The sequence below is a fragment of the Bufo gargarizans genome, chromosome 9 (genome assembly GCF_014858855.1).
Source record: "Bufo gargarizans isolate SCDJY-AF-19 chromosome 9, ASM1485885v1, whole genome shotgun sequence".
In the NCBI taxonomy this organism is placed as follows: domain Eukaryota; kingdom Metazoa; phylum Chordata; class Amphibia; order Anura; family Bufonidae; genus Bufo; species Bufo gargarizans.
The window spans coordinates 119,306,996-119,379,084 of record NC_058088.1 but is presented as its reverse complement, the minus strand read 5'-3'; the positions used below and the strand labels follow the sequence as shown (position 1 = coordinate 119,379,084).

Here is a 72,089-nt window from a genome sequence, read left to right as displayed (position 1 = left end):
AGGATAAAACACATCAGCTCCACCGAGCCCCCGACCAAAGTGTTGAAGTGGCGTCCGAGATCCCTAAGGGCCAAGCCAAGTAATTGTAAGTTTTCATTTGAAATATGTGTATGTTGTACACATATAGCCTACACTGTGCCACACAATATACAGTTTCTTCTGTATGAACGTCCAAAAACTAAATCTTCAGACTGATTGATGAACCAGATGTGTGGGCCAGCCACGATTAAACCTATTATTGTTTTTATTGATGACAGTACTGTTTTATGGTTTTATTGATATCACTGACGTGACACTCCTAGTGAGGGAGGAGGGAGGAGCCGCGGGCAGCCACTGGTGTCTCCCTCCTGTACTCTTAGAGTAATATAGGGTATAGTGAAATTCTGTATTATTAAATTCACTTTAATACTTAAATATAAAAATAGACTTGTACATAACTATATATTTTTTTAAAGTATATTGTAAGATTACTGGGCCAAGATTAAGCGATCCTATCTCAGTGGTTCTCAGAAAAAGAAAAAAGCAGAAGAAAAAACAAGGAAGTTGGAGACCTATCCAAAACTAACATCATTCTTTCAACCACATCGAGAATCACAGCAAGTTTAAGCTTCAACATCCAGTGATGGAACTCCTTTACCACCAGCCACAGAAATTGGAGAGGAAGCTGAAGGTCATGGATCCAAGGACACAGTCTCTTCTGTGGAAGCACAGATGCAATGTGGAAGTGAACAAGTCACCACTGAAACTGCTGCAGAAAGCACTAATACTGCTGTTTCCATGAGTATTATTTTACTACCGGAAAATGTAGACATTACTGATGTTTTAAGTGACGACCCAGAATTGTGGCCTACTGCAATTTCTGATGCCCAGAGAAATGGAGTTAGTGAAGAGAGGCCCCAAGCAAATTATGGACATTGTCTTTCCACAGAATAAATCAGCAACTCCAAAACGTTTTACAAAAGAAAATTATTTCATTCAAGTAGGCAATGGAGACAAAATTCTACGTACATGGTTGGTTTACTGTGAGAAAGTAGATAAAGTATTTTGTTTCTGCTGCGTGGTATTTGGAAAATGGGATATTACAATATCCAAAGATGGGTTTAACAAGTGGAAAAATATCTATTCATACCTGAAAGAACATGAGCACTCTGCTGCTCATAAGCAGTGCATGCCGGACTGGCATAGCCTACACACAAGGATGTGTGCAAAAAGGACAGTCGATAGGGCCAACATGCAGCAGATTGAACTGGAAAAAAACTACTGGTGCTCTATTCTAACAAGCATAATATACATTATTTGTCATTTGGCGCAACGCAATCTGGCCTTACGTGGAAGTACAGATAGACTATATCATCCCCGCAATGGTAATTTCCTTGGCTTGGTGGAGCTTTTTGCGAAATATGACTCAGTTATGAATGAACATGTGAGAAAAATTCAGAAGAAGAAAATTAAACAGCACTACCTCAGTAAGGACATTGAAAACAAGCTTATAATGCAGATGGGTAATACCATACTACAGGCTGTGGCAGAAAGAATTAGTACAACAAAGTACTACGGAGTGACCTGATACAAGCCATGTGGAACAACTTTCAATAACCAGTCGCATTGTGAAATGTGAACTGTCAGTTGGAGCATCAGTTTTTGAACACTTTGCTGTGGTAGAAACAACTGGGGAGGCCTTGTATGATGTATTTTTAAAACACCTGTATGAACTGAACATCAGTATTGATAACTGCAGAGGTCAGAGCTATGATAATGGCAGTAACATGAAGGGGAAGGGGTGTCCAAACAAGGATTTTGGCCATTAATAAACAAGCATTGTTTATGCCCTGCAGCAGTAATACTTTGAATTTAGTAATACTGGATGCTGCCAAATCAGAGAATCTATGTTCTTTTTTGTTCCTCTACACAGTGGTGGGCTATCTTGAAGCAGAACTGCCCTCGTCTCACTGTCAAACCCTTCTCTGACACTTGATGGGAGTGTCGGATCGATAGTGTTAAGGTTCTGCGCTTTAACCTAGGGGATGTTGTTTCTGCACTTGAAGATCTTGTCATCCATGCAACAACAAAGAAAGTTGATGTGACAGCTGCAGAGGCTAAGAGCCTTTCCGAGGAGATATCTTCAGGCCAATTCACTCTCTGCACTGTGGTGTGGGATGATGTTTTATACCACATTAATCGTGCCAGCAAGCTCTTCCAGAGTCCAAGTATTGGGATGGATGTCCTAACAAAAGAAATTGAAGCAGCACTGGAATTCTTGCAAGAATATGGAGATACTGGTTTTGAATCAGCCCATTCCATTGCTAAAGACTTGGGAGAAGAAATAGGTGTGGAATTTGTGTTGCCCATCAAGAGAAAAGGAACAAAAAGAAGAATGTTTGACTATGAGGGAATAGATGAGGTGAGTTGCACCCCAGACGAACATATAAAACTAGTTTTCTTTCTACCCCTGATTGATGTTGCCCTGACAAGCATAAAAGAAAGATTTACTCAAGTAAACACTTTCTACAATCTTTTCGGTTTCCTCTTTAGTACAAAGGAGACGAAGGCTGCTAAAGATCAACAAAGACTGGAAGATTGTTGTAAACACTTCTCAGAAGAAATGGGGGACATTGATCCTAATGACTTGAAGCTAGAAATAATTACTGCCATAAGAAGCATGCCTGATGACGTATCTGATTCCACCCTGAATATGTTAAATCACATATACAGAGCAAACCTTTTGGATCTGTACCCAAATCTCAGCGCGGCCTTTCGTATTCTCCTGAGTGTGCCAGTTACAGTGGCATCCGGAGAGAGAAGCTTCTCTCTCTCTGCTAATCAAGAACTATTTGCGATCCTCCATGTCACAAGATCGTCTAAATGGCCTGGCGGAGATTGCAATTGAGCAAGACTAGATTGATTTCTCAAAATTGATAGAAGAGTTTGCCACAGCAAAAGCAAGGAAGGTTCACTTTTAAGAAGTCATAAAACTTTATTTCAAAGCAATAATTTTGTTGGTTCTCAAACCATTGCACTTTAAAGTATTATTATTTTTTTTTGCTTGATGTTACAGCGTTTTTTATTTAACGTTAAGTTAAAACATTTATTCCTGCCAAATTATTTGTTTATAATAATTCTATTTATTTCTATTTGTTTATAATAATTCTATTTATTTATATTTGTTTATAATAATTCTATTTATTTCTATATGGTCATTCTAATTATTTTAATGGAAACGATTTTGTTCTAGCTTATGTTGATGTTGCATTTACTTACCTGGGCTGACTTTTTTGAATTCCCATGTCACAGTTGATGTAATTGCACATATAATTTAGGAGCACTTTACTTATTTTCAGACCACTTTAGAAATGTTTGTTCACATGCCATAGGTTAATTTTGAATTAGTGAACTTATATTTATCTGAACATTTGTTAGAGCCCAGTTTCAGGAATCATTTTTATTTGACTATTGCACGGTATGGTTTACATTGTGTTTTTCTTTGTAGGTGTTATGTCCCCATTTGGGAGAAAATACAAAATTTTCCCCTACAGCTGGATTTTAAACCTACCCAAAAAATATAACTGCACTGTTTTTTTGGAAAAATACTTTGGTACTTGGAAATTTTTATATTTGATTCCTTTTTTGTTGCATTTATTTATTGTGCTAATAAATATTACAGAAATGTTTACTTATACATGTTTCTTTGCCACTTGCATTTGTTTACAATAGGGGACGTTAAAGTCAGCAAGTGTCATGTGGGGGGGGGGGCCCATTTCACCTAGAACCGGCCCTGGCAACTATGTGATATATCTGATTGAGTGAAAGTGCGGCCTTCAATATGTGGGCCACACTACCCAGCCACTACATTGTCGAGTCAATCAACACAGATAAAACATCCAAAGGCAATATCTTAAACACAGTATCTCTAGATAAAAACTCAGCAGTGAGAGCAGCACAGCCTTTTTGAATCCAGAGGGAAAAGAAACCAGGCTGGTGTAGTGAACTGCATTTATATAAGGAGATATATAATGCGAGTTTGACCGCGACGCGTGGTTGATTAAGTGTGTGGTTGCGTAAGTGTGTGACTTAAGATTAAGTGACTTTAGATTCAGGGACTTCAGTGGGGGACTGCAATTAGCCAGTTTCTTAGTACTACATTATATTGTATTTTTCGCTTTTGTGGTGTAATCCCCATTTAGTATGTCTTGCACAATTGACAACGCAGTCCAGTGCACATCTTGCATGATGTATGCAGTCCTGAAACAGCCGTTCAAGGGTGTATATCTTTGTTCAAGATGTGAGCAAATTACCCGTTTGGAATCGCAAATCGAGTCTCTAAACGGGCAAGTTGCAACACTGAGAGGCATTCACAATTTGCAAAAGAGTTTGCTTCTCACCGAGCAAGCACTCTTTGGGGTAGATGAGGGGGAGGGTGACAGAGAGGAGGCTGGGGAAAGTGAGGTAGCTAGCTGGGTAACAGTTAGAAAGCAGAGTAGAGGTAAGAGTGCCAGGGAGGCTAGCCCTGATCTGACACACCCCAACAAGTTTGCACGTTTGGCAGATGAGGGGGATGTCAGTCCAGGGACCGCACTGCCGCAGCCGGACACTTCCTCTGCCAGTCAGGGGGATGTCAGCTCCGGTAAGCTGGGGACCAGGAGAGGAGGGCAGGCCAGACAGGTGCTGGTAGTGGGAGACTCAATTATTAGGGGAACAGATAGGGAAATCTGTTACAAAGACCGTGATCGCCGAACAGTGTGCTGTCATCCTGGCGCTAGAGTTTGACACATCGCGGATCGGGTTGACAGATTACTGGGAGGGGCTGGAGAAGATCCAGCGGTCATGGTCCATATTGGAACCAATGACAAAGTTAGGGGTAGGTGGAGAGTCCTTAAAAATGATTTCAGGGATTTAGGTCAAAAGCTTAGGGCAAGGACCTCAAAGGTAGTATTTTCCGAAATACTACCTGTACCATGGGCCACACAAGAAAGGCAGTGGGAGATTAGGGAGATTAACAGGTGGCTCAAGAAATGGTGTAGGAAGGAGGGGTTTGGGTTCCTGGAGAACTGGGCCGACTTCTCTGTCAGCTACAGGCTCTATCGTAGGTACGGGCTGCACCTCAATGGGGAAGGGGCAGCTGTGCTGGGGAGAAAGATGGCTAGAAGGTTGGAGGAGTGTTTAAACTAGGGACTGGGGGGGGAGGGAAATTACGGTATAGAAGGGGAAGATAGGGCAGATAGAGACCGGGGGCAATATAGTGGGACTTGGGGAGGAATGGAAGGAGGGACTAGAACAGTTCAGAAGGAAAGGTGTAGGGCAAAAAATATACAAAAACCTCTCAAATGTATGTATACTAATACCAGAAGCCTGACTAATACAACTGGTGAACTGGAATTAGTGATGTGTGAGGAGAACTATGACATAGTGGGAATAACTGAGACATGGCTGGATGATAGCTATGACTGGGCAGCTAATGTACAGGGTTACAGTCTGTTTAGAAAGGATCGTAAAAAACAGAGAGGGGGAGGGGTCTGACTTTATGCAAAGTCCGGTCTAAAGACCACACTCCGTGAAGATATAAGTGAGGGACATGAACATGTGGAGTCACTGTGAGTAGAGATACATAGTAACATAGTACATAAGGCCGAAAAAAGACATTTGTCTATCCAGTTCGGCCTGTCATCCTGCAAGTTGATCCAGAGGAAGGCAAAAAAAAAACTGTGAGGTTGAAGCCAATTTTCCTCACTTTAGGGGAAAAAAATTCCTTCCCGACTAGAATCAGGCAATCAGAATAACTCCCTGGATCAACGATCCCTCTCTAGTAGCTATAGCCTGTAATATTATTACACTCCAGAAATACATCCAGGCCCCTCTTGAATTCCTTTATTGTACTCACCATCACCACCTGCTCAGGCAGAGAGTTCCATAGTCTCACTGCTCTTACCGTAAAGAAACAGATGATGGGATAGATCTCTGTACTGACCCCTGATATATTTATACATAGTAATTAGATCTCCCCTCAGTCGTCTTTTTTCTAAAGTGAATAGCCCTAATTTTGATAATCTTTCAGGGTACTGTAGTTGCCCTATTCCAGTTATAACTTTAGTTGCCCTTCTCTGGACCCTGTCCAGCTCTGCTATGTCTGCCTTGTTGACTGGAGCCCAGAACTGTACACAGTACTCCATGTGTGGTCTGACTAATGATTTGTAAAGTGGTAGGACTATGTTCTCATCACGGGCATCTATGCCCCTTTTGATGAAACCCATTATCTTATTGGCCTTGGCAGCAGCTGCCTGACACTGTTTTTTGCAGCTTAGTTTGCTGTTTATTAAAATTCCTAGATCCTTTTCCATGTAAGTGTTACCGAGTGTTTTACCATTTAGTATGTACAGATGACTTGCATTATTCCTTCCCATGTGCATAACTTTACATTTGTCAGTGTTAAACCTCATCTGCCACTTATCTGCCCAAGCCTGCAATCTATCCAGGATACATCTATACATGGAGCTAAAAACAATAATAAATTACTAATAGGAGTTTATTATAAACCACCTAATAGTCCACAGAAAATCTACTACTAAATGAGATAGACAAGGGGGCAAATCATAATGAGGTGGTTATTATGGGGGACTTCAACTACCCAGATATAGACTGGGAAACTGAAACGTGTATATCTCATAAAGGAAACAGGTTCTTGGCAATAACCAAAGACAATTAACTCTCCCAACTGGTTCAGGACCCGACTAGAGGGACGGCCATACTGGACTTAGTATTAACCAATAGACCTGACAGAACAACAGACGTGCAGGTTGGGGGACACCTGGGAAATAGTGACCATAAAGTAATAACTTTCCAATTATCATTCAAAAGAGCGTTTCTACAGGGAGGAACAAAAATACCAAACTTCAAAAAAGCAAAATTTTGCCAACTAAGAGAGGCCATAGGCCTAACTAAATGGGATAAAGTCCTCACAAATAAAAATACAGCCACAAAATGGGATATCTTTAAAAGCATCCTAAAATCTCATTGTGAGAGGTACATACCGTATGGGAATAAAAGGTTAAGGAACAAGAAGAAACCAATGTGGATAAACAGAACTGTAAAGAAAGCAATAAATGACAAAAAGAAAGCATATACAACACTAAAACAAGACGGTAGCACGGAAGCACTGAGAAACTATAAGGAAAAAAATAGAACATGTAAAAAACAAATAAAAGCGGCCAAACTAGAGACCGAGAGATTAATTGCCAAAGAGAGTAAAACTAACCCTAAAATGTTCTTCAATTATATAAATGTTAAAAAGTATAAATCTGAAGGTGTCGGCCCTTTAAAGAGTAATGAGGGGGGAGTCGCAGAGAGCGACGAGGAGAAAGCAAAGCTGTTAAATATTTTTTTCTCCAATGTATTCACTGAGGAAAATAAACTATTAGATGAAATGCTGAATGTAAAAATAAATTCCCCATTAAAAGTGTCCTGTCTGATCCAGGAAGAAGTACATCAGTGACTTAAAAAGATTAAAATAGACAAATTGCCAGGACTGGATGGCATACACCCCCGTATCCTAAGGGATTTAAGTAATGTCATAGCCAGACCCTTATTTCTGATATCTGCAGACTCTATACTGACATGGAATGTCCCACAGGATTGGCGCATGGCAAATGTGGTGCAAATATTCAAAAAGGGTCCAAAAACAGAGCCTGGAAACTATAGGCCGGTAAGTTTAACATCTGTTGAGGGTAAACTGTTTGAAGGTTTTCTGAGGGATGCTATGTTAGAGCATCATAACGGAAATAAGCAAATAACGCCATATCAGCATGGCTTTGTGAGGGATCGGTCATGTCAAACTAATTTAATCAGTTTCTATGAGGAGGTAAGTTCTAAACTTGACAGCGGCGAATCAATGGATGTTGTGTATCTGGACTTCTCCAAAGCATTTGACACTGTACCACATAAAAGGTTAGTATATAAAATGAGAATGCTCGGACTGGGAGAAAACGTCTGTTAGTGGGTAAGTAACTGGTTCAATGATAGAAAACAGAGGGTGGTTATTAACGATACATACTCAGATTGGGTCACTGTCACTGGTGGGGTATCTCAGGGGTCAGTATTGGGCCCTATTCTCTTCAATATATTTATTAATGATCTTGTAGAAGGCTTGCACCGCAAAATATAAATTTTCGCAGATGACACTAAACTGTGTAAAGTAATTTACTCTGAAGAGGACAGTATACTACTAAAGAGGGCTCTGGATAGATTGCAGGCTTGTGCAGATAAGTGGCAGATGAGGTTTAACACTGACAAATGTAAAGTTATGCACATGGGAAGGAATAATGCAAGTCACCCGTACATACTAAATGGTAAAACACTCGGCAACACTGACATGGAAAAGGATCTAGGAATTTTAATAAACAGCAAACTAAGCTGCAAAAACCTGTGTCAGGCAGCTGCTGCCAAGGCCAATAAGATAATGGGTTGCATCAATAGGGGCATAGATGCCCGTGAAGAGAACATAGTCCTACCACTTTACAAATCATTAGTCAGACCACACATGGAGTACTGTGTACAGTTCTGGGCTCCAGTGAACAAGGCAGACATAGCAGAGCTGGAGAGGATCCAGAGGAGGGCAACTAAAGTAATAATTGGAATAGGGCAACTACAGTACTCTGAAAGATTATCAAAATTAGGGTTTTTTCACTTTAGAAAAAAGACGACTAAGGGGAGATCTAATTACTATGTATAAATATATCAGGGGTCAGTACAGAGATCTATCCCATCATCTGTTTATCCCCAGGACTGTGACTGTGACGAGGGGACATCCTCTGCGTCTAAAGGAAAGAAGGTTTGTACACAAACGTAGAAGAGGATTCTTTACGGTAAGAGCAGTGAGACTATGGAACTCTCTGCCTGAGGAGGTGGTGATGGTGAGTACAATAAAGGAATTCAAGAAGGGCCTGGATGTATTTCTGGAGTGTAATAATATTACAGGATATACTGTATCTACTAGAGAGGAATCGTTGATCCAGGGAGTTATTCTGATTGCCTGATTGGAGTCGGGAAGGAATTTTTTATTCCCCTAAAGTGAGGAAAATTGGCTTCTACCTCACAGGGTTATTTTTGCCTTCCTGGATCAACTTGCAGGATAACAGGCCGAACTGGATGGACAAATATCTTTTTTCGGCCTTATGTACTATGTTACTATGTTACTAGACATTGCGCCTCTACACCCCAGAAAGACAAACACACGTTAAAAATCACCCATTGACTTACCAGAAAACCCAGATTAAATTTACAAAAAAGGGAAGTATACTGGATCTATCAACTTGACACTCTGGCCCCGTTTGGACTAAATGAGATTAGTTAGACATGTCCTACTAGCGGTACCTCCCTGACGCAAAAAAAAAAAAAAAGATTTCCCACCCCAAAGTATCTATTCTTGGCAACCACTAAAGCAGTATACATATATACATAGGCGTATATAATTTGATATATTGTATTCAGTCTTTGGGGGGGCCCTATGAGCAATATCCTCACAAAAGAGACCCCTGTTGTCCGAAACCCAGTATAAACATGTATCTATATATATATATATATGAAAAACGCAAGGACATACAAGTATGTATCTATATATGGATATATAGAAATATAGACTAAGTTTTCTTCCTTTTAACTTTAATTTCATTTTAACCTCTATTTTTTTTTCTAGTTTTAAACCCCCATCCCTCATCTATTTTTATGCAGGCACTCTGGATGATTTTTTCCCATGGACCATACACACATAAAAAAAATTGAAGGAGCGCTACGTCTTCTAGACTCACAAGAATTGCTTTGGTCCACTAAAAATAGACTGAATATTAGTCAACACAACCACCAATGTTACGCATGTATCTGAGCATGGTGGATATAAAGCAAAATGAATACTCTCCATTTCATCTTTCAATTGCACAAGCGTCTAATCTTTCACCCAAAAATAGGCACATGGGTAAAAACAAAATGGTACTCAAAAAAAAATATATATATATATATATATATTATAAAAAATATTACAGCATACACTGGTATCTAACATAAAGAGAACCCACCTATACAGTAGAAATATGACACACGCCTGCTCATCACACTAATATTAACATAGATAGTAGACAGATGACTCCACCACACCAAGGAACCTCTTCAGACTTACACTAATGGAGTGTGATTGGAAGAAACCCCAAAATATTTCCCCACACAGACATACTAAAAGAAGGGTCACCTCTTTGACCCCACCTAGCATGAGTAGAAGGTGACGTTGTTGCCAATAGCAACCAAACTATCTATCACCATCCACGAGCCATAGCTTTTGCGCTCTCACCTTCTAAAAATCTTTTTTGCGCCATGACAGATACACAGAGGAAGAGGAAAATCATTGCGGTCTGCTAACTCCCCCTGACTGTTACCTTTATGGCCACTGTTACAAGAAGGTTCCCCCTTCTATGTCCCCCTAACAGGTCGGTACATAGAAGAAAGATAGAGCCACAACATCGCCCCGGCAGTCATCTAACCTTGATCCCGCTCACGGCTAAAACTTTTCCTATGATGCCACAGAAAAAACACTCTGGAAAAACTTCCACCAGTGATCTCTCCCCCTCAGCTACACACTGAGTGCTGACAGACTGTTAAAGTCTCATCCAGTCCTATCACCCAGTAAGCGGCATTTCAGCTGATATCCTGCACGTAGTGATGGTGCATAGAAGAAGATAAAGCCCTGACATTTCTCCATCTGTCATCCGGACCTTGACTCCGCCCACTGTCAAACGCTCTTTCGTGAGAGCAACCCGGACAGTTTTTTTCGCCCTCAATCGCTCCCTTCTAATCACACATTGAGCAACCCAGCAAGTTGATCATTCAGCCAACACTCCGCCCGCAGCCTTCTCCCACCACAGGGTCACTCGGGCGTAACACCGCCCACAAACTCTCCTCTCTCTCTCTCTCCCCTTCCCCTTTCCCTCCCCCTACCGCCCGAGAATAGCGCGCCCAAACAAACCATAAATAAAACACACACAACTATGCACACTGTAAATGTTTTATTGTCCTGATGGAGGGGGCTGTTCGTCCCTGAAACGCGTAGACCTGGAATATATTTTTTTTACTGTTTTACTGATACTAATCTGGTCCCATGTCTTCTGCATCAACGCCGGGAAAAGGTCCTGTTTTTCTTCCTTTCTACTACTGTTTCTCATCCCTGAAACCGCTGCAGATCCCTTGGCAGGAGAGCAGATCCCCCGCAAGCTGGATGGAAAAATACCAGCAAGGCAAAATAAAGTTGTTGTGACTCATCACAACATCATATGGTAAGCGCAACTTATCTTTTTCTCTCCTATATGTTTTGAGTAGAGAGCCGCAGCCGGCCTCCAGCATAACCAGCGTGGACCCAGGTCACGATTTAGGTGAGGAGACATGTGGGTTGCGTTGCTCTGCCCACCATCATAGGGATCAATGATAATAGACTGTTGCGTAGTCTAGCGAAGCTATTCTCTGAGTGGGCTACAGCTTCTGTGCCCACTCAGGTTAATCAGCCTGTAGCAGTGTGGTGCAATTTACCAGCTGCTGCAGTGGCTGATAATTCAGTTATAAATAAATCACAAACTAATGTAACATCAGATAATAGAATTTGGATAGATGAAACCTGCTTAAAGGAGGCTATGACCTGTGACGTTTCTCCTTTGGGGTTTCATTTGTCATAAACAATGAAGGAAAAAATTTTGAGGAGGGAGTATGTGGATATTTTATCTCTACTTCCTTCCACCAAAGAATCTTCTAGAAATGAGAAAAAGGTTGATGAGAAAGATGAGGAGAGTAAAAGGGTTGCACCAAGATCATTCAATAACTGGGTGCAGGCCTTTTGCATTTATTCCTCAGTTTTATGTGCAAAACACCCCTAGCTTTGTATTGGTTCGTTCCAGCATATGGATTCCATTTTGGAGGCATACCGTAATTTTGGTGGCCTTTTGGCGGTTTTCATATGATGAGACCTTTCGCCAGAAGTTGGCGGTACACAGTAATGAAATGGGGATCTAAGGATGTTGGCCTTTGGCTTAGCCTGATGTTTCCGCAGAGAAGTGGTTTTCAGGCTAAGCCAAATAATTAATTGGCGCCTGGTGCTAACATTAAAAAAGAAGTTTGTTTTGCTTATAACGAATCAGCTTGTAGATGGCTGAGTAAATGTAGTGTTCCTTTTGTGCAGGAGTGTTCCTTTTGTGCAGGAGCGCACCCCATGTTTCGGTATTTAAAAAAATCTAATCAAGCAACCTTGCAAAGTCAAAATACCAGAGATTTTTCTAAAAGCTCAGACATCAGTGAAATGGGAAAGAATGATGCCACGGCTAGAATTATTTCCAGCCGAAAGCGGAAATTATTCTTAAAGGATTTTCTAATGGTTTTTATGTTCCAGGATTCACAGTTAAAGGTTGTGTAATTTATGATCATTTGCCATCAGTTAAAAGGCACATGGATATAGTTAATGTTAAGATTCTTAAAGAGTTAAAAGAAAGTAGGGTAGCTGGACCATTTCCTTCTCCACCGTTTACTGATTTTAGGGTTTCTCCTTTGGGCATTGTCCCAAAGAAGGATCCGAATGAATTCAGACTAATACATCATCTATCTTATCCAGTGAAAGAATCACTAAATGATTCATTGGATAAAGAAATAGTGTCAGTATCTTACCCATCATTTGATGATGCTGTTTCTTTAGTTCGTTCAGGTGCTTTATGGCGAAGGCAGACATTAAGGCTGCTTTTCGTTTGTTACCGGTACAACCAGAAGGTTTTTATTCTTTAGGTTTTCATTTGAATGGTCAATTTTTCTTTGATAAATGTTTGCAAATTGGGTTTTCATGGTCTTGCTTCTATTTTGAAATGTTTTCTTCATTTTTTAATTGGGTTGTTATAAAAAAAAGTTGGATTTAGTTAGCGTTATGCATTATTTTGATGATTTCTTGTTTTTTGGTTCTTTTGTTGATTGTTCTCGTTTATTAGAGTGTTTTTTTCCAGATTTGTCAGTATTTTGGTGTCCCATTGGCTCAAGAAAAAACTGTGTGGCCATGTCAAGAGTTCTTAGGTATAGTAATTGATTCAGTGAACATAGAGTTTAGGCTTCCTATGGAGAAAGTTGAGAAAGCAGTTTTGTTAATTAGAAAAATGCATTCAGTTGGGAAAGTTCAATTGAAGGAATTAGAGTTTATTGGGTGTATTGGCGTTTGCATAATACCTGTTGGCAAAAAACATCAACCAAACGCACTTCGAGGAGATTCACTTCCTCTTCCTCAGTGGTCCTGGTTACTAATGAACATGGCCATGCAACGAAAGAATATTTAAGAAACAAAAGCAGGACTAACATGACTAAGGAGTCTAATGGTAGAGTGAGGAGACGACCTCGTGATCTCGCGAGATTTCGGAGTCGGAAACAAACTGCCCAAGACGCCGTAAACACATGGCTAATGTCCGCCGGCTCCTGGAGAAGGAGAGGTAAGTGCCCAACACTGGGTTACCATAACAAGTGACCCTGGACATTCATAAAACATGAGTTCATCTCTCATTCTCTTTGAACAACTTTAAGCGCAAATTTTGAGAACTGCAAAACATACACATTTGAACTGCTCTATATTTAGCCAGCCAACGAATTTGACCCGAACTGTTCTATATTTAACAAACTAACCAGTTCTATATTCAACAAATTAACCTGATTGGAACTGTTTTATATGGAATCTACTAATCCTGCTAGCTGTCTGCACATCCATATGGGGCTAGTCGACTTTTGCTATTTGTCTGTAAGCAATTGAGACAAAACAGTTTTTAAATCAAATCATTTGTGTCAGTTTTACAACAGAAAAGCGGGACTCCAATATAATTGAAGCCAGTATCAAGTACCACCAGTTAGGATTATTGTTTTATTAATTTTATTATCCTTTTTAACCAATTACTACTCTATATTTTATGTTCTACGATTGTAATTAATTTTATGCTGTATGTGATTTTACATATTAAATAGAGTCTATATTTTTAGTATTTTCCAGTGACCTCATATGTGAGTGTGCCTGTCCATTCTCAAACTATTATTACATTTTGATTAGGGTGATTCAATTAGACAAGAGCACCTTACCAACGTGACCAGGGGGTGAGCCTACTCACTCAACTTTCACTATTGTACTTAAATAAGAATATGGTCCTGCTGGAGTTATTCCCTATCGTGGTGTCATTGGTTATTTGGGGTGATGTTTTTAGGAACAAGAGAGTTGTAATTCTTTTCAGATAATAAAGGGGTTTTATTTGCAATTAATACCCGCATATCTTGTGGGTTAGTCACACAGCTTTGCTGGGGGGACAATTGTGTACTTAATGAATATTTAATGATTATTTATTTATTGGTAAATGAATTATTCATGGTTTTTATTATTATTATTATGATGTAACCCCTTAATAAAGGACCACGGCCATTTTGCACTACAATTTAGTTGGTATTTATTTTTAGATACGTGAATTTAAAGTTCAAGGGGTTGTCTGAGTTATTTTTTTTATTCTTTCTATCTTTCGAACTAGACAATTAACTCACTTTATCTCCAGCAGCTGGTTTCTCAGATTTCACTGAGGGTCACATGACCTGTGATGTCAGCTTCTCTCCCTGCTCTGATAATATTCATGCATAAGCCTGAGAGATCTGTACACCTCACTGTGCTGGCCACGCCCCCCTGCACTGCCGGCTGCTGCTTATTGCTCTCTCCCAGGATTCTTAACCCCTTCAACTGCACAGACTCCGCACTGAAGTGTTTACTGTGTAGCTGCATGCAGTGAGGAGACAAATGCTGGGCACAGGAGCTGAAAGAGAAGTTCTGCAGAGCATTGCAGGTAGGCGGAAGATCCTGTGTGTATTAGTAGTGTCATTGTACAGCTGGGACTTGTAGTTCTACACATACAACATACTGCTGAGTCTCCCAGCAGGCAGACATGTCACTCAGGGCAGCACTTGTATTCACTCCCTTAGGAGTGTCATTATAGAGCTGGAACTTGTAGTTCTACACATACAACATGCTGCTGAGTCTCCCAGCAGGCAGACATGTCACTCAGGGCAGAACTTGTATTCACTCCCTTAGCAGTGTCATTATACAGCTGGGACTTGTAGTTCTACACATACAACATGCTGCTGAGTCTCCCAGCAGGCAGACATGTCACTCAGGACAGGACTTGTATTCACCCCCTTGGCAGTGTCATTATACAGCTGGGACTTGTTGTTCTACACATACAACATGCTGCTGAGTCTCCCAGCAGGCAGACATGTCACTCAGGACAGGACTTGTATTCACTCCCTTAGCAGTGTCATTATACAGCTGGGACTTGTTGTTCTACACATACAACATGCTGCAGAGTATCCCAGCAGGCAAACATGTCACTCAGGGCAGCTCTTGTATCTACTCCCTTAGCAGTGTCATTATACAGCTGGGACTTGTAGTTCTACACATACAACATGCTGCAGAGTCTCCCAGCAGGCAGACATGTCACTCAGGGCAGTACTTGTATCTACTCCCTTAGCAGTGTCATTATACAGCTGGGACTTGTAGTTCTACACATACAACATGCTGCTGAGTCTCCCAGCAGGCAGACATGTCACTCAGGGCAGTACTTGTATCCACTCCCTTAGCAGTGTCATTATACAGCTGGGACTTGTAGTTCTACACATACAACATGCTGCAGAGTATCCCAGCAGGCAGACATGTCACTCAGGGCAGTACTTGTATCCACTCCCTTAGCAGTGTCATTATACAGCTGGGACTTGTAGTTCTACACATACAACATGATGCTGAGTCTCCCAGCAGGCAGAGATGTCACTCAGGGCAGCACTTGTATCCACTCCCTTAGCAGTGTCATTATACAGCTGGGACTTGTAGTACTACACATACAACATGCTGCAGAGTCTCCCAGCAGGCAGACATGTCACTCAGGGCAGCTCTTGTATCTACTCCCTTAGCAGTGCAGGGGGAGGGGCAGAGATTGTTTTTATTGTAAGCAGTGGCGTTGCGAGGGGGGTGCGGGCCGCACCGGATGACACCAGTCTGATGGGGTGTCACCCGCCGGCCGCCGGAGTTCTCCTTGACTCAGTCTAGTCCTTGACTAACTAACTTTAGGCAGGGCCGGCGCTTCCATAGAGGCAAGGGGGGCTCTCTCCCTCCCCCCTGTGCTGCTGCTGCCGCTGCCTCCGCCAATGAGAAGAGGGATGGGAGGAGGAGGGGAGGGGCTGTGGCCACTGCGCCACCAATGAAGAAAACTGACCTGTAATACAAATACAGGAGGCGGGTGCCGGAATCAAATAGCCGGCACCCGACCTCTATGACAGGGAGCGGCACCTGAGGGGTTAACTGCCGCTGATCGCAGCCCCCTATCATAGAGGTCGGGTGCCGGCTATTTCATTACGGAACTCGCCTCCTGCATTTGTATTAACATTGAGTGCACCCCCCCCCCCCCTAGTATAATAAACATTGAGTGCACCCCCCCCCCCTCCCAGTATAATAAACATTGGTGGTGCAGTGGGAAGTGCCAATGAGGGTTAAAAAAAAGAAATAAAAAATTAACCTCCACCAGTTGATCGCGCAGCTGCCGGTCTCCTGTTCTTTCTTCAGGACCTGTGGTGACGTCACTGAGCTAATCACATGGTCCATTACCATGGTGATGGATCATATGATGTACCATGTGATGACCACAGTGATGTTACCACAGGTCCTTTGACAGGTCCTGAAGAAAGAACAGGAGACCGGCAGCTGCGCGATCAATTGGAGGAGGTGAGTTAATTTTTATTTATTTTTTTAACCCTCATTGGCACTGCCCACTGCGCCACCAATGTTTATTATACTGGGGGGGTGCGCTCTCAATGTTTATTATACTGGGGGGGGCGCTCTCAATGTTTGATATACTGGGGGGCGCTCTCAATGTTTATTATACTGGGGGGGCGCTCTCAATGTTTGATATACTGGGGGGGCGCTCTCAATGTTTGATATACTGGGGGGCGCTCTCAATGTTTGATATACTGGGGGGGGCGCTCTCAATGTTTATTATACTGGGGGGGGCGCTCTCAATGTTTATTATACTGGGGGGCGCTCTCAATGTTTATTATACTGGGGGGGGCGCTCTCAATGTTTATTATACTGGGGGGGCGCTCTCAATGTTTATTATACTGGGGGGCGCTCTCAATGTTTATTATACTGGGGGGGCTCTCTCAATGTTTGATATACTGGGGGGGCGCTTTCAATGTTTATTATACTGGGGGGGCGCTCTCAATGTTTATTATACTGGGGGGGTGCTCTCAATGTTTATTATACTGGGGGGGGCGCTCTCAATGTTTATTATACTGCGGGGGGGGGCGCTCTCAATGTTTATTATACTGGGGGGGGGGGGCGCTCTCAATGTTTATTATACTGGGGGGGCACTCTCAATGTTTATTATACTGGGGGGGCGCTCTCAATGTTTATTATACTGGGGGGGCGCTCTCAATGTTTATTATACTGGGGGGCGCTCTCAATGTTTATTATACTGGGGGGGCTCTCTCAATGTTTGATATACTGGGGGGGCGCTTTCAATGTTTATTATACTGGGGGGCGCTCTCAATGTTTATTATACTGGGGGGAGCTCTCAATGTTTATTATACTGGGGGGGTGCTCTCAATGTTTATTATACTGGGGGGGGCGCTCTCAATGTTTATTATACTGGGGGGAGCTCTCAATGTTTATTATACTGGGGGGGTGCTCTCAATGTTTATTATACTGGGGGGGCGCTCTCAATGTTTATTATACTGGGGGGGCGCTCTCAATGTTTATTATACTGGGGGGGGTGCTCTCAATGTTTATTATACTGGGGGGGCACTCTCAATGTTTATTATACTGGGGGGGGGCGCTCTCAATGTTTATTATACTGGGGGGGCTCTCTCAATGTTTATTATACTGGGGGGGCGCTCTCAATGTTTATTATACTGGGGGGGCGCTCTCAATGTTTATTATACTGGGGGGCGCTCTCAATGTTTATTATACTGGGGGGGCGCTCTCAATGTTTATTATACTGGGGGGGCGCTCTCAATGTTTATTATACTGGGGGGTGCTCTCAATGTTTATTATATTGGGGGGCGCTCTCAATGTTTATTATACTGGGGGGCGCTCTCAATGTTTATTATACTGGGGGGGCGCTCTCAATGTTTATTATCTGGGGGGGCGCTCTCAATGTTTATTATACTGGGGGGGCGATCTCAATGTTTATTATACTGGGGGGGCACTCTCAATGTTTATTATACTGGGGGGCGTTCTCAATGTTTATTATACTGGGGGGGCGCTCTCAATGTTTATTATACTGGGGGGGCGCACTCAATGTTTATTATACTGGGGGGGCGCTCTCAATGTTTATTATACTGGGGGGGCGCACTCAATGTTTATTTTACTGGGGGGCGCACTCAATGTTTATTATACTGGGGGGCGCACTCAATGTTTATTATACTGGGGTGCGCTCTCAATGTTTATTATACTGGGGGCGCACTCAATGTTTATTATACTGGGGGCGCACTCAATGTTTATTATACTGGGGGGGCGCTTTCAATGTTTATTATACTGGGGGGGCGCACTCAATGTTTATTATACTGGGGGGCGCACTCAATGTTTATTATACTGGGGGGGCGCACTCAATGTTTATTATACTGGGGGGGCGCTCTCAATGTTTATTATACTGGGGGGCGCACTCAATGTTTATTATATTGACCTTCTACTAAGCATTCTGTAATCAGAATGCTATTATTTTCCCTTATAACCATGTTATAAGGGAAAATAACACAGTGAATAGACTTTCATCTTAGCAACCAAGCGTGAAAATCGCACCGCATCCACACTTGCTTGCGGATACAATGCGATTTTCACGCAGCCCCATTAACTTCTATGGGGCCTGTGTTGCATGAAAACGCACAACATAAAGCATGTTGCGATTTTCACGCAACGCACAAGTGATGCGTGAAAATCACCGCTCATTTGCACAGCCCCATAGAAGTGAATGGGTCCGGATTCAGTGCGGGTGCAATGCGTTCACCTCACGCATTGCACCCGCGCAGAAATCTCACCCATGTGAAAGGGGCCTAAGGGTGAATAGGACAAGGGTTCCAGCCCCTAAGGGGGCTAATAGTAAGTAAAAATAAAACACAAACACTAAGGCTACTTTCACACTTGCGGTAGTGTGATGCGGCAAGCAGTTCCGTTGTCAGAACTGCCTGCCAGATCCGCCGATCTTGATGTGATTGAAAGCATTTATGAGATGCATCCTGATGCGAATCCATCTCACAAATGCATTGCAAGAATGAATCCATCTCTCCGCTTGTCATGCAGACAGACGGATCCGTCTTGTATCTTTTTACACATTTTTACCGGCATGCACAGACCGGAAGGACGGATCCTGCATTTCGGTATTTTGAATGCCGGATCTGGCACTAATACGTTCCTATGGGGAAAAATGCCGGATCCGGCATTCAGGCAAGTCTTCAGTTTTTTTCGCCGGAGATAAAACCGTAGCATGCTGCGGTTTTCTCTTTTGCCTGATCAGTCAAAATGACTGAACTGAAGACATCCTGATGCATCCTGAACGGATTTCTCTCCATTCAGAATGCATGGGGATATGACGGATTTTCCGGTATAGAGCCCCTGTGACGGAACTCTATGCCGGAAAAGAAAAACGCTAGTGTGAAAGTACTCTAAAATATTAAGTTTAAATCCCCCCTTTCCCAATTTTACATATAAAAAATATATACAATAAATAAACTTATTACATAGCGCTGCATCCGAAAAGTCCAAACTATTAAATTATAAAAAAATATCTCCTATGCGGTGAGCATTCGCCATTTTTTAGTCACCTTGTCACCCCAAAAAATAGGATAGGACTGTTCTATTATGGGCCGAACGTTTCATAAAATGCGAAATGCACGTGGCTTTTTTGCGTGGTATTGAGTATCGCAATACTTTTTTATGGTGACGAAAGCGAATCAAAATTTTGGTATTGAAACAACCCTACGCCGATCTGATCGGCGTAGCGTTGTCACGATACCAAAATTTTCATTCGGTTTCGATTTGGCGACTAAAAATTTAATTTGGCTCCTAAATTTTTCAGTTCAGGAGCCAATGGCTACTAGGTATTTTTTTTAGTCTGGAGCCCTGCTATCAGAGGCCGTCGCAGGCGGCGCGATGACGTCATTGCGCCGCCTGAGCCCTGAGCCGCACACAGCGCGGGACATAGGCCAGAAGAGGCCTGCATCGCATCGCTGCCAAGGAGGTAAGTGTTTTTTTCCTTTTTTTTTTTTTTTTCTGTACAATACTGATGGCTACTGGCACATGATAGGGGGGCCCTATGGCTACTGGCACATGATAGGGGGGCCCTATGGCTACTGGCACATGATAGGGGGGCCCTATGGCTACTGGCACATGATGGGGGGGCGCCTATGGCTACTGGCACATGTTGATGGGGGGCTTAGGCTACTGGCACATGATTAAGGGGCATCTATGAGGGCTCATTTCACTGGCACATTATTGGGGGACATCTATGGGGGCACCTCTTACTGGCACATTATTGGTGGCACTATAGGGGCATCTACTGAGGCCACAAAGAACGGTTATTTTATATGGGGGCTCTGTATAGGGGCATTTTATACTGGGACACATTGTGGTGGGTACTATGGGGAAGGGGGGAGAGGACTACTACGGGGGCACTGAGAAGGGGTATTTTATGCTTACAAATTATGGGGGACACTGAGGGCATCTACTGGCGCACTATATATCGGGCATTTTATACTGGTACATTATGGGGGGCACTAGGGGGGAGAGGAGCACTATGGGGGCATTTACTGGGGTCACTATATAGGGGTATTTTATACTGGCACATTATGGAGGCACTATGGGGACATTAGCTCAACTGGGGGCATTACAGGGGGGTATTTTTTGCACTGACACATTATAAGGAGAATTATTTCTACTGGGGGGCATTATGGTGGGCTTTATTACTCCCCCATGGTATGACCCCTAGTAGCAGCACCGGCCTTTCCCTGCTCTGCTATCCCTCTGCCCTTTCTCCAAATACTTATTATGAAATCTTTCTCATTAGGATAAAACACATCAGCTCCGCCGAGCCCCCGGCCAAAGTGTGTAAGTGGCGTCCGAGATCCCCAAGGGCCAAGCCAAGTAATTGTAAGTTTTCATATGATATATGTTTATGTTATACACATATAGCCTCCACTGTCGGGTGTCACCCAGGGGGGGTGACACCATTTTCTACTGCACCGGGTGACACCAGCCCTAGCAACGCCACTGATTGTAAGTAAACAAAGGAACCAGGGACATGAGGAAAAATATTTTTTTTTGCCTAAAATTTGCTTAGCTTAGTTATATATCGCTGACCATCAGATTTACAGTGCTATATTTTTTTTCCATAACTCAGACAACCGCTTTAATTAATTATAGTTAAAGTTATTGCTCATATGGCACCATGATAGTGGGCATAGAGGCGTATGCCGGAGGCCCCACCATGGTGTCATTAAGCATAATGGGAGTGGTAGTGCTTTTATTCCCCCACTTTTCCCCCTTGATTTGTGTGCTTTTTTCAGCTATGTGACAGTATTCTGAGGTGATTAAATAAATGATTCTGATTGGTTCTTGGTTACTTACCTGTTGCTGAGGCACCTGAATTCTGCCCGCATTTGATTGGAGAGTGGAGTTCCAGTGGTGGGAAATTCAAGTATTTATAGACGGTCTCAGCAAGTCCGGAGTTTGTCCGGCGCGGAGCCTGGAAGAAGAAGAAAAAGTCATGGTCCTGAGTTAGAGGGGGGTTAGTCACCCAGCTTTTCTGGAGGGACATTTGTGGACTTAATGAATATTTAATGATTAGTTATTTATTGGTTAATTAATTATTCATGTTTATTATTATTATTGTTATTATTATGTAACCCTTATTAAAGGACCACGGCCATTTTGCACCAGAATTTAGTTGGTATTTACTTTTAGATAAGTGAATTTAATTATAGCTAAATGTATTGCTCATATGGCACCATGTAGTAGATGGGTGTGAGGCCCCAGATTTCAGAACACACACAGTGTGACCTGAAGTCTGGGGCCAGGCTGCTACAGTGTGGGCCAAATTCTATATCCACCCTCCCATCACTACAGAACATACAGGGTAATACAGCTCGCCATACCTCTTTCATCCAGTGACGTCTCCTTTGATGTAGATGTTCTCTTTCCTCATCTTCTCCTTTCAGACCTTCAGACCAGACCACCATTTTCAGCCATTTCTCATCTCTGCAGTTGGACAAAAAAAATCTTAGTTTACTACTTTTCCATCATCCTCCCATCTTCTATACAAATCATCCTACAATCCCCAATATTCTGCCTGCCGTGCTTCCCAATATTATACTGCAGAAACAGATAAACCCCTTGGTAATACTAGTACCATGCAGATAGTGCCTTTCAATAATTATTGGCACACACTGCCCTAAAATAGCTGCGCCCAGCAAATAGTGCCACTGACACTAATAGTGTAAACATAACATCCCCCAAAAATAATTGTGGTAAACTGATACTGTGCCAAGGTGCCCCCACAGTAATAGTGCTCCCAAAAGTCCCACCAATAGGAATACTTCTCTACTAGAGCACACATGGTAGTAATAGTGCTCCTACAGTGCTCCCAACATGTCCCCACTGTGCCCCAGAAGTAATAATGCTCCCATAGTGCCCATACTAGTAATCATGTTCCCCATAGACCCCCAGTAGTAATAAAGTCCACCATAATGCCCCCCAGTAGTAATAATTCTCCTTATAATGTGACAGTGCAAAAAAATACCCCCTTTTAATGCGCCAAGTTGAGCTAATGTCCCCATAGTGCTCCCACAATGTGCCAGTATAAAATACCCCTATATAGCAAAATCTCAAGAGGTGACATAATGATGTCTTGGACACTGGCCGGGCACGGTTATGTCATCACTGATGATGTCATCACACCTGGCTAGTGTGGTGACGTATACGTTACCCTGCACGGATTCTGCAATAAAGATGGCCACAAAGGCCTCTTCGCACGCAAATGGGGTATGTATTTTTTTTTTTTTACCACCATTTCAGGAAAAATACATTCGTTACCACAATGCACAAGGAAATTAAAACAAATTCTGAAATTCGGATCGAAGTCCACTTCAGATACTTCAATTTGCTCAACACTAATGAGTAAGTGTGTAGTCCAGAAAGCAGATCCAAGGTACGGTACACGAGATCACCTTTGCTGGTTACTAGTGACTAGAACAGGAGGAATGGGTTAATTCTTACAGTGCTGAAAGGAAGTTCACTGAGCACCAGTTCCAATACACACAGGGAGAGTGGAGCGATGCCCTGACCCGGACAACGGTGGGAATGGAGCACTGGCTGGGTTAACCCATTCGGCCCTCCAATCCCACCAGATCACCTTTATAGTAGGTCCCCTATACTGTTCTTACATGCTTTCTTAGGCAGGGTACACATCAAGTTTTTGTACTACGTTTAACATATACAAAAAAAAAGTATACATTAATGGATGCCTCAGACACATGTGCATCCGTCGTCATAAAAGTATACATTAATATATGCATTTTTTGCAGGGCTCTGCAGGATGGAAAAGTGTAGTTCTTTGGAAATTAATTTTCAGCTGAGCAACGTCAGTGAATTACAGATGACACACGGATGGTATAAACGGACACATGGACCAACCACAGATCCTTCACAGACAGCTTGACAGATGAAACACCTACGCTTTTTTTCACTGACTTTTTTTTTGCGGACCACAAAACACATACGGTCGTGTTTCAGAGTCTACAAACTTGAGGGAGATGGCCCCATCCACCACATTCCATCTCCGTCTTCCTCCCTCCAGTTGCCCCACAGGCACGATTTCCTCCCCCACATTCTCCCACACTTCTAGGTCACATTTTCCTCTTACTGCTCTTTACAGTCCTAACATCTAGTTATGTCCTTTCTTGGATCTAAAATATTCATTTTAGATCTGAAATACCATAGTTCAGATTCATTTCATTTCCTCAAAATTAGAATTCACAAAATGAGCTTTTCTGCACTTTTTCTATAATCTCAGCCGACAAAATTCATGGATTTATGTTGGATTTAGTGGGTACGGTTTATGCCTTGTAGGATATCATGTAACATGGCATTGAAGGCTATGCAGCAAAAGCCATTATTTTATGAGAAAAAACAGCTGCCATTAGTGAGTGTAATACCCAAAATATAAAAGCACACGTGTTGTCCGGGAATAGGATGCTTTATCATTTTTGGGTGGTGTTGCTGCTGGTCACTGCAGTAAAGAGGATCCTACACAAGACGTCGGCACAGAACACACTAAGCCATGGCGTCCTGTTATAAACTGCTCAGCGCTTGAATGTAGCTCATACCAGCCAGCAGCTGGAAATTATTATGGCTGACGGGTACTGAATGATAGGGACAACAGATGATGATTGATCGTGGACATGTATTGGTCTGATGTTGATAAATTGTGGCTTGCACTAGAGCTAAACTGACCGGTTACAGCTGTCTCCAGTATCAGCTTCATCTACATTTAATATGATTTACCTTCAGTAACATAACATTATTTCAAAGAGATTTGCACATTTATCTAACTCATATAACCGCTAAGATCCTCTGATGTCTACACGCAATCCGGCAGATTCATCAACGTATTTACATCAGATTTCTGACAGAACCTAATTGGTATGTGCCGAACACCCTATTTATAAAAATCACCACTAATATGTCTGAAAAAAGTGGGCAGAGCCTCAGAATCAGCCATTTGCTAACATGTCCACACAGCCTTTGTCTTCAGCCTATGCCAGAATCTCCATTGAGGTGTGCACCCTGTCCAAGTGTCTGGTGCATCCTGTACACGAGAGAACGCTTGGTCTGTTCTGTAGTTCTAAAATAGGAGTTAGGAAATGAGTTGTCGTTACGACTCCCAAATAGGTGGTCACCAGTCTCTCCTGAGTGGCCGATTTGGCTAGTGATGGCAACATAGGAACTGTAATTGCTGTCAATAGAGGTTACCATTTTTTTATAGAAACAGGTATAACTGAATGACACCAATAACTATTTTTATTGTCCGTAAAAAGAGCTTTGTCAGGGCTATGTGCAGTTTCTATTGGTACCACGTTGTGGCACATACAAGTTGAAATGCAGTACACTGCAATACTTCTGAATTGCACTGTATTGTATATCTGGTAGGTGTGATATCTGTGGGTCTTTGTGAGGCCCCCAGCTGCCATTACAACCACTCGGCACCCCAGGATTACATACCAGGCAGGTGCTCAGGTGACAGAGCAAGGTGACCCCTCGCTCCCCCCAATCTGTCTCTGTGGTTGAGATGCTACGGTGGCTATTTACCATGGTATCTGTGGTAAAACAGATAACTCCAGCCCTGGTAGTTGAAGGCAAGTGTCAGCTTTATAACACTCCAGGCACCTACTAGAGGCTCCGTTCCATACATACATGTAGGAAAGGGATTACACCAAATTCTATCTATTCAGCTCCATGGGTCTTTTGGCGACTTACAGTCTGTTTATGATGCACCGCTCAATGAAAGAGCTTGTGTATCGCCTTTTTCCACAGGGGTGACAAACCCCAAAACACTGGTCAGTGTGAAAATGTGGAGCGATCAAAATGATGAATGATAATTTCCTTGTCTTTTATTGTGACATTCCTCTCCTCATGTAAACCGACATCTGCCTGCCATTCATAATGTAAAAAAAAGTTTAGAGAAGAGCTATGCAAGTAATAACGTTGAGATATTTGGGCCCCCGGGGCAGGAAATAAGCTGCATACAGCCTGAGGACTGTATATTCTGGCACCAAAGTGAAGTGGGAATGGTTGATGCAGAGATGCTTTGCGTAACAAGGGGAGGTTGAGGAAAAACCAGGCTTCCTGCAGAGCGAGCCCTGAGCTTCTTTGTGTGAAGAATGCTACGTAATGGATTGTCAGTGATGAGTGTATACACGTTTCTACCCCTGCAATGCCAATAACAACTCCTGTTGACAGTTTGTCTTGTTATTTTTAATACTTATTTAAGGCCCAATGTACACAACTGTATCCATTTTGTAGTCCGCAAATTGTGGATCTGCAAAATATGGATCCCCAGCCGTGTGCATGCCCCAATTTAATTTTACCCTTGCAGAAATGTCCTATCCTTGTGCACAAAACAGACAAGAATAGACCATGTTCTATCTTTTTTACAGGCTGGTGGGACAGAAAAACACATGCGGACAGCACACGGTGTGCTGTCCATATCTTTTGTAGCCCTGTTGAAAAGAATGGGTCCGCATCTGCAAAAAACGCAAACTCAAACTCAGCCTTACTGAGCTAATGATAAAAGTGCTGATAAAAAATGATAAAGTATGGTCACCATTTTTTACAGTATACAATAAAATATACATTTCTTTATATATGCATATGATGTTCTGCACCATAGAAGAATTCACCTCTGAATATAATCCCAATGAAGGAGTCAGAAGTGACGTTCGCTGTTTGATAAGATAAGTTGCACACTAGTGTTAAAATACGGCATAGCCAAATACTGCCTTTCCCCGTCAGAGCCTATTTACTATAATGGGACCCAGGTCAGTTTCTTGCATTAGTGCCGGGATTCGGGCCAGACAGAAGAGACACTGCTTGCAGAGAACAAATAAGTAGTTTAGATGTAAATCCAACATTGAATTGAGACAGTAAAACAATTACTGTACAAGCCAGCAGCAGTCTTTGTGTCAGTCTCTCCCTCTGCCTGACTGCAGCAGCTGCTTCCTGCTTCTTCTCCTCTCTCCATTTATATAATCTGATCCTTCAGTGAGCAGGCAGCTAGTCTTCACTGAAGACAGATTTGAGCAGTCAATTGACAGTTATGACAGGTTTGCACTGTCTGATCGTCAGGCAGATTATTGGGAACGAACGTTCCTATTAACACTCGTTCTCTTTAACACTCGTTCCCTTTAACACTACACTACGTGCAGAATTATTAGGCAAATGAGTATTTTGACCACATCATCCTCTTTATGCATGTTGTCTTACTCCAAGCTGTATAGGCTCGAAAGCCTACTACCAATTAAGCATATTAGGTGATGTGCATCTCTGTAATGAGAAGGGGTGTGGTCTAATGACATCAACACCCTATATCAGGTGTGCATAATTATTAGGCAACTTCCTTTCCTTTGGCAAAATGGGTCAAAAGAAGGACTTGACAGGCTCAGAAAAGTCAAAAATAGTGAGATATCTTGCAGAGGGATGCAGCACTCTTAAAATTGCAAAGCTTCTGAAGCGTGATCATCGAACAATCAAGCGTTTCATTCAAAATAGTCAACAGGGTCGCAAGAAGAGTGTGGAAAAACCAAGGCGCAAAATAACTGCCCATGAACTGAGAAAAGTCAAGCGTGCAGCTGCCAAGATGCCACTTGCCACCAGTTTGGCCATATTTCAGAGCTGCAACATCACTGGAGTGCCCAAAAGCACAAGGTGTGCAATACTCAGAGACATGGCCAAGGTAAGAAAGGCTGAAAGACGACCACCACTGAACAAGACACACAAGCTAAAAAGTCAAGACTGGGCCAAGAAATATCTCAAGACTGATTTTTCTAAGGTTTTATGGACTGATGAAATGAGAGTGAGTCTTGATGGGCCAGATGGCTGGATTGGTAAACGGCAGAGAGCTCCAGTCCGACTCAGACGCCAGCAAGGTGGAGGTGGAGTACTGGTTTGGGCTGGTATCATCAAAGATGAGCTTGTGGGGCCTTTTTGGGTTGAGGATGGAGTCAAGCTCAACTCCCAGTCCTACTGCCAGTTTCTGGAAGACACCTTCTTCAAGCAGTGGTACAGGAAGAAGTCTGCAAGGTAAGAAAAACATGATTTTCATGCAGGACAATGCTCCATCACACGCGTCCAAGTACTCCACAACGTGGCTGGCAAGAAAGGGTATAAAAGAAGAAAATCTAATGACATGGCCTCCTTGTTCACCTGATCTGAACCCCATTGAGAACCTGTGGTCCATCATCAAATGTGAGATTTACAAGGAGGGAAAACAGTACACCTCTCTGAACAGTGTCTGGGAGGCTGTGGTTGCTGCTGCACGCAATGTTGATGGTGAACAGATCAAAACACTGACAGAATCCATGGATGGCAGGCTTTTGAGTGTCCTTGCAAAGAAAGGTGGCTATATTGGTCACTGATTTGTTTTTGTTTTGTTTTTGAATGTCAGAAATGTATATTTGTGAATGTTGAGATGTTATATTGGTTTCACTGGTAAAAATAAATAATTGAAATGGGTATATATTTGTTTTTTGTTAAGTTGCCTAATAATTATGTACAGTAATAGTCACCTGCACACACAGATATCCCCCTAAAATAGCTAAAACTAAAAACAAACTAAAAACTACTTCCAAAAATATTCAGCTTTGATATTAATGAGTTTTTTGGGTTCATTGAGAACATGGTTGTTGTTCAATAATAAAATTAATCCTCAAAAATACAACTTGCCTAATAATTCTGCACTCCCTGTAGTGTGCAACTTATCTTATCAAAGAGCGAACGTCACTTCTGACTCCTTCAACGGGATTATATTCAGAGTTGAATTCTTCTATGGTGCAGAACATCATATGCATATATAAAGAAATGTATATTTTATTGTATACTGTAAAAAATGGTGACCATACTTTATAATTTTTTATCAGCACTTTTATCATTAGCTCAGTAAGGCTGAGTTTGAGTTTGCGTTTTTTGCAGATGCGGACCCATACTTTTCAACAGGGCTACAAAAGATATGGACAGCACACCGTGTTCCCTTTAATCTGCCTGTCTAACGGTACAACAGATCACCCAATAAACAAGTTAAAAAGGGCAGATTATTATTTCTGGGCAGTAGATTGTGCTATCTAAACAGCAGCACTTCACCCCCACTAAACCAGCAGGCTTCTTTCCTGACAACTGTCGATCACTGTCGCGGCCAGGATGGTGATCCCATAGAAATTAATAGGATTGCCGCGGCAGTCACAAGAAATACAGCTGTGTTGGATTTTTTGTGACTGCTGCGGTGATCCAATTCCCACCGATACTCAGCGATCCTGGCCGCGATAGGTGGCGCGCGACCAGTTTCACCATGTAGCCCTTGCCTTAGTGAGAAAGAGAGGAGGCTGATAAGAGGAGAAGGAATCTTTCTCTGATTCAATATACTACAAAGTTTCTTACATTCACTTGTACAATTCATTTATAAAAAAAATGAAACAGCTATGCTGGATTTACATGGCCCAATTTTCCGGCCTATTATCAGGACCAAGTGTTCGTGCGAATACTCATTTCCGATAATCAGGTGTTGCAGACCACCCGAAGAACAAGCAAAATGCTCGTTCATCAAGTGAAATGATCTTTGGTGCGAACACCTGTCTTTATTTCTGGGCAGCAGATTGTGCTGTGTAAAAAGCATTGTGCTTCCCAAAAAACTATGAATTTGCAGTAGCCATTACTTGTTCTCATACTGTGGAGGTGATTGCTGCATGTAAATACAACTCTTCACCTCCACTGACGCTTCCTTTCCGATAAATTTCTACTTGTTTGGCACGTCTACATGCGCCTTTACTCTTTAAAGCAGACATGCTCAACCTGCAGCCCTCCAGCTGTTGCAAAACTACAACTCCCAGCATGCCCGAACAGCCTACAGCTATCAGCCTACAACAGGGCATTGTGGGAGTTGTAGTTTTACAACAGCTGGAGGGCCGCAGGTTGAGCATCCTTGCTTTAAAGCCAATCAGTAATTTACATGGCTGATTCCTCTATTACCACACCAAGCCAGCTGTGCGGGTAAACTCTGAAAATCTTGGGCAAATGAGGCGGACACCTCTTCAGTATAATTGAACGGGACCACTAAAATCCAAACTGTCTGAACTAGTTTTTGTCAAGCAAGGGTCTCAGCCTCCTAGGAAGTATAACATTGATGCCATCAATATTATTAGGATCGTGGCCATCTGTACACATACCAACTTTTTATACTGTACTATGCTCCTTGTATAGTCAGGCTGCAATGCAAGTTTAGTTTTATTTTAAGGGTGAAGTCCAAAGCCAGGAAGCACTTTTCAATCTGTGAGAAGAATTTGGATTTCATATGTTTTACAACTGGTTCTCTGTCATTTCGAGTGGTTTCAGGAAACAGTGTCTCGTTGTGACATCATATATCCGTTTCCGGCACTTCATTTACAGATGAATTGCTACCTCCAAAGCTATACTCCATCGCAAATCAACAGCCCACACTCACTTATCACAGTTATTTGCACCTTCTAATGCTAAAACCAGTTCAAACTGGAGTAATGAGCCAATCTAACCTCCATGTGAAGGAGGATGGGGGTGCTTGGTTTTCCTGATATTGCTGTGTAACCAGATGGAAACTATTTGCAGGACACTATCCAAGTCACGGACTTCTCTATGCCTTGACTTTGATCACTAAGAGGAAAAACCTTCTTCTGGATAAAAGGGAAGGTCTGTAAATCACACCTATAATTAGCATGCAGGTAATAGTGAATGCTAAAGCAGCACTTGGGTCAGGATTCACTGGAAACTGGTTTACAAAGGAATTTTACTGCTCAATAATAGGCTTATTATGTAAGTATGTTACAGGCTGCTATATCCTTTATAGGACCTGCTTGTCATTTGGAAAATCAATAGCTTAAAAATAAAGTGAAACAGATACTTCGATATTTTAGCGACTGCTTTCATTTGGCAATAATTGCTACTATCACGAGTGAAATTAATCTGTTGTATGAAAATATTGTGTGGCCAGACAAGTCCTATCATTGTATGTGAACAGAATCATTTTAGGCCAATCACATAGGAATGCAGGGTCTCACGTTCAGACTGTAAGCAAAGCCATAGCTCACCCGACCGCAATACAGCAGCATTTTAGGGTCGTATTAAAGGGGTTTGCCAATTTGCAATGTAATTAGTCAAACCCATACACAGTGATGTATGCTCCATACAGGTATATAACTGCATACTGTCTCTCAGCGGACCTAATGGAGGCCCCCGACTGCCCTGGTGTCAGTGAAGTAAATATACTCACCTGTCATCCTTGGGCTGATAGAACGTGGTGACTGCTTCCTCTGGCTGATCCTGGGTACCTTCTATTCTGCACATGAGCAGAACAGCAAATGAACGCATCAGGCGCATGCGCAGATACAGGCGGGAGAATACCCTGTATCTGCACATGTGCCGGACATGTTGATTTGTGTAGACTAGAAGGTACCCAGAATTAGTCACAGGAAGTGGTTGCTGCCATTTTGCAGCCCATGGAGGAGCATAAATAATTGTATATGGCATTTTGACCAATTACATTGCTAGTTGTCCAGCCCCTTTAAGGTTGTTATTTCTGTACCATGTGTGGTTTTTCTTAGTGTAAATTAGAGTAACATACGTTTCCAAAGTAATCACATTTCAGTTCCTTAGACCTGTATGGGATATATGTGTTGTAGCATAATAAAGACCCCAAAATATGGTCATATTACGGTTGTCTGAACTAAGTCATATGATGTAAATATTCACATTCTATCAACTCTAGAGCGGATTTATCAATGTAATAACACATGCTTTTTCACCATTCCATTTGTTAAGAACAGGATTTACACTGAATACTATATTTCCCTGTGGGAAGGAGTATAGCTTTCAAACTGCACCTGATTTACAAAAGGTTTTCCCAAATTTGTGGCTGCAGTGTAACTACATACTAGTGTACCATTCGGTTGTGAGGCGGTATTTTTAACTGTGTTCCCTTATGTACAAACGCAAAGCCGGCCATTTACACCAGTCCTATGTTGACTAAACCCTCTGTTATGGCAGGATCGGCCAACCATCTGTTGTGTATGAGGGGTTCTCGATTTTCCCCTGAATGCATATGTTGATGCCAATCCTTTTTTTCTCAGGAGATAAGTTTCTGGCAGCACCTTTCTCCCTCTCCTATTCATAAGACCTGCATAGTCAGATGCAGAACTAACTGCTACAAGTCAAATGTCATGTTTTTTGGTCAAGCATTTTTTCCTCCATATTCCATATGGATTCAACAGAAAAAAAAAGTGCCATCTAAAAATATCATGGTGATACCTCAGAAATGACTGCATGGTGACACATGCCTATGGGTCTGTACGGCCCTACTGAATCAGTAAGGTTAGAAAAGAACATCTAGTTCAACCTGTCACCATGCAGTATTTACCTAGAGGAAGGCAACAAATATATAAAATAATTGCCGATTGTGTTCTAGATAGGGAGACAAATTCTCACCTAGAGCTGGCCACACACAGAATCCCACCACTTTAGGCAGAATCAGTTGACCAGCTAATGTGTATGGAGGGCTAGCAACTCTGCCCCCAACAGCAGATGTCTGGATTTCAACATACCCAATTATTTTTCTTCTAGGGGAGATAAGCCACCCACCAGAGATGTCTGGCAGTGGCCTTTTCACCTCTCCCTTCATAACACATGCATACTCATACAAGCTCATTCAGTCAACAGCTATCTAAAGTATATGGCCAGCATGAGGAGTCTATGGTCCACTGCCTTCCAGAACAGACATGGTTGTCATTAGCAGCTATTTCCAGCAGGTCCCACAGAGATGAGTGGAATGTGTGCTTGACCTGTTGCTCCATTTATTTCAGGATGCAATATGGGGTATGGGTCCCCCCTGTCTGTGGATACCGGATAACTTTAAATTACTGGTAAACCACTTTAAGAAGAATGGTACTATTAAGTGTTTTTCACTTTTGGTATTCTGTTCTGGCATAGTTACAGAATACTGGAACCACTGATCCGGCATATGTCGGACATTGTTGGTGCTGATGGATCCCATTGACTATAATGAGGTCCATCAGTTCTCCCACTTGAGTACGGCCACTTTGCCTGACAAAATACTGCCTTTAATGTAGCCAGAACCCCCAGCTCAAGTCAGATCCTAGTCTAACAGATTATCTATTTCATAAATTTTTAAGGGGATTTTTCCATATTTCCATATTTGAGGATTTTTTTTTTTTTTACATTTCAACAGATATTGCTGAAAGCATTTAAGAAATCTAGTGCTTTTATTGAACAGCATCATTGTCAGACGTCAGAGTTACCTTGTGCAAAGGTGACAATACACATTAGATAGAAGTAAGTTGACAGTCAATCATCTAGTGACCTAGATATCGATGACACAGCCATACACATTTTAGTCATTTTGGTTAAAGGCATTGAGACTGGCCATGCGTGTTCAATGACAATGAGTCAATTAGAAAGGATGTTTCTGAGAACGTTCTCAGAAAATTCTTCATGGATAGGTCGTTTGGATAGAAATGTTATATACAACCTACTGCTTTCCAGGTGATGAGAACCTGTCACTGGTTGGCTAAAATGATGGTTTGTTGGTAAAATTCCACCCGACAAATGCCCATTTTGATCAACTTTAGATTAAATGTATGGCCACCTTAGTATTGCTTGTTAAAATTGGTCAATAGGCCAATAAGTTATTACTGCCTACATAAATAGGATTAGATTGGAAATCATGTTAGTGTCATGGATGGGGATATTACAGCTGAGCAAGCAGTCACTTGTAGTCATTTCTGATGGGTCACACATAGTGGTATTGTCTCCCTGCCCAGTATCACTTTAATCATCCCTGGGTAGAAGTCACATTACAGAGGTAGGGTCTGTTCTACAGGTGAAACTCGAAAAATTAGAATATTGTGCAAAAGTCCATTTATTTCAGTAATGCAAATTAAAAGGAATTGCATTAATGCAGCTTAAAATTAGAATTTTGTGAAAAGGTTCAATATTATAGGGTCAAAGTGTCCCACTCTAGTCGGCTAATTAATCCATACCCCCTGATCAAAGGGGACCTGAGATTGTGACTTTGGGGTTTCATAAGCTGTAAGCCATAATCATCCAAATTATACCAAATAAATGCTTGAAATATCTCGCTTTGCATGTAATGAGTCTCCCATATATTAGTTTGACCTTTTAAGTTGCATTACTGAAATAAAGGAACTCTGCAGGATATTCTAATTTTTCGAGTTTCACCTGTATTATTTTAATAGCATTACTTCCAACACATTTTTGTACAACAGTAGCTAAATCTATATCTTTCATCGTAAAAGCAATGAAATAAAAAGTTCAGAGTGAGAATTGAATTCCATTGTCTTAAAGAAACAAGGAGTGAAAATTCTGTAATTCACTTATCACAAACACAATAGGATTCCCATTATGTGCCTGGAAGTATAATAGATCTCAACCTATTTATTGTCTTCTTCAATAAAAGAAATGGTTTCTCATACTCTCTTCTGAACGTATTGTTCTATATATAAGTATACAAATACTTTCACTAATTGGTTTACATTGAACAGTTACTACTGGATGTAGAATATAAGGATTCAATAAAGAATAAAATATTCAAGATAAAACCGTAATCTCAGGGGCTATGGTTGTAGGACACAGTGACCAGCCGCCTCCAGTCCTGATGACCGCATGAATCAGCTTTAGACCAAATGCTGATGTCACAATATTACAAAAAACTAATATAGTAAAAAAATAAATAAAAAAGCATCAAGTATCTAACCTGATAAAACTATACAGGTGAAACTCAAAAAATTAGAATATCGTGCAAAAGTCTATTTATTTCAGTAATGCAAATTAAAAGGAATTGCATTAATGCAGCTTAATATTAGAATTTTGTGAAAAGGTTCAATATTCTAGGCTCAAAGTGTCACACTCTAGTCAGCTAACTAATCCATACCCCCTGAGCAAAGGGGACCTTAAAATTGTGACTGGGGTTTCATAAGCTATAAGTCATAATCATCCAAATTATAACAAATAAAGGCCTGAAATGTCTCGCTTTGCATGTAATGAGTCTATCCCATATGTTAGTTTCACCTTTTAAGTTGCATTGCTGCAGGATATTCTAATTTTTCGAGATTCACCTGTATACTATATGTCCGTCCCAATGTAGTACACCTAGTATAGTACACGCTCAGGAACTAGCTGCGTAGCTTCATCAGTTCCAGTTTTCACAAATCTCTCCTTGAAGTCTCTTTGACAATGCAATGATTTCTATGGGTTCCCACAGCAATATTCATATTTCTTAGTTAATGAAAACCAACATATGCTTCATCCTGGTGGTGGTAGAAAATGGCATAATCCTGTGAACCATTGCACATTAGGGATTTCCCTGCCGGGGACTAATAATTCTTGGTCAGATGTTGTCACTGGCAGAAAGTAGATTGTTTGGGGAATGCTATACTTCTGATTCATGACAATACAAATAACAGGGAAACCTGACATATCCACATATCTCACTAATTTCTCAGGCATATTATGTGCTCTCCACCTCATTTCATAGGAAGTCAATTAAATAGGTTATCCAAGAGTTCTGATTGATACTCTATATTTTAAAGACACCAAGAATGTGTGGTCCAACTCCTGTCTACTCCAGCAATCCAGCAAGAGGCATGGATCCTTTGCCAGAGACCTCCGGCTGGGCCTCATACTAAACTGCAGGTCAGGTCCTTTCAAAAGGAACCAAGCTACAGTACTAGTCACATCCATATACTGTATACGAAGGTGCCAATGTGTCTGGTAATACAGTAAAGGGCTTCTGCCTCCGTCTGCTACTCAATGGGGTCGTGATCACAGATTATGGTAATTCCTGTTAAACTAAATAGGAAAACCATGCAAATATGGGGAGAACATCCAAACTACACGGATGCTTGACAACTCCATATTCAGTCCTGTAAAATGTAATGCACTTGTGGAGGTGATAAAGACTGAGTATGGGAGGAATATCTGACGACAAGACGACAGTTCAGTGAACATGTGCGGATGCATGCTCCATCTGCTGAGCTCGGATTATCCTTGTGAGCTCACAGCGGGAGGCTGCCCCTATAAACCCTTGCTTATGTTGCTATCAGAGGAATGTGTAGGATGTAAGGAGCTGCTGAATGGTTATCAGAACAGTCACATAACCAGTGCCTGGTGGCACTAATTCCATTTATGTTGGTCAATTATATGACGCACAGACGATGCCGGGTACCATTATTGGCCAGTTTCACCATTAAATTAGAAATGAATATTGTTTAAGTTCTAGCAAGAAGGAGTGAAGTCAGAAAGTAGTACTTTATACAGCGAAACATCAAGTAGAGGGGCCTCATACGGGCCAAACGTTCAGTCCTACTCAACTAAGATATTAATGGGATATAAAATGTATCTGACAATCAGGCCCTCTAAGTATTGTACAGTTTGTCCATATTAGTAGGCAAACAACTGCCGTCCCATAGCAACTCCTTTCCTGAGGTTGGCTGATGGCACTACACACTTTTTACAAAGTCTCAACACTGACAAGCCCAACACTTAAAGGGCCCCTGTCAGCAGATCTGTACCTATGACACTGGCTGACCTGTTCCACGTGCACTTGGCAGCTGAAGGCATCTGTGTGGGTCCCATCTTCATAGATGGGCCCGCATCGCCCTCAACCCTAAGACAGCAACCCTGATGCCTGTCTTGGATATACTATAAAGTCATATAGAAGATGTCAGCAGATGTTCTTTAGAAAAACCTAAAATCTTACCACATAATCATATGGGCTGTAATACCAAATCTCTTTCAATCTGAACACTAATTTACATTTCCATTTTTAAGGGGGTTCCCTATTTTACCACAGAGACATTGATTCCCAGAAATGTGAACTTTATATTGAGCACAAGACTTGGTGTTGGCAAGACATTTGCATAACTCTGAAACGGTTAGAAAGTGTTACTGGTTGTAATGGTGCCTTATGCTGCATGTGTGATGGCCCAAAAATACTATGTCCCTTCCAAAGTTGAAGAATTTGCCGCAGTAACAAGTCAGTAGGTAAAAATGGTAAACTCCTAGAAGTATGGCCAATATGGCAGGTTTACAGTATTGGGTCAGATTCCAAATGAGGCCTTTTCTTCCGCAAATTGATGGGAATCCATTACACATGGCCGAAGATGACTAAAGGTTCCTTTATATGGGATGACAGAGCAGAAGAAAACGTTCCTTCCTGACAATCTGCTGCTCGCTGGTGGAGGAGACCCTTTAAAAATGAACAGGTTAAATAAGAAAAATGGCCATTTGACTAGTAGGAATTCGGTTCCAAATATAATGTGGGGTCATGGGAGGCATTTTTACATGGTCACATGCCTTGTTAATAAAGACCTTACTTTATATCACGTGTTAGACTAGATCCATGCATTTTAATCAGGTATTGTCCATATCATCCTACGTATCAGAAAAGGAAACCAGGAACCTGGAGAAGGCCTGACACGTGGAAATGACTGGAATATTTGTAAGTGAACAAACAAATTAAAGTGTTTACAAAAGCTACTGTTTCCTGATGGATTTCTAAGCAAAGATGCAAGGGTTAAACAATGCCATGCCCCTGGGATCTACAGCTGCATATGCTATGCTAATTATATAGACCAATGCTACTTTGTAGAGTGCAAGTTGTCACCTGGCTCCCGTGGACAATAGGCCTGTGTATTGAGGCTAGACGCAGGTCCCTTCTTTCCTGGAGGCAGAAGCCACAAAAGGTTCAGAAATCCTCCCACATACACTGGATCCTCACGACTTCAGACATTCACCTTTCTGCACACGTCAGGTATAATATCTAATAGTCCTGGGAAACTGCCGCCTCGCGCCCCACTGTATGCCAGGTCTGCGACCAGCCCGCGTGTTCTGAATAATACAGATTGCAGCTGGAGCTTTCCAAGAATTGAGTTGAATGGCATGTATAAGTCATATAAGAGCTGGATAGATAGATAGATAGATAGATAGATAGATAGATAGATAGATAGATATGAGATAGATAGATAGATAGATAGATAATAGATAGATAGATAGATATTAGATTATGATAGATAGATAGATAGATAGATAGATAGATAATAGATAGATATTAGATAGATGATAGATAGATAGATAGATAGATAGATAGATAGATAGATAGATAGATAGATAGATAATAGATAGATAGATATGAGATAGATAGATAGATAATAGATAGATAGGCACATAGGCAGAACAGAATAGATAGATAGATAATAGATAGATAGATAGATAGATAGATATGAGATAGATAGATAGATAGATAGATAGATAGATAGATAGATAGATATTAGATTATGATAGATAGATAGATAGATAGATAGATAGATAGATAGATAGATAGATAATAGATAGATATTAGATGATGATAGATAGATAGATAGATAATAGATAGATAGATAATAGATAGATAGATATGAGATAGATAGATAGATAATAGATAGATAGGCACATAGGCAGAACAGAATAGATAGATAGACACATAGATATATAGATAAATAGAAAGATAGATAGATAGACTGTCACATAGATAGAACAGGATAGATAGATAGATAGATAGATAGATAGATAGATAGATAATAGATAGATAGGTGATAGATATTAGATGATGAGAGATACTAGATAGATACTAGATAGATAATAGATAGATAGATAGATAGATAATAGATAGATAGATAGATAGATAATAGATAGATAATAGATAGATAGATAGATACTAGATAGATAATAGATAGATAGATAGATAATAGATAGATAATAGATAGATAATAGATAGATAATAGATAGATAATAGATAGAACCTGTGATTTTCTCTTTTGTACACAGAAAAACGTAGATGTCTTATGAAAATCGATGCCTGCAGCCTTAGATGGGGGGGGGACTTCACCCCCCATTATCACCTTGTGAGGTAGAGGAATATGACGCAGGGTCTCCTCATGCCAGGACTAGAGCTTCTGGAAAGGTTTCACATGTAAATAGATCTGAAGTGACTGAAATCTACTTTCAAAGCAGCCATGGAAATGGGAGTGGTGCAGTTCACACCTCCGCTGTGTGAGGCCAGAGGTGTCGATGCTAATGGCGCTGCCGCCTGCTAGGGTCCTGGTGAGGTGTCCGGGGGAGGAAATACGGGACATTCTATATATCCAATGTGTAAGAAACGGAAATGTACAGCGCTACCTAGAAATCTAGAACGTTCAGCTGTGGATCTCATATTGTGCACCAGTCGTGGCCATAACAATGTATTTGGGGGCAGCCACGGCCACGCGATGAAAGTTACATCAACTTTTGTGCAATACAAAATAGTCGCACTGGATTTGTCGCATGTTACATCGATGAATATGTGAGGGCGACATAGGAAATGAAAAAGCGCATCGGCTTACTGTAGATTTAGGCCTCATGCATTCATTCCGTGTCCGTTCCGTTTTTTTTGCGGACTATATACGGAACCATTCATTTCAATGGGTTCGCAAAAAAAACCCGGAAGTTACTCCATGTGCATTCCGTTTCCGTATGTCAGTATTTCCATTCCGCAAAAAATAGAGCATGTCCTATTATTGTCCGCATTACAGACACGGATAGGACTGTTCTATTAGGGGCCGGCTGTTCCGTTACACAAAATACAGAATGCACACGGATGCCATCCGCAGTTTTTGCAGCCCCATTTTTTGCAGACCGCAAAATACATACGGTCGTGTGCATGAGCCTTACTCGTGTCTGTACCTAGAATCTGCCTAAGGCCTCTTGCACACGACCATATGTATTTCGTGGTTCGCAAAAAATATGGATGACATCCGTGTGCATTCCGTATTTTGCGGAACGGAACAGCTGGCCACTAATAGAACAGTACTATCCTTGTCCGTAATTCTTTGCGGAACGGAAATACGGAATCGGAATGCACACAGAGTACCTTCCATTTTTTTTGCAAACCCATTGAAATGAATGGTTCCGTATACAGTCCGCAAAAAAAGGAACAGAAACAGAATGAAAATACGGACGTTTCCAAGAGGCCTAAAATTGGCGCGTATTAAAGCAATTTCAGGGCAATTTAGCACAAGAGTTTCTACGCTTTTTGCTCCAAAAGGGACGTAGTGTAGCAGGTAAGGAATGGCGCTTTGTGGTGAAAAGGTGCCAAAATTGTGCCAAATTCTATCTCAAAGTAAGTCAACCAATAGTTGGTAAAGCGTCGTGCACCAAATGTATCATGTGATAAATCTGGGGCAGCTCCGTGATGCTCTGGCATCCAAATCCTGTTGACGGGTGCCAGGTGACGGCTGCAGCCCATCTCTAGACACAGCAGTGACCCAGCGACGTGCTGCATGGGTGACAGGTCACTGCTGAGACCAGTGATGGGCTGCAGCGGTCACATGGCACCTGTGAATAGGATGTTGATACCAGAGCATGGAGGAGTAATGGAGCCTGAACCCAGCAGCCGGGTTCCACTCTCTGATAACCCCAGTAGTGACCCCATGCAATCAGTGGAACTGGACCTGAATCTATCTCCATGGCGACAGCACCAGCCCGGCACCACGTGAGCTGCACGCCTACAGACTACACGGAGCCCGAGCATTGTATTCAGGTAAGGGGCGGGGCTCACACTTGTAGTATGCAGATCCGGCCGGTGGGAGGGGCTGGTGACGTCAGAGGGGCTTTAAATGCAGGAGGGAGTAGTTCTCTGGCAGTAAGAGGAGATCCGTGGAGTGGAAGTGACAGCGGATCCGCAGCGCAGGCACTACACCTGACCACCGGAGGAGGACGCCCCTCACCTCATTCATCACGCGGATTCCCACAATGGCTTTATTTCAGCTATGGATCTTCTTACTTTTTTGCAGTATCGGACCCTGTGGTGCCATCCACTGGCTGTAAGTATAAGTCACCTCTGTATTACCTTTACTGGAGGATAGATTATTCCCTCCATCGTGGTGTCAGGTCCAGCACTGGTCCCTTCTGCACCTCTTCCTTTTATAATACATTGCATCTCTGCAATCCTGTCACTTACTCCGGTCTATAGGCTGCTGGAGCCCATGTGTTCCTGCTCTGTACTCGGCTTGTTTGGAAGTATGAGGAGGGGTCCTGCCTAATGTGCAGTGAGGTGTCAGACTATAGCATGGGAACAGGCTGACTAGAAACCCCCTCTAACATGACAGACTATGCACTGCAAGGTTGTCACTTCCCACCCCAAATGTTAGGAAGTAGGAATGCAGCCTGTCATCTGCCTGGGTTCCAGGTTTGGAGGTGGCCTCTCATTATCAGGCTCTGTGCACACTGCTCCCTGTCCTATATGCTAGAAAAAGCTGCTGGTGTATAGGTCCCACTGATCATAGTGCTCCGTTCCCACTCTTGGCCTCAGTTGGGGGAGTAGCAAGTGGGCTGGTGGGGCATGTCTGGGTGCTGCCAACAAACCACCCCATCTCTTGTCAAGGTTGTGGCTCAGCAAACTGACTCTTTGCTCCCTCTGATCCTAGCTGCACTTCTGGGTGTAATGTGTCCGCATAGTTCTCTCCAGACTTCAGCAGAAAAACCATGCAGTATGTTTTACAATGAGACCCGAAGGGCAGCTTGTAGCTATATAGTAGCATATGTCAGAGGTCTGCATTGGGAGATCCTCCTGATGTATCCTGCAGACGAGAGGCTTAGATGCAGTCTGAACAGTGATACCAGGTTTACTGGAAGGAAAAGAGGATTTGGGATGAGATATAGTTAGACTAGCCTTATGTATGCCAATCTTAATTTGTCCTGTGCTGGCATGAGACGTGGTGCAAATCTGTGGCCACCCATGTGCCAGAACTGAAATCTACTCTGTCCAGGAGTAGGTCTCAGAGATAATGTGCCACTTTTCTCTTGCATATTATGTGTCAGGTGGCAAACTGGGGATTCTCCACCTAGTGCGCCAGATCTCTTGTACCCAGTCTTCTCTGGCACGTGTTCTAATCAGCGGTGCTACAGTCGGGTACCCCTTCTTTCTTATACTCTCTCGCTGTGGAATATGTTGGTTCTATATGAAGAGATGATTATAGTTGCCTTCACACTGCAGTATCTTGCATTTCTAGTTTTAAAAATCAGGAGTGACGCCTATATAGAGAAACTATACTGGAGAGATTTGCATCTCTTCTATGTCCTGACCCAATGGCAGTACTGCCCAAAAGACCACGTAAAAGTGGCCTTATAAAGTTATATTTTGGCCTCTGGACTCGTTCACACAACCATTGCCGTATTGCAGCCTGCGTTTGCAGCTGCGCAATTCATGGGCACCGTTCCATGTGCATTCCGCATCACGTATGGGGGTCCATTCACTTCATTGGGTCTGGAGATGCAGAACACTACGGAGTGCTTTTGTGGGGTTCTGTTCCGTACTTCCGTTCCACAAAAAGATAGAACTTGCTCTCTTTGCGGACCGGATGAATGCAGACCCATTCAAGTTGAGTAGGTCTGGATTCATCCCAGCGGCGGTACAGAGGTTGCCCATGCATTGGGGGCCGCAGACTGCGGCCCACCTACGGCTGTGTAAATGAGCACTTAGTCACAGTCAGTATTTGGTCCAGTATTTTTTTTAGCTGTATTTGTAAGCCAAAACCAGCTGGCTTGTCTGTCTTCATTGATGGCCTGGGAGGAAAAGGACCCTTGGCGATGTCACTGCGCTCATCAAATGACCATGTGATGAGCGCAGTGATGTCACCAAAGGTCTTTTTCCTCCCAGGTCATCGAAGAGAAGCCAGGCTGCGTGGATAAGGGGAGTTTAATTATTTATAATCCCCCTCCATCCTTAATTTACTTAGCATTCTGTATTAAGAATATTATTTTCCCTTATAACTTGGTTATAAGTGAAAATAGCAAAGATTGGGTCCCCCATCCTGATTGTCACCTAGCAACTATGCATGAAAATCGCACTGCATCCACACTTGCTTGCAATTTTCACGCAGCCCCATTCACTCCTATGGGGCCTGCATTGTGTGAAAATCCCACAATATAGAGCATGCTGCATGGAAAAAATAAATAAAATCGCAGCATGCTCTATATTGTGGGTTTTTCACACCATGCAGGCCCCATAGAAGTGAATAGGTCCGTATTCAGTGCGGGTGCAATGCGTTAACCTTGTGTATTGCACCCGTGTGGAAAACTCGCCCATGTGAAAGAGGCCTATATCTGCAAAAAAAATGGACCCATTAAAAATAGTTCCACAGACAAAATGTGGGTGGCATACAGACTGCATCTGTATCTTGCAGATCCAAGATTTGCGAACCTCAAAATGGACACAGTTGTGTACATGAGGTCTTGCATACAAAGTCCTATTGTTTGGCTACTAAAGATTTTAAAGGGGTTTTTCAGGTGTTAATATTGAGGACCTATCCATAGGATGGTCATCAGTACTGGATTGTGAAGGTCTGAATCTGACACCCCGCCATTTATCTGTTTGAAGAGGCCGTAGCTCTCCGCAACGCAGCAGCCTTTTCCTAGGGCCGGTGACATCACACTCATTGGTCACATGGCCTATGTGCCACTCAGTCCCATTCAATCAAAAATCAATGACCTATCCTGAGGAAAGGTCATCAGTATTAAACTGAAAACCCCCTTTAATAATTGTATATCCAAGTTGGTGTTCTACTTCTAGAACAATAGTTTTTTTTCCAGCCCCTTGAATTCTTTTACCTCTGAATCTCATCCTTTTGATGGTTTTTCTTCCAGCGGTCTCACAGTAAATGGCAGTTCAGTAGCCTGGAATGAGAGCGAGCACTGCAGACTACTTCAAGGATTGGTTCCTGACCAAACACAACTCTGCAAGAGAAACCTGGAGCTTATGCCGAGTGTGGTTAATGCAGCCAAACAGACCAAACTAACCTGCCAGCTGGCATTGTCTGACATGCGATGGAACTGCTCATCAATTGAACTTGCTCCACACTTCACCCCTGACTTACTCAAAGGTAAATTGATAAGTGTAATAGATTGGCCCCATCCATAGGAGATACTACTGTAGGGGGCCCATAGCAGTGAATGGAGAGTAGGCTGCGCACGTGCGGCTACCCCTTGTTTCACTATTGTGGGACTCCTGAAGATAGCCAAGCCTACACTTGTCTATTTTTGGAAGTCCCAGAGGTGAATGGAGGGTGGCTGTGCATGCAGGCTAAGTCTCTGGTCACTTCAGGACCCCTTTGGCGATGGGTGTGGAACCCTCCTTTGGGACTTGCTCCTATATAACTCTTATGGCCCATAAGTAATATGCCCATAAATGTCCCAGGTGGAACACCCCCTTTAGTATGATGGAGGAAAATGTATTGCATCATTTCCTTATGTCTTATTTTGTTATATTTCAGGAACCAGAGAGTCTGCCTTTGTGTATGCCTTGGCCTCTGCAGCTATTAGTCACTCCATTGCCAGGGCCTGTGCTTCGGGGGAATTGCCCACATGTTCTTGTGGTGCCATCCCAGCTGAGGTTCCTGGACCAGGATTTCGTTGGGGAGGATGTGGTGACAACCTGCGTTATGGACTTCAAATGGGATCTGCCTTTGTTGATGCCCCAATGAAATCTAGCAAGTTTGGAACACAAGCTACCAAGCTGATGAACTTGCATAATAATGCTGTTGGTAGACAGGTAAGCTGTTGGGGTGATGGCTTAGAAATAAAGAGAATTTACTGTAGATTTAGTTGTGGAAAATGTAGTTAGCTATGATTGTGGAGAAGATTTTCTTCCACAAATTCCATGTTTCTGTGATAATCCACGATGGAGGCGGTGCTTCCAAGTTCATGCAGTGATATTCTAAATCCAGTTCTAACATTTCAGCTGAATGCTTGAAACTGGCTATTTGCCCAAAACTTTGCAACTGGATTTAAAATCACTGCAAGAATTCGGAAGGGGTAGCACAAGGTTGGGCTGTGACAACCTCACTTGGCACATTTAGAGCAGCAGGTTTATCTTGTGTAGCCCATCTTGTTGATCGTCACACTTGTCTTTGTAGTCTTTTAGCTGCCATTGATGTTTGTTCTTTGTGGGTACAGTACACTCACTGGGTATTAATTCTCATCTAGGTGCTAATGGATTCAGTGGAGACAAAGTGCAAGTGCCATGGAGTGTCTGGGTCTTGTTCAGTGAAGACTTGCTGGAAGGGTCTTCAGAATCTGCCACATGTAGCTGATGAACTGAAGTCCAAGTACTTGGCTGCAACTAAAGTCATTCATAGACAAATGGGAATCCGCAAGATGTTGGTTCATAAGGAGTTGGACATCAGGCCGGTTAGAGAGTCTGAGTTAATTTACTTGAATAGCTCCCCTGACTACTGCACCAGAAATCCTAAGCTGGGCTCATATGGAACACAAGACCGGTGAGTTTTTCAGAACAAAACAAGTCACCTACAAATTAATATTTAGTTTTTTGTGTCAAGCTAAAAAAAAGTGCTCGGGACATGGGTTATAGCTTTATTGGCATTTAAAGCTATATTTGACATAAGTGGACACTAACAAAGGAGCCGCATACATGACCTAGTTTTTGAAGCACTCCTAGGCTACATCCACATGGCACGGATACACTGCGGGTTTGCCAGAGGCAATTTTAGTGTTACAGTACCAGCAGAATGGATAAGATTTTAAAGGCAATCAGTTGGCTAGATTAAGGACTACTGTCTGCAGTACAACATGAGTACTTTTTAGTCATACTGCCACCTTTCCCTTACCTGCTGTGCACCGCCAAAGCCCTGCATGATTACATTGCCTGGACTGTTGAGCTGAACAAACATAATCATGGGTGGACTGGCCATACACCCTACAAGGAAATTTCCTGGTGGACCAATGCTCAAGTGTTCTTTACTGCCATTGGCCAGGTATGTAATGATCTGACATGCTAAAAGTAATTAACACTGGGAACACCTGATCTTATATATCTGACCATTGACTGCAGGTGTCCTCCTGAATTCACATGAATATTAAGGCCTGCGACCATGAAGTGAAGCGGTGCTCTGGAATTTTTTCTTTTCTTGGCCACTTGGAGCATACAACTGGGGCACAATAGGAGTAATTACAAGAAGTCCATAAAATATGGAAAGAACCACGGCACTTATCTTCTGTTGCAAGCTTCCTATATTAATCCATCCAGATGTGGTTATATTTTAGCCAATGTTTCGGTCTGCACTCGGAGCTTGTTCACGGCCTTAGTCATGGTAGCAGGATGGCCTGTCTTACGAGAAGTCCAGGCAGTCTGATCTGTGGCTCGCCTCGCACCTCCTGGGACTCATGCTCCATATCTTAACTTTAAGTTCCCAGTTTACCCCTGCACATAATGGAGAGGACCTCCTGAGTGTAAGCCCAGGTAATTCTGCTGCGCTTTGCCAGTACCAATCTGGACTCCTAATCATGTAGTACAGCAGATAACAGCCCTTAATCCATCTGACAGACTCCCTTTAAGAAATCAGTGGTTATGTACTAATGTTTTGTTTGGAAACAACCGTACGCTTACTAAGATAATATGATGAAAATGAAGCAAACCCATTGATTCATATCATTATAGCAGTTTTTGATATGCTATTCAAAATAAAAAATTTGCAAGAAATCAGTGGGTGAATCCTACAGCAAATCCATGAACATCTGCAGGGACAATTCCACAGTAGAGTCGCTGCAAAATCTTATACCCTAAGGCACTTTCAGACTTCATATGCCATTCCACATCAAAATGCCTACCTAAGGTCACAATCTACCTGCTGCTTCTATGTAAGCCACATCTTTTACAGTAACTGTGCTTTGCTCTCCTATTATATGCCTTGTTTTTTTTGTAGACATAGTAGTACTACCAGAAAATGTTTCTTTTTATATTACTTCTGACTTATTTTTTTTTTTCCCCAGACTTTGCAACAAAACCTCATTGGGCAGTGACAGCTGTAACCTGATGTGTTGTGGCCGTGGGTACAATGTTTATACGGAAACCATTGTGGAGCGCTGCCAGTGCAAATACTACTGGTGCTGTTATGTCATGTGTAAGAAATGTGAGCGGACCGTGGAGAGATACGTCTGCAAGTGAAGTCAATGTTCAGCACTTAATGCCCTAATTACCTGACTGTCTAACCATGAAACTGTACCTGGTCTGAGTGGAGCTGAAACGGGTACTGAGCTCCGAGTCTATGACTGGACAAATATGGGGCAGTCTAGCGGAGCTGGCCTGATCTGCCCCAAAGAGACATCCCACGCAGAATAATGCAGAGCACCATGGAATGGAGATGATGCAAGCAGTTGGCACAGGCTATGGAGATGTGGATGCTTCAGCAATGCCCCTAAAGTCACGGGCTTCAAATAAACCTGTAATGCATATGGCTGTTATGTAAAATATGTTTTATTGTGTATATATATTTTATAAATTATTTTTTTAATAAACCAATTTTTTTTTTTTGCTGCTGCAGAAAGTTGTCATGTACAATGAGTTAAATCCTGTGTATTTTCTGAGTGTCAGACTGCAGTTCTACATTGCCCCATCTATACTATGTATAAATATACCCAGCAATTAACCAGCCAACAAATACTCCTGTCGTTAATCATGTGTTTATATGGGCATAAATGGGATGCGTCAAACAATGTACATTAAAAGGAGGGGTTTGATTGAATGATAATTGTCTGGTGAAACTGAGGTCCTATCATTTCCCTATAATGGTGACTGGTGCTCATTCATCTGCCCGTGTGGAAAGAACATTAGTCTGGGGGCGTTATGATGACCAGGACAAGTTTAGATGACGGCACGTCCCCTATACTTGGGCTGCCCAAGCTTTCAGCACCTGTGGGGGTGCAGTCTGACAGCTGTATGGGGGTGGGTTGGCAGGTGCAGCTGCTGCACAGTCAGTATAGTGCAGAAGATCTGTCCTGAAGACCTCTTTAGATACCCCCATGGTGCATGTAATCCTCAGAATTCCAACTTTTTACTGCCCAAAATACCTGTAGTCTTATTTGGAATCAAACGTCCTTTCCCAGTTGCCAGTTCACTGTGAAGCACAATGGGAAAACCCAGCCGTCCTCCTCTCCCACTGTGCAGGGAAGGGGCTTCCAAGAATATCTCTGCAAACTCCAGCACAACCATCGTACACATGGAAGAAGACCCCACAACCCTTCACTATGATTTATGGCTGCCCTGTGACCTCAAGCTGTACTCTGTGGGGGTTCTAGCCTCATGTGCATGCCCAGGAATCTCAAGGTCTAAGCGCTAAAGTCTGTCTTACGGCTACTGGACAAAGGGGTGATTAAAGGAATCAATGCAGCTCAGTGAAAGTGCCTGTTTTTGTGTGTTTTTAGGCATGTCTGTGGAGTTGTACTTGTAAGGATTGCACACTATTATACAATGTAGTGAGCCTTATCAGTTATAGGGTGCTTTTAAATAACTTTTTTTTTGTAAATGCCAGCTCCAGACATATGCTAAAGATCTATGGGAAATGCTGCTCTTCAACAAAAATAAAAAAAATACAGCATGCTGCAGCTATTTGCTATAGTGTCCGCCCCTTGTTTTCAGGAATAAGTCGTTCTGTGCATTGGGGACCACAATTTGCGGTCCCCCAAGGCACGGGTAACATCCATTCGGCAGATCGAGACCCATTCAACTTGAATGGGTCTGTGATCTCTCTGCACCGTAAAAAAAAAAATAGAACATGTTATATATTTTTGCGGTGCGAAGGCACGGAAGACTGACATGCAGGGCCGTCTTTAATATTGATTGGACCCTGGGCAAAAATTTACTTGGGCCCCCTGGATCCCGCCTTCCCACACCATAGCAGGCAATCACGCCCTCCACCACAACACACACACACAAAATCCACACACCTGGTAGAGTTCAGTGAATGACTGTAAATACTTCCAGTTCTGAAGACTCCAGCGGCTCAGGATCAGTGCTCTGGGCAGCTGGGCTCAGGCTGGAAGTGGGCACCGCTCTGCAGGAAGGAGACCGGGGCTCGGCTCACCCTAGTGTTACAGTGCACCCCAGCACCCCACAGTATTCAGTATAGCACCCTATAGTATACAGCACCACACAGTATGCAGAATAGCACCCCACACTATACAGTACCCCACAGTATATAGTAGAGCAGTATAGCAGCCCACAGTATACAGCACCCCAAACTATACACGATACAGCCCCCACACTATACAGTACAGCAGTATAGCACTCCACACTATACACCACCCACAGTATACAGGCCCCCCACAGTATACAGTCCCATACAGTATACAACCCTCCCACAGTATACAGGCCCCTCACACAGTATACAGGCCCCCCCCCCCCACAGTATACAGTCCCACACAGTATACAGTCCTCCCACAGTATACAGGCCCCCACACAGTATACAGAGCCCCCCACACTATACAGAGCCCCCCACACTATACAGGCCCCCACACTATACAGCCCCCCCAGTATACAGCCCCCCCCAGTATACAGGCCCCCCACAGTATACAGTCCCACACAGTATACAGCCCCCCACACAGTATACAGCCCCCCACACAGTATACAGCCCCCCACACAGTATACAGTCCCCCACAGTATACAGACCCCCCACAGTATACAGACCCCCCACAGTATACAGGCCCCACACAGTATACAGCCCCACACAGTTAACAGGCCCCCCGCAGTATACAGGCCCCCACACAGTATACAGCCCACCACACAGTATTCAGCCCACCACACAGTATACATCCCCCCCACAGTATACAGGCCCCCCACAGTATACAGTCCCACACAGTATACATCCCTCCACAGTATACAGGCCCCCACACAGTATACAGCCCCCCACTATACAGTAGTTTACAGTATATTAACATAACAGCCCCTGTCACCTTTTTCTGATGTAATCTTCACACAAAAAAGCTCCACAGTTAACTTCTCCAACACTCCGTTAGGACCTGTGATGACCTCATAGCCATGTGACCAGTAATATTGCTAGGTTACTGGTCACATGGTGATGATGTCATCTAAGGTCCTAGATCACATTCACAGCTCTGCAGTACGATGCATGGACTCAGTGCCGGCAGGCATGGCATGGCAGCACCCCCTGTGTAGCTGACAGCCTGACACCCGGGGCAGTGGCTAGCAGGGCTCAATAGGCAGCTGCCTTGGGCCCCCTAGGAGCAACTGGGCCCGGGGCAGCTGCCCCTTTTGCCCCTTGGTAAAGACGGCCCTGCTGACATGTGACAAATGACCGGTTTATTCCGACCGCCTCTCAGCATGTTTGCCGTGCTGCGGCTGGACCAGACTTCCGGCTGCACTAGTGGTAGCACAGATCTGGCAGGCTGTACACCCCTCAAAATGTTATCAATAAAAAGTACAGATCGCTCCATACACGCAAAAATAAGTTATGGGGTTCAGTATATGGCGATGCAAAGAAAAAAAATGAGTTTTTTTTTCTCTCAGTATTAAAATTCAGGAAAAACGATACATATGTGTTATTGCAATCGTACTGAAACTGTTGCGGAATTTTTTTTTTTTCTCGACCCCAGTTGGATTTTTTTTCCCCCGCTTCCCACTACATTGTATGCAACTGTAAATGGTGCCATTAGAAAGTAGAACTTGTCGCGCAAAAAAATTTGCCCACATAAGGCGATGTGAATGGAAAAATAAAAAAGTTATGGCTGAGATTACGAAAAACTGAAAATCACCTAGTCTTAAAGGGGTTAAGCTGATTTATTAAGGGATCATAACTTAAAGAGATTCTGTCACCAGGATTAACGATATGGAGATATTTATATGTGCCCATTAGTCTTAATGCAGGGTTTCCAATCATCCCTCTGTTTATGACCTGTGTGCCTTATATTCTTATAAAAAGCAATCTTATTGATATGTAAATCACCTCTGTCAGGAGCCCAAGAGGTTGTCCCACAATCTCCTGGAGCCCGGCCGCGCCCATCGATCCGGAGCCCAGCACTTTATATTCACTGCACTATCCTGACCTCATGTTATCTCTGCGCCGTAGTCTCGCGCAGGCGCAGTGGACACTGTAGTCTGCACCCATGCGGACTACTGGCATCGGCTTCCACTTGTCCACTGCGCCTGCGCGAGAGTACGGCGCAGATATAACATGAGGTCAGGATAGTGCAGTGAATATAAAGTAGTAGGCGGTGCTGGGCTCCGGATCGATGGGCGCGGCCGGGCTCCAGGAGATTGTGGGACAACCCCTTGGGCTCCTGACAGAGGTGATTGACATATCAATAAGATCGCTTTTTATAAGAATATAAGGCACACAGGTCATAAACAGAGGGATGATTTGAAACACTGCATTAAGACTAATGGGCACAAATATCTCCATATCGTTAATCCTGGTGACAGAATCCCTTTAAAGGGGTTTTCTCACTTCAGAAAATGGCATTTATGATGTAGACACAGTGAATACAAGGCACTTCCTAATTAATTTTTATTATCCATATTGCCTTCTTTGCTGGGTGGATTTATTTTTCCATCACATTATACACTGCTCATTTCCATGGTTACGGCCACCCTCCAATTCATCAGTGGTGGTCGCGATTGCACACTATAGGAAAAAGTGTTGGCCTCTCTGGTAGCTGGGACCGTGGGAGTGCGCATAGGCTAGTGCTTTTTCCTGTAGTGTGCAAGAATGACCACCACTGATGGATTGCAGAGTAGTCGTAACCATGGAAACGAGCAGTGTATAATGTGATGGAAAAATGACTCCAGCAAAGGAGGCAATATACAGGGAGTGCAGAATTATTAGGCAAGTTGTATTTTTGAGGATTAATTTTATTATTGAACAACAACCATGTTCTCAATGAACCCCAAAAACTCATTAATATCAAAGCTGAATATTTTTGGAAGTAGTTTTTAGCTTGTTTTTAGTTTTAGCTATTTTAGGGGGATATGTGTGTGTGCAGGTGACTATTACTGTACATAATTATTAGGCAACTTAACAAAAAACAAATATATACCCATTTCAATTATTTATTTTTACCAGTGAAACCAATATAACATCTCAACATTCACAAATATACATTTCTGACATTCAAAAACAAAACAAAAACAAATCAGTGACCAATATAGCCACCTTTCTTTGCAAGGACACTCAAAAGCCTGCCATCCATGGATTCTGTCAGTGTTTTGATCTGTTCACCATCAACATTGCGTGCAGCAGCAACCACAGCCTCCCAGACACTGTTCAGAGAGGTGTACTGTTTTCCCTCCTTGTAAATCTCACATTTGATGATGGACCACAGGTTCTCAATGAGGTTCAGATCAGGTGAACAAGGAGGCCATGTCATTAGATTTTCTTCTTTTATACCCTTTCTTGCCAGCCACGTTGTGGAGTACTTGGACGCGTGTGATGGAGCATTGTCCTGCATGAAAATCATGTTTTTCTTACCTTGCAGACTTCTTCCTGTACCACTGCTTGAAGAAGGTGTCTTCCAGAAACTGGCAGTCGGACTGGGAGCTGAGCTTGACTCCATCCTCAACCCAAAAAGGCCCCACAAGCTCATCTTTGATGATACCAGCCCAAACCAGTACTCCACCTCCACCTTGCTGGCGTCTGAGTCGGACTGGAGCTCTCTGCCCTTTACCAATCCAGCCATCTGGCCCATCAAGACTCACTCTCATTTCATCAGTCCATAAAACCTTAGAAAAATCAGTCTTGAGATATTTCTTGGCCCAGTCTTGACGTTTCAGCCTGTGTGTCTTGTTCAGTGGTGGTCGTCTTTCAGCCTTTCTTACCTTGGCCATGTCTCTGAGTATTGCACACCTTGTGCTTTTGGGCACTCCAGTGATGTTGCAGCTCTGAAATATGGCCAAACTGGTGGCAAGTGGCATCTTGGCAGCTGCACGCTTGACTTTTCTAAGTTCATGGGCAGTTATTTTGCGCCTTGGTTTTATCCACACGCTTCTTGCGACCCTGTTGACTATTTTGAATGAAACGCTTGATTGTTCGATGATCACGCTTCAGAAGCTTTGCAATTTTAAGAGTGCTGCATCCCTCTGCAAGATATCTCACTATTTTTGACTTTTCTGAGCCTGTCAAGTCCTTCTTTTGACCCATTTTGCCAAAGGAAAGGAAGTTGCCTAATAATTATGCACACCTGATATAGGGTGTTGATGTCATTAGACCACACCCCTTCTCATTACAGAGATGCACATCACCTAATATGCTTAATTGGTAGTAGGCTTTCGAGCCTATACAGCTTGGAGTAAGACAACATGCATAAAGAGGATGATGTGGTCAAAATACTCATTTGCCTAATAATTCTGCACGTAGTGTAGATAAATCACAATACATTATTAAGTGGCTTGTAATAACTTTCTCTACATAAGAAATGTTATTTGCTGACATGAGACAACCCCTTTAAAGCAATTTAAACACAGGTGTTTCAAATACGCCAGTCTTTTTTTTTTTTCACTCCTAAAAAAAGTCAAGCTCAATAAATGTGCCCCCTTTTCTATAGGGCAATAAAGAAAACACTAGTGGTAAGACACATTTCCTCATATTCACTGATATGGCTATGCCAAATATCTGTTTAAAAAGTGGTGCAATTTGGAGCATCTACGGTTTCTACCCTTGTGCTCGAGAAGGGGGAAGCACAAAGGGACAATTTTCATTGGAAAAGGGTTGGGGTCTAATTCTGGCATAAAAATCTGTCTCAAAGTAAGCCAACCAATAGTTGGTATAGTCAGAGAGAGGCATTTGTTAATGTCTTTACTCCACTATTGTGGGCTCATGCCCACGAACGTAAGGGCTCCGTGCCCGTGCTGCGGACCGCATACGGCGTTCTCCGCAATACATGGGTCACCAGCCAAGTGCATTCCGCATCACGGATGCGGACCTATTCACTTGAATGGGTCAGCAAATCTAGAGATGCAGTGCGGAAGCATGGATCGGAACCCCATGGAAGCACTATGGAGTGCTTCCGTGGTGTTTCTGGCTGTGCCTCCGCACCACAAAAAAGTGGTGCATGCACTATTTTTTTGCGGTGCGGATCGCGGACCCCATTCAAGTGAGCCCTTAGTCTGACCTCTGGTGGTTGGTTTTCAGTTAGACAAGTTCATATTCATTTAGACTGGTCTAATTTATTTGCACATGAAAATAGTCACATCTTTAAGGAGAAAAGTTGCATTTCTCCAGAAGAGTGTGAAAACAGATGAAGAAAAGTACACCAGCCCTGGCGTGGTGTAGACATTTTTGCAAGTAAATAGGTACGAAAAAAGTAAGGCTGGTTTCACGCGGGCGTTGCAGAAAAAGATGCGGGTGCGTTGCGGGAACATGCACGATTTTTCCACGTGAGTGCAAAACATTGTAATGCATTTTGCACGCGCGTGAGAAAAATCGCCATGTTTGGTATCCAGACACGAACCCGGACTTCTTCACAGAAGTTTGGGTTTGGTGTTGTGTAGATGTAACATGGTTATAAGGGAAAATAATAGCATTCTTAATACAGAATGCATAGTACAATAGGCTGGAGGGGTTAAAAAAATAAATAAAAATAATTAAACTCACCTTAATCCACTTGTTCGCGCAGCCCGACTTCTCTTCTGTCTTCTTCTTTGAGGAATAGGACCTTTGATGATGTCACTGAGCTCATCACATGGTCCATCACATGATCTTTTACCATGGTGATGGATCATGTGACGGACCATGTGATGAGCGAAGTGACATCACCACAGGTCCTTTTCCTGTGCACAGCAAAGATGAAGACAGAAGAGAAGCCGGGCTGCGCGAACAAGTGGATTAAGGAGAGTTAAATTATTTTAGATTTTTTTTAACCCCTCCAGCCCTATTGTACTATGCATTCTTTATTAAGAATGCTAATATTTTCCCTTATAACCATGTTATAAGGGAAAATAATAACGATCGGGTCTCCATCCCGATAGTCTTCTAGCAACCGTGCGTGGAAATCTCACCGCATCCGCACTTGCTTGCGGATGCTTGCGATTTTCACGCAGCCCCCCATTCACTTCTATGGGGCCTGCGTTGCGTGGAAAACACAATATAGAGCATGCTGCGATTTTGATGCAGCGCACAAGTGATGCGTGAAAATCATCGCTCATCTGCACAGCCCCATTGAAGTGAATGGGTCCGGATTCAGTATGGGTGCAATGCGTTCACCTCACGCATTGCACCCACGTGGAAAACTCGCCCATATGAAAGGGGCCTTAGACTACATTTACATCTGCGTTGGAGGCTCCATTCGGGACTTTCATCTCAGAATTTGTGTGAATTTTTTTTCATGCTAAGCCATGGCTCTAACTCTAACTTTACACACACCCAATCCCTTTGTAGCACCACACAGTACTTATGCCCACATTGTGCCCCCTTCACAGTAGTAATGATCATATTGTGCCCCCTGACTCTAGTAATACCCACATTGTGCCCTTCATACTAGTTGTGAACACTTTGTGCCCCCTTCACAGTAGTAATGCCCACATGTGCCCCTTTCGTTGTAGTAATGCCCACATGCCGCAGCACGTAATCCGTCCGTTCCGCAAAAAGATAGAACAAGTTCTATCTTTTTGCGGAACGGAACACCACAAAAGCCCTCCGTAGTGGGATGGAAGGAGCTGTCCTACCAAAGTGTGACATACTTGTTCCGTACCGCATCTCCATATTTGCAGACTCCGCATACGTGATGCGGAATGCACGCAGCTGGTGACCCGTGTATTGCGGAACCTCCGTATGCGCCCCGCAATACGGCCACAGAACGAATACGTTCGTGGGAAAGAGGCCTAAATTGGCTATTTAGTCATTTATGCAAATTAAGGTAACAGTTTCTTTCTGGCAGACTTTCACTTTTCACCCCAAATTCGTTCACGTTGTTGAGACCTAGTCAGATTCTCAAAGCTGTTTTTACTTTATTACTATTGATTGATCACTAATGTTTGGTGTAACGTTGCTGTGTTTTTAGGCAAAAATGCCAGCTCCAGATATTGCAGGGAACTCTATGTCAATTACTGAAAGCAGCGCACACAATACATTTTTTTCATTACTATTTTTTTTTCCCTTTGAGTAGGCATGTTTTTTTTTTTTTATCGCAGCATGCTTTGGGTGTGACCTTTTTCCCTGTTTTTCTGGCATTTTTATCCCATAGAATATCCATAGTTTATTTTTAACTAGTGCCAATTGTGCACATTTACAACAACCGTCTTTATACACCAGTCTTAGTTTCCCCCACTGCGCTGCCATTAGTCTAATTTATGACGAGGCGTGTGCCTCTTTAAAAAATAGGCGCATCTATGGCAGTCCAGCGGCTGGCGTTATTTTCCGCTAACATTTAAGCCCCCCACACGCCCCCGTCATGCCCAGCTGGCAGACATGGCGTTAAACCGACTGTACGACTAAATATTGTTGCACGCCCGGTTAAAAAAGGAGACTTGCAACTGTTTTACACCTAAAATAGTCACAAGTCCCTTAGTAAATGTGCCCCAATGTGTGTTCTGTTTTTAATGTTTTTGCATGTTGTTTTTCTACCAGTGAATTTTCCATGCAGTTCTACAGAGGAAGTGACATTACAGGAGGTACCTACACAATGGGTATTATGTGCTTTGTTTTCCGCATGGATATACTTGCAGAAAAAATGCAGCATAATACACTACCAGCAAAGTGTATGATATTAGGGTACTTTCACACTAGCGTTTTTCTTTTCCGGCACTGAGTTCCATCAAAAGGGCTCAATGCCGGAAAATAACTGATCAGGTTTATCCCCATGCATTCTGAATGGTGAGTATTCCGTTTAGGATGCATCAGGATGTCTTCAGTTCAGGCATTTCTGACTGATCAGGTATTTTTAAGGCCAGACGTTGTGGGAAAATGTGTGGGTGCGTCGCAGGAACACGCACGATTTTTCCGCGCAAGTGCAAAACATTGTAATGCGTTTTGCACTCGCGTGAGAAAAATCGCGCATGTTTGGGATCGGTGTTCTGTAGATTGTATTATTTTCCCTTATAACATGGTTATAATAACGGGCAATTTTTAGAGTTCCGTATATGGTCTGTATACGGAACCATTCATTTCAATGGGTCCGCAAAAAAAACAGAAGTGTCTCCGTGTGTATTCCGTTTCCTTATTTCTGTTTTTTCGTACCACAAAAAGATAGAACATTGACTATTATTGTCCGCAAATCATGGTCCTTGGCTCCATTCAAGTCAATGGGTCCACAAAAAAAACTGAATACATACGGAATGCAACTATATGTCATCCGTTTTTCTTCTGTTTTTGCGGAACCACCTGTTCTTCAGGTTTAGGCCAGCCAACTTTTGCCATGTGCATCTTGTTTACAAATATTGGCAGAGCACATGACCTGGAAAGTCCCTGAGGCCTTCAGTAGCTGCATCTCAGAAAAGCGAAGATGGATGTGGAGAAGCTCAGACCCAAGAAAGACCGGTGTGACGGTTACCATAACCGTGTAGCCAAGGAGCGGGCATGGGAAAAGGTGGCACAACATATGATGGCCAGCCAATAGGAGAAGGCAAATTCAAAAAAACAGCGTGACTTAGGTAAGACTACCCATGCTTAAGTTTTTTGTTTTTGTTTAACCTCTTCCCGTATTATCACGTACATGTACGTGAGCGAATGGGGCTCCTTGCCACATCCTCACGTGCATGTACATTATGCCCGCCCGATCCACAGCACACCCGCCCAATCCACAGCATGGGCCAGGCTGTTAGGCCTCTCTCACACGGGTCTCGCGTGTGAGGGCCAAATAGGATGCGGGTGCGTCGCAGGAAAATGCGCGAGTGCAAAGCGTTTTAATGCATTTTGCACGCGCGTGAGAAAAATCTGCATGTTTGGTACCCAGACCCAAACCTGGACGACTTCACAGAAGTTCGGGTTTGGGATCAGTGTTGTGTAAATTTTATTATTTTCATGGTTATAAGGGAAAATAATAGCATTCTTAATACAGAATGCTAAGTAAATTAGGGATGGAGGGGTTAAAAAATAAAATAATTAAACTCACCTCATCCACTTGTTCACGCTGCCCGGCTTCTCTTCTTTTTTCTTCTTTGATGACCTGGGAGGAAAAGGACCCTTGGTGACATCACTACTCTTATCACATGGACCATGTGATGTGCACAGTGACGTCACCAAGGGTCCTTTTCCTCCCAGGTCATCAAAGAGGAAGAAAAAAGAGAAGTCGGGCAGCGCAAACAAGTGGATGAGATGAGCTTAATTTTTATTTTTATTTTTTAACCCCTCCATTCCTAATTTACTTAGCATTCTGTATTCAGAATGCTATTATTTTCCCTTATAACCATGTTATAAGGGAAAATAATAAAATTTACACAACACCGATCCCAAACCCAAACTTCTGTGAAGTCGTCCAGGTTTGGGTCTGGGTACCAAACATGCTGATTTTTCTCACGCGCGTGCAAAATGCATTAAAACGCTTTGCACTCGCATGGAAAAATTGTGGTTTGCTGCGTTTCCGGGTTATTCGGGTCTCTAGGGACCCAATAACCCAGAACAGGACGGTGATTGGTGGTGTGATAATACACCACCAATCACCATCCTGCGATCCTGAGAGGTGGTGTGACATCACCTCTCAGGATCGCCTCTCATTGGTCGGCTGCTGGGGCGAGCAGTTCAAATTACTGCAGAGCTCCTCTCTTCCTCATTTTCAGTTCGGGAGCCGAGGAGAGAGGAGCGCTGCACGTCGGATCTCAGAGCCAGCACCCCCAACTGTTCAGAGATCATCATCTAGCACCCCATCTGTGCCCCAGCACACCAATCTGTGCACCCAGGTATTTAGGGAAAGGTTAGGGATAGGTTAGGTTAGGCAGGGATATTCAGGGAAAGTTAGTGAGGAAAAATATATATATATTATTTTGTTGCATCACCCTAAATCAGGTTTCTGGGGTCCACAGCACAGCTGTGTGACCCTAGACCCCCAGGGGTGCTGCAGCTTGCCCCCCTGCCCCCCCACAACCTATTTTTAAGCGCAAGCAGTTTATTTATTTTTTCCTGCGTACGCTGACTGTGGCCGGCACTCTTAGCCTCCGGCCACTGTTAGCGCATCGCACACCCCACCACAGATCAACGTTGTTGCCCTTTTTATAGTTAGTTTATTTATTTTTTGTCTGTTAGGTTTAGGGTAAGTTCGCGAACACCCATGCCCCCACACACACCAAATAAAGTTTATCACATGCACACACACACTCCCCTATGGCCCGCCGGATGTTCTCGGCCGAGGAGGCATACGCCCAGCTAGCCTCCGAGTCCAAGAGCCTCAGTGAGGACGAGGATGACCCCACTTTCCTTTTGTAATCCGCGTCCTCCTCATCATCTAGCGATGATGATGAGCCCCCAAGGCGGCAGAGACACCGCCAGACGGAGCAAGGGGACCGCCATGCTAGGAACCCTGTGGCCCACACTAGTACGAGCAGCTCTGGGGCTCGTACTAGTTTTCCAGCCCACCAGTTAAGTCCACCTGAGCCCCCTTCCGGTGAACTTGTCTGGTATACCACAGAGCGTTTTTAGCCTGTGATTCCTGATTTTGTAGGCCAACCAGGAATCCAGATTTCCACAGTGGGCTTCACTGAATACGACTACTTTAATCTTTTTTTCAGTAACCACTTTGTAAATCTAATGGTGGAGCAGACGAACCTGTACGCCCAACAGTTCGTTGCTCAACAGCCGGGCTCCTTTTTGGCTAGGCCCGGTGGCTGGACCCCGATCAGTGCAGCCGAGATGAGGATGTTTTGGGGCCTTGTGCTGCACATGGGCCTAGTCAAGAAACCTAGTGTCAGGCATTACTGGAATGGGGACGTCCTCTACTAGACCCCACTTTACAGTACGGCCATGACACTTTCCCGGTTTGAGGCCATCCGGAAATGCCTGCATTATTCAGATAATGCAGCATGTCCCCCCCAAGGTGATCCTGCCTATGACTGCCTGTACAAAATCAGGCTGGTCATCGATTACTTTGGGTTCAAATTTATACAGGCCTATGTACCTGGAAGGGAGGTCGCGGTTGATGAGTCTCTCTTTGCTTTCAAGGGGAGACTCCTTTTCCGCCAGTATGTTCCCTCAAAGCGAGCGAGGTATGGCGTGAAGCTGTACAAACTTTGTGAGAGTACCTCAGGGTACACTTTTTTACAAGTTTTGTGTGTACGAGGGGCGAGATTTCCGTATTCAACCCCCAGAATGTCCCCCCACTCTAAGTGTTAGCGGGAAACTGGTGTGGAACCTTATGCACCCACTGCTAGATAAGGGTTATCACCTTTACATGGATAACTTTTATACTAGTATCCCTTTGTTCCAGTCCCTCACCGCCAGATCCACGTCCGCTTGTGGGACCGTGCGGAAAAATCAACGCGGCCTCCCTACCCACCCCCTCCAGGTACCTATCCCCAGAGGTGCGACCCGTGCCCTTACCAGTGGAAACCTGTTGCTGGTCAGATATAAGGACAAGAGGGATGTCCTTGTACTGTCCACAATTCATGGTAACGGAATCACCCCTGTCCCTGTGCGAGGTACCGCAGCAACTGTCCTCAAACCCGATTGTATCGTCGACTACAATCGGTATATGAGAGGAGTTGATCTATCTGATCAAGTTCTCAAGCCATATAACGCCATGCGCAAAACCCGGTCATGGTACAAAAAAAGTTGCGGTCTACTTGGTGCAAGTTGCCTTGTACAACTCTTTTGTGCTGTCCCGGAGAGCTGGCAACACAGGGACATTCCTTCAGTTCTATGAGGCAGTCCTCAAGGACCTGATCTTTTCTGACCGGTAAAGAGCAGGTCGGAGTACCTCGGGAACTGGAGGCGCCCAGATCGTCCCTGGCCAACACTTTCCAGGTGTGGTCCCCATACTGGAAAGAAGGGACGGACCCAAAAAAGGTGCAGAGTGTGTCACAGGAGGGGGATACGGAAGGACACCACTACTCAGGAGTACTAAATTTATATCCCAATTTAGCCACTGACAAGCGGATATAAAAAACTATGGTTCTCAGACTTGAGACACAAAAAAAATAAAAAATTCAAAAATATTATTGAGTAAAACTAAAATAAATAAAAAAGTTGACATATTAGGTATTTCTGCATCTGTAAGAATCTGCTCTATAAAAATCCCCCCCAACCCCTCAGATGAACACAGTCAAAAAAAAAGTGCAAAAAAAGTTTTTTTTGTCACCTTGCATCACAAAAATTGTAATAGCAAGCGTTAAAAGTCATATGTTCCCCAAAATAGTGCCAATAAAACCATCCTCTCATCCCACAAAATATGAGCCCCTACCTGAGATAATCGGCTAAAATAAAAAAATTAAAAATGACCCGACTAGAGGGACGGCCATACTGGACTTAGTATTAACCAATAAGCCTGACAGAACAACAGACTCGCAGGTTGGGGGACACCTTGGAAATAGTGACCATAAAGTAATAACCTTCCAATTATCATTCAAAAGAGTGTTTCTACAGGGAGGAACAAAAATGCCAAACTTCAAAAAAGCTAAATTTAGCCAACTAAGAGAGGCCATAGGCCGAACTAACTGGGACAAAGTCCTCAAAAATAAAAATACAGCCACAAAATGGGATATCTTTAAAAACATCCTAAAATCTCATTGTGAGAGGGACATACCGTATGGGAATAAAAGGTTAAGGAACAAAAAGAAACCAATGTGGATAAACAGAACTGTAAAGAAAGCAATAAATGACAAAAAAAGAAAGCATATAAAACACTTAAACAGGAGGGTAGCACAGAAGCACTGAAAAACTATAAGGAAAAAAAAAATAGAACATGTAAAAAACAAATAAAAGTGGCCAAACTAGAGACCGAGAGATTAATTGCCAAAGAGAGTAAAACTAACCCTAAAATGTTCTTCAATTATATAAATGTTAAAAAGTATAAATCTGAAGGTGTCGGCCCTTTAAAGAGTAATGAGGGGGAAGTCGCAGAGAGCGACGAGGAGAAAGCAAAGCTGTTAAATATTTTTTTCTCCAATGTATTCACTGAGGAAAATAAACTGTCAGATGACATGCCGAATGTAAAAATAAATTCTCCATTAAAAGTGTCCTGTCTGACCCAGGAAGAAGTACATCAGCGACTTAAAAAGATTAAAATAGACAAATCGCCAGGACCGGATGGCATACACCCCCGTATCCTAAAGGAATTAAGTAATGTCATAGCGGGACCCTTATTTCTGATATTTGCAGACTCTATACTGACAGGGAATGTCCCACAGGATTGGCGCATGGCAAATGTGGTGCCAATATTCAAAAAGGGTCCAAAAACAGAGCCTGGAAACTATAGGCCGGTAAGTTTAACATCCGTTGTGGGTAAACTGTTTGAAGGTTTTCTGAGAGATGCTATATTAGAGCATCTAAACGAAAATAAGCAAATAACACCCATCAGCATGGCTTTGTGAGGGATCGGTCATGCCAAACTAATTTAATCAGTTTCTATGAGGAGGTAAGTTCTAGACTTGACAGCGGCGAATCAATGGATGTCATATATCTGGACTTCTCCAAAGCATTTGACACTGTACCACATAAAAGGTTAGTATATAAAATGAGAATGCTCGGACTGGGAGAAAACGTCTGTATGTGGGTAAGTAACTGGCTCAGTGATAGAAAACAGAGGGTGGTTATTAACGGTACACACTCAGATTGGGTCACTGTCACTAGTGGGGTACCTCAGGGGTCAGTATTGGGCCCTATTCTCTTCAATATATTTATTAATGATCTTGTAAAAGGCTTGCATGGTAAAATATCAATTTTCGCAGATGACACTAAACTGTGTAAAGTAATTTACACTGAAGAGGACAGTATACTACTACAGAGGGATCTGGATAGATTGGAGGCTTGGGCAGATAAGTGGCAGATGAGGTTTAACACTGATAAATGTAAAGTTATGCACATGGGAAGGAAAAATGCAAGTCACCCGTACATACTAAATGGTAAAACACTCAGTAACACTGACATGGAAAAGGATCTAGGAATTTTAATAAACAGCAAACTAAGCTGCAAAAAACAGTGTCAGGCAGCTGCTGCCAAGGCCAATAAGATAATGGGTTGCATCAGAAGAGGCATAGATGCCCCTGATAAGAACATAGACCTACCACTTTACAAATCACTAGTCAGACCACACATGGAGTACTGTGTACAGTTCTGGGCTCCTGTGAATAAGGCAGACATAGCAGAGCTGGAGAGGGTCCAGAGGAGGGCAACTAAAGTAATAACTGGAATGGGGCAACTACAGTACCCTGAAAGATGATTAAAATTAGGGCTATTCACTTTAGAAAAAAGACGACTGAGAGGAGATCTAATTAATATGTATAACTATATCAGGGGTCAGTACAGAGATCTATTCCATCAGCTATTCATTCCCAGGACTGTGACTGTGACGAGGGGACATCCTCTGCGTCTGGAGGAAAGAAGGTTTGTACACAAACATAGAAAAGGATTATTTACGGTAAGAGCAGTGAGACTATGGAACTCTCTGCCTGAGGAGGTGGTGGTGGTGAGTACAATAAAGGAACTCAAGAGAGGCCTGGATGTATTTCTGGAGTGTAATAATATTACAGGCTATAGCTACTAGAGAGGGGTCGTTGATCCAGGGAGTTATTCTGATTGCCTGATTGGAGTCGGGAAGGAATTTTTTATTCCCCTAAGGCCTCATGCACACAACAGTATTTTTTCACGGTCCGCAAAAACGGGGTCCGTAGGTCCGTGATCCGTGACCGTTTTTTCGTCCGTGGGTCTTCCTTGATTTTTGGAGGATCCACGGACATGAAAAAAAAGTCGTTTTGGTGTCCGCCTGGCCGTGCGGAGCCAAACGGATCCGTCCTGAATAACAATGCAAGTCAATGGGGACGGATCCGTTTGACGTTGACACAATATGGTGCCATTTCAAACGGATCCGTTCCCCATGACTTTCAATGTAAAGTCTGGAGTCCCTTATACCATCGGATCGGAGTTTTCTCCAATCCGATGGTATATTTTAACTTGAAGCGTCCCCATCACCATGGGAACGCCTCTATGTTAGAATATACTGTCGGATATGAGTTAGATCGTGAAAACTCATTTCCGACAGTATATTCTAACACAGAGGCGCTCCCATGGTGATGGGGACGCTTCTAGTTAGAATATACTACAAACTGTGTACATGACTGCCCCCTGCTGCCTGGCAGCCCTGATCTCTTACAGTGGGCCGTGATCAGCACAATTAACCCCTCAGGTGCCGCACCTGAAGGGGTTAATTGTACTATCATATCTCCCTGTAAGAGATCAGGGCAGACCCCCTCCTCCCCAGTTTGAATATCATTGGTAGCCAGTGCGGCCCCCCCCCTCCCTCCCTCTAGTGTAATAATAGGTTGGTGGCACAGTGTCCGGCCCCCCGCCCCCCCTCCCTCTATTGTAATAATTCGTTGGTGGCACAGTGTGCGCCCCCCCCGGCCCCCCCCTTCCTCCCTCTATTGTAATAATTCGTTGGTGGCACAGTGTGCGCCCCCCCGTCCCCCCCCCCTCCCTCCCTCTATTGTAATAATTCGTTGGTGGCACAGTGTGCGGCCCGCCGCCCCCCCTCCCTCCCTCTATTGTAATAATTCGTTGGTGGCACAGTGTGCGCCCCCCATCGGCCCCCCTCCCTCTATAGCATTAACAACATTGGTGGCCAGTGTGCGGCCTCCCATCCCCCCCCCCCCCGATCATTGGTGGCAGCGGAGTTTAATCGAGGAGCCCTGGTTGCCATGGTTACTTAGCAATAGTACAATAGTAAAAGATTCATACTTACCTGCGAGCTGCAATGTATGTGTCCGGCCGGGAGCTCCTCCTACTGGTAAGTGACAGTTCATTTAGCAATGCGCCGCACAGACCTGTCACTTACCAGTAGGTGGAGCTCCCGGCCGGACACAGACATCGCAGCAGCCAGCAGGTAAGTATGATGCTTCTACTATTGTACTATTGCTAAGTAACCATGGCAACCAGGACTGCAGTAGCGTCCTGGTTGCCATGGTTACCGATCGGAGCCCCAGCGATTAAACTGGGACTCCGATCGGAACTCCGCTGCCACCAATGATCGGGGGGGGGGGAGGGGAGGCCGCACACTGCCACCAATGTTGTTAATGCTATAGAGGGAGGGGGGGCCGATGGGGGGCGCACACTGTGCCACAAACGAATTATTACAATAGAGGGAGGAAGGGGGGGGCGGGGGGGCGCACACTGTGCCACCAACGAATTATTACAATAGAGGGAGGAAGGGGGGGCCGGGGGGGGGCGCACACTGTGCCACCAACAAATTATTACAATAGAGGGAGGGGGGGCGCACTGGCCACCAATGATATTCAAACTGGGGAGGAGGGGGGTCTGCCCCCTGCTGCCTGGCAGCCCTGATCTCTTACAGGGGGATATGATAGTACAATTAACCCCTTCAGGTGCCGCATCCGTGTTCTGTCACGGACCCATTGACTTGAATAGGTCCGTGAACCGTTGTCCGTCAAAAAAATAGGACAGGTCATATTTTTTTGACGGACAGGATACATGGATCACGGTCTTGGCTGCAAAACGGTGCATTTTCCGATTTTTCCACTGACCCATTGAAAGTCAATGGGTCCGCGAAAAAAAACGGCACAACAGCCACGGATGCACACAACGGTCGTGTGCATGAGGCCTAAAGTGGGAAAAATTGGCTTCTACCTCACAGGTTTTTTTTTTCCTTCCTCTGGATCAACTTGCAGGATAACAGGCCGAACTGGATGGACAAATGTCTTTTTTCGGCCTTATGTACTATGTTATGTACTATGACTCTTAGACTATGGAGATACTAAAATGTTTTGGGTTTATAAAAAAGATAATATAGGGTAAAACATAAATAAATAAAAGTAGACATATTAGGTATCACCGCGTCCATAAGAATCTGCTCTATAAAAATACCCCATGACCTAACCCCTCAGATCAACATGGTCAAAATTTTTTAATAAAAACAGCAATTTTTGGGCAAATTTTCAATTTTAATCCGTTTTTTTCCAGTAACAAAGCAAGGGTTAACAGCCAAACAAAACTTAATATTTATTACCCTGATTCTGAAGTTTACAGAAACACCCCATATGTGGTCGTAAACTTCTGTATGACCAAACGGCAGGAAGCAGAAGGAAAAGACCGCCGTATGGTTTCTGGAAGGCAGATTTTGATGGCCTTTTTTTTTGGCACCATGTCCCATTTGAAGCCCCCCTGATGCACCCCTTGAGTAGAAACTCTATTAAAGCGACCCCATCTAAGAAACTACACCCCTCAAGGTATTCAAAACAGATTTTCCAAACTTTATTAACCCTTTAGGTGTTTCTCAACAATTTATGGCAAATGGAGATGCAATTTCAGAATTTATATTTTTGGTATCCTTGCCTCACAAAAATGTAATATAATGTAATGTAATATAGAGCAAGCAAAAATAATATGTACCCTAAAAATAGCCCCAACAAAACTGCAACCTTTTCCAAAATAGGGTCACTTTTATGGAGTTTCTACTCTAGGGGTGCATCAGGGGGCTTCAAATGGCACATGGTGTAAATAAACCAGTCCAGCAAAATCTGCCTTCCAAAAACCACACGGTGCACCTTTCCCTAGAACCGGCCCTGCTGAAGTCACTTTGTGAGGCTTACATAATAGAAACCACACCCTTCAAGGTATTTAAAACTGATTTTTACAAACGTTGTTAACCCTTTAGATGTTCCACAAGAGTTAATGGCAAATGAAGATAAAATTTCTGGCTAATTTTCAATTTTAATACATTTTTTGCAGTAACAAAGCAAGGGTTAACAGCCAAACAAAATGCTATATTTATTGCCCCGATTCTGTAGTTTGCAGAAACACCCCATATGTGGCCCTAAACTACTGTACGGGCACACAGCGGGGCGTAGAGGGAAAGGTGCGCCGTGGGGTTTTGGAAGGCAGATTTTGCTGGACTGGTTTGTTTACACCATGTCCCATTTGAAGCCCCCTGATGCACCCCTAGAGTAGAAACTCCATAAAAGTGACCCCATCTAAGAAACTACACCCCTCAAGGTATTCAAAACTGATTTTACAAACTTTTTTTTTAACCCTTTTGGTGTTGCACAAGAGTTATTGGCAAATGGAGATAAATTTGAGAATTTGAATTTTTTGCAAAATTTTCCATTTTAATCAATTTTTTGCAGTAATAAAGCAAGGGTTAACAGCCAAACAAAATGCTATATTTATTGCCCAGATTTTGTCGTTTGCATAAACACCCCATATGTGGCCGTAAACTACTGTACGCGCACACGGTAGGGTGTATTTACAGTAGACAACGGGCAGAAGTACATTGATAAATCGCCCTCTATTATAAAGCCACCACCAGGGACGCTAAGTGCATAGGAATTTGCACAATTACCATGGAAGCTGTAATAATCTCTTTGCACTTTGCTCCCCCTAGTGACAACTGCATGAAAATGCAGTGTTTTCATGGGAATAGAAGGTTCAGTGCTGGGTGCCTCTCCCCTGCACCTTGTAAACGGTACACCTATGGTTTTTACAATAAAAATCAATGTCTGGAGTCATAGCATTTTGAACTGTCTTCAGTGGTATTGTTGCTAATTTTTTGGGAGGCAAAAACCTACATATTTGGTTTATTACAGCATATTTTTAGAGGCAGTAGAATTTTATCAAAGCAGAGCTTACGTTCAGTAACATAGTAACATAGAACATAAGGCCGAAAAAAGACATTTGTCCATCCAGTTCGGCCTGTCATCCTGCAAGTTGATAAAGAGGAAGGCAAAAATAAAAATAAGGCTACTTTCACACTAGCGTTCGATCGGATCCGTCTGCATTATATTAGCAAAAAAAAAGCTAAGTGTGAAAATAGCCTCGGACGGATCCGTCCAGACTTTCAATGTAAAGTCAATGGGGGACGGATCCGACTGAAGATTGAGCCATATTGTGTCATCTTCAAACGGATCCGTCCCCATTGACTTACATTGTAAGTCTGGACGGATCCGCACGGATCCGCACGCCTCCGCACGGCCAGGCGGACACCCGAACGCTGCAAGCAGCGTTCAGCTGTCCGCCTGTCCGTGCGGAGGCGAGCGGAGCGGAGGCTGAACACCGCCAGACTGATGCAGTCTGAGCGGATCTGCTCCATTCAGACTGCATCAGGGCTGGACGGCTGCGTTCGGGTCCGCTCGTGAGCCCCTTCAAACGGAGCTCACGAGCGGACCGACGAACGCTAGTGTGAAAGTAGCCTAACCCTGTGAGGTAGAACCCAATTTTCCTCACTTTAAGGGAATAAAAAATTCCTTCCCGACTCCAATCAGGCAATCAGAATAACTCCCTGGATCAACGACCCCTCTCTAGTAGCTATAGCCTGTAATATTATTACACTCCAGAAATACGTCCAGGCCCCTCTTGAATTCCTTTATTGTACTCACCATCACCACCTCCTCTAAGTATGAAGAAAAGCTTTACAAAATTCCACTTAAAAAACTGTCACCAAACACGCAATTAACCCTTAGGCTACCGGAGGTTTTTTCGTTATTTGTGTTTTCATTTTTCTTCCCTATTTTCCTTGAGCCATAACTTTTTTATATTTCCAGTCACATAGCTGTATGCTGGCTTATAACTTAGGTTGTACTTTATAATGCCACCATTAATTATAGCATAAAATGTAGTGGGAAGTGGTAAAAAAAAATCCAAATGGGGTGGAATTGGAAAAAAACCCACAATTCCTCCACAGTTTTACAGATTTTGTTCCCACTGCGTTTTGTTTATGGCAAAACTAATCCATGCTCTTTATTCTCTGGGTCAGTACGATTAGAACGATACCCCAAATGTATAGGTTTTTTATGTCTAAATAGATAGTGTAAAAATAAATGTAAACTTAAAAAATACCTACATCACCATATTCTGACCCCATAACTTTTTTAAACTTATGTCTACAGAGCTAGGAGCTCTTTTTTGAAGTTGTTTTTTTTAAAGTTTTTATTGATACCATTTTGGAGTGTGGTTGACTTTTTGATCAGATTTTATTTAACTTTTTGGGGTAAGAGAAGCCATGAAAAATGTCAAATTGGCCATTTTGACCCCTTTTTCCGTTACGCAATTCACCGTAAAAAAACAACAACATTTTAATAGTATGAGCGTTTTCAGTTGAGATGATACCCATGATGTTTATATTTATTGTTATTTAGATATTTATTTTTTAATTATACGAAAAGGGGGGTGATTTAAACTTTTATATTTTTTATTTTTATATATTTTTTGTGATATTTTGAAGCTTATATATGAGCCTATAACTAATGTTTTAAAATGTTTTATTTTGTTCTATCAGGGGTTTTTAAAATGACATTTAAACTAGAAGTTGCTCATTTCTGCCATCTGGTGGCCAAAATAAGAATTGCATCATTAACACTTAACACTTAATGTTGTCATCAACTTTATACTGACCTCACTGAGGGCAGCATAAAATAGTGACAGAAAAGCTGATTTCAGCGGTGTGTCACTCATGAGCTAAAATTAAGTGGTTGCCAAGAACCAGCTTTGTAATTATTACAGCCCAGGCCTTAAAAGGGTCAAATCTACCTGAGAAGAGTCATAGTTATTCATAATCTCCTGCTCTCTCGCCCATATGCTGATGATTACTTTGCAACACCATTTACAAATGTCTAATACCCTAAAGGTTGAAGACCAGGGTCTCCAGAGGGTGCTTAGGGCTGGTTCACATGAGCGAGTCCATTGCGGTAATCACGCTCGGTGTGTGAGTGTGATCCTCCGCTCTGGACTTGCAGGAGCGCACGGCATTATCATGATTTATAATGCTGTGTGTCTCTGCATGGCCTGACTTCTACAGAATCATACTGACATAAAGCTGTCACTAGGATTCTGTAGAAGTCAGGTCAAGCAGAGGCACACAGCATTATAAATCATGATAATGCTGCGTTCCTGCAAGTCCAGAGCGGAGGATCACACTCACACACGGAGCGTGATTACCGCAATCTACTTGCTCGTGTGAAACAGCCCTTAGATAATACCCTTGGGAGTATCCCCAAGCCAAATCTGTTCAAGTAACAAAATGGTGGTCATTTGCAAAAACCATCTTTTTATGCTGGTCTTAGATTCCCACCTTCGCTGCCATAAGATTCAGCTAATTTATGAGGTGATCTATGGCAGTCCGTGCCCTTAACATAAAAACTACTGCAGGCTATACAAATTTTTTGGTCAACATTTATGGCTGTTTCCAGGCCCCAATGTGTCCCGCTCTGTCCCTTTCCCGCCCAACTGCCGGTTGGTTGTACATGTTGTACAATTGGCCATGCGACTAAACATTGTCACATGGCTGGTCAAAAAAGGCACTTGCAACTATTTTAACGACTAAAGTAGTTCCAAGTCCCTTAAAGGGGTATTCCCATCTCAGACAATGGGGGCATATCGCTAGTATATGCCCCCATTGTCTGATAGTTGAGGGTTACACCTCTGGGACCCGCATCTACAATGAGAACGCAGTGTGCTGTTTCTTTCAAATTTAATTAATGCACTGTATTATTATATCTCCTTTTACTATGTTGTTTCTACGTATTGTTTCTCTGCTGCCATCTGCTGGCCGGAATTTGTATGCTGCACGCCTTGTTCCTTATCCATAAAGTTTTTCTTTCTGGGCGTGGTTTTAGCAGCCTTGGTCCGGTCACTTCCTGTAGCCATTTTCAGTGCTGCACTCCTTGTGACTGGAGACACACATCTTGGCTTGTGAAGGCATCAGTTTTTGACCAGCAGTTGCCTCAGCAGTTAGCCTCAGGAAGACATCCACATGACAGCATCTACACTGCTACTGCATCCCTGTATTGTATAACCGTATGTTGCTGCTCTGGATCAAATAAACCCACGTTTGATTGCATCCTCATGTCTGCGTCTGGGTCCATCTAACCTGAGCATCTGCCGGTCCGGTCTGCTCCACTGCTTGGATACGAAGGTAGGACAGTCACAAGGTCATTATCAGTTACACCTTCATTCGCCTTCATGTGGGGACAGAACAGTCAAAAACTGCCTTAAAGCCTTATACCCCAGTAAATACCCGTCTCAAAGTCTAATGCCCGGTTACAGGTTCCCTCAGAGCCCAGTGCCACACTCAGGAACCTCCCTTGCAACAGGCCCACTCGCAGCAAATCTGCCCGGCAACAGTGCACGTCCCACAAGCCCAAGGGGAAGCACGGCGTGTCCGCAGTAGATATACTCTTGCCTGGAAGTCCTCCACTACTTGCCAAGCTACTTTCTACATCCTATATTAACCCTTGCTCGCAGGATATAAGAACTGTTCACGCACGCGGGGCCTCCCTCAAACCAAAACCCCGCAATTTACTCAAAACACTTTAGGAACCTTATCGGGGTGCCTCATCTGAGCCGCACGGCAATTTTCAGCCCCCAATTCGAAAGTTCATTTTCTTAAAGAGACAGCGCACCTTAAATCAAAATGGCCGAAAAGGACCTCGTACAGTTCCCCAGTGATGAAACAAAGGAAATTCAACCTGATACTGATCATTATGAAGAGCTGGAGGTAGAATCCACACTTCCAGCAGACCAAGTCACGCGACCAAGGCGCTCTCTCAAACCAACTATAAAGATCACGGAAAATTATCACACCAGGAAAGATGAGCTATGTGACAACCTGGAAGAGCTATGGGAACGAGTTTCCTCCCTCATATCAGACTTAAGTCCTCCTCAGGCGATGCCACCAGTTTACAAGTTGCCGTCGGGCGGCTGAACTCAGCCCATGAAAGATACAAGAGACTGTCCACAAGGTATATAACCTTTCTAAAAGACTCTAATATCGAAGAAGCCCCATCAGAATTGTGCAAGGCAGAATCAATAGACAGACAAAGAGACGCCATGGTGCTGGACGCTAAAGATAAAGTGGAACTCCGCATCTCTCATTTGCAAGAAACTAGATCACACAGATCGCATTCATCCAAACATTCCTCGCGGTCCTACAGATCATCATGCTCTAGAAGCTCCGCCCTGAGCGACAGATTACTAGAGGCCCGCATAAATGCAGAGCTATCCAAAGTGAGGCGTTCCTTCACCGAAAAAGAAGTCCTTGCGAGAACAGAAGCACAGACGGCGGCGGCCAAGAGGGCAGAAGCAGAGGCTCGAATAAAGATCCTTGAATCAGAGAGGGAAGAGGAAATTGCATTAGCAAAGGTAAGACTACTTGAGCAAGCATTGAGCCAAGGCTTTGATTCAGTCTGCTTACCACCAGAGGAGAGAGACGATCCAGTTGATCGCACCAGCGACTATGTTCTGAAACAGTTATCTGC

The 72,089-nt window shown here is 43.2% G+C and overlaps 1 protein-coding gene and 1 long non-coding RNA gene across 2 annotated transcripts; one reads left to right on the top strand and one right to left on the bottom strand.

Annotated features, from left to right (window-relative positions):
• Positions 1-12,954: 12,954 nt before the first annotated feature.
• On the bottom strand, positions 12,955-22,258 carry LOC122919677. Its single transcript, XR_006386824.1, has 3 exons — positions 22,201-22,258; positions 21,674-21,791; positions 12,955-13,110 (listed from the first exon to the last, which is right to left on the bottom strand). It is a non-coding gene; the product is annotated as an uncharacterized LOC122919677 (long non-coding RNA).
• Positions 22,259-40,614: 18,356 nt separating this feature from the next.
• LOC122946742 (protein Wnt-11b) lies at positions 40,615-47,383 on the top strand. Its single transcript, XM_044306531.1, has 5 exons — positions 40,615-40,770; positions 43,592-43,827; positions 44,218-44,495; positions 44,930-45,222; positions 46,733-47,383. Exons 1-5 carry the CDS (start codon positions 40,700-40,702, stop codon positions 46,905-46,907), a joined length of 1,053 nt encoding a protein of 350 aa, XP_044162466.1. The 5' UTR covers positions 40,615-40,699; the 3' UTR covers positions 46,908-47,383.
• Positions 47,384-72,089: the final 24,706 nt, after the last annotated feature.

Excerpts from the sequence above, each read along its gene's own strand:
- LOC122946742 (XM_044306531.1), top strand. The coding sequence starts at position 40,700 with ATGGCTTTATTTCAGCTATGGATCTTCTTACTTTTTTGCAGTATCGGA. Across the intron at positions 40,771-43,591 it reads TGTGGTGCCATCCACTGGCT|CGGTCTCACAGTAAATGGCA; the intron begins GTAAGTATAAGT and ends TTTTTCTTCCAG. Across the intron at positions 45,223-46,732 it reads TCATATGGAACACAAGACCG|ACTTTGCAACAAAACCTCAT; the intron begins GTGAGTTTTTCA and ends TTTTTTCCCCAG.